Source organism: Mesoplodon mirus (assembly GCF_964341445.2).
Source record: "Mesoplodon mirus genome assembly, chromosome: 1".
In the NCBI taxonomy this organism is placed as follows: domain Eukaryota; kingdom Metazoa; phylum Chordata; class Mammalia; order Artiodactyla; family Ziphiidae; genus Mesoplodon; species Mesoplodon mirus.
The window spans coordinates 1,805,594-1,866,541 of NC_138976.1; the positions used below are offsets into that span (position 1 = coordinate 1,805,594).

The 60,948-nt window shown below is 52.1% G+C and overlaps 1 protein-coding gene across 7 annotated transcripts; it reads left to right on the forward strand.

The window, feature by feature from the left end:
* The first annotated feature begins 2,304 nt into the window (after window positions 1–2,304).
* Window positions 2,305–60,305, forward strand: CAMSAP1 (calmodulin regulated spectrin associated protein 1). Of its 7 annotated transcripts, none has more exons than XM_082611734.1 (20): window positions 2,305–2,390; window positions 3,351–3,510; window positions 20,891–21,153; window positions 21,974–22,135; window positions 33,152–33,232; window positions 34,170–34,202; window positions 36,449–36,590; window positions 44,730–44,869; window positions 44,956–45,052; window positions 46,776–46,932; window positions 47,390–47,481; window positions 48,028–48,112; window positions 48,278–48,364; window positions 48,697–51,061; window positions 51,966–52,102; window positions 52,221–52,429; window positions 52,713–52,815; window positions 54,258–54,376; window positions 54,823–54,941; window positions 58,376–60,305. In XM_082611734.1, exons 1-20 carry the CDS (start codon window positions 2,355–2,357, stop codon window positions 58,676–58,678), a joined length of 4,890 nt encoding a protein of 1,629 aa, XP_082467860.1. In that variant the 5' UTR covers window positions 2,305–2,354; the 3' UTR covers window positions 58,679–60,305. The 7 variants fall into 7 exon arrangements, with proteins under 7 accessions (XP_082467860.1, XP_082467861.1, XP_082467864.1 ...); XM_082611735.1 differs by having other exon boundaries at window positions 2,306–2,390; window positions 54,261–54,376; XM_082611737.1 differs by lacking the exon at window positions 2,305–2,390 and adding an exon at window positions 3,038–3,188.
* Window positions 60,306–60,948: the final 643 nt, after the last annotated feature.

The following is a 60,948-nucleotide window of genomic DNA, read 5'->3' on the forward strand; positions in this document are numbered from 1 at the left end:
CAGGATACAAAATTAACATTCAGGTGTTTCCCTGGTGGCGCAGTGGTTGGGAGTCTGCCTGCCGATGCAGGGAACACGGGTTCGTGCCCCGGTCTGGGAAGATCCCACATGCCGCGGAGCGGCTGGGCCCGTGAGCCATGGCCGCTGGGCTTGCGCGTCTGGAGCCTGTGCTCCACAACGGGAGAGGCCACAACAGTGAGAGGCCCGCGTACCACACACACACAAAAAAATTAACATTCAAAAAGTAGTTGCATTTCTGTACACTAACAACAAACTATCCAAAAAAGAAATGAGGAAATCGATCCCATTTACAATAGCATCAAAAAACAATAAAATACTTAGGAATAAATTTAAGGCAGTTAAAAATCTGTACACTGAAAACTATAAGACATTGATGACAGAAACTGAAGACACAAATAAATGTAAAGACATCTTGTGTTCATGGATCAGAATTCATACTGTTAAAATGTCCATGCAACTCAAAGCCATCTGTGGATTCAATGTGATCCCTATCAAAATTCCAGTGACATTTTTCTCAGAGGGAGAAAAAAAACAATCCTAAAATTCATATGGAACCATAAAAAATTCCCATACACAAAGGTAACTGGGTGAGGTGATGGATGCGTTAACTAAACTTATTGTGGTAATCATTTCACAGTATACACCTATACATAGAGCAAATTATCATATTGCACACCTTAAACTTCCACAATATTATATGTCATTTATTTTATCTCAGTAAAGCTCCAAAAAATGATTTGCCAAACTTGAAAAAAAAAATTATACGCTATGACCCAGAGGATTTATCCCATGAATTCAAGGCTGGTTCAATATCTGAAAATCATTAATGTAATATACTACATTAATAGAATGAGTAAAAATACCACATGATTATCTCAATAGTCACACACAGGAGAAGCATTTGCTGAAATCCAACACCCTTTCATGATCAAAACACTCAACAAAACAGGAATAGATGGGAACTTCCTCAACCTGAAAAATACAAAACCCCCAGAGTTAACATCATACATACTCCGTGGTGAAAGACTGGATGCTTTTCTAAGAGCAGAAACAAGACAAAGATATCTACTCTGCTACTTCTGTTTATCGTTGTGCTGGAGGTTCTGGCCAGGGAATTAGATGAGAAGAATAAAAGTCATTCAGCTGAAAAGGAAGAGGTACAACTACCTCGATTCACAGATGTCACGATCTCATATACAGATAATCCTAGTTGATCCTCCAAAAAATTGTTACAACTAATAAGGTTGCAGGAGACAAAGTCAAGATCAATAAAAACCCCTGGAGTTGCCCTCCACCCCGTCTCTTTCTATGAACTCCGAACCCCACCGGTCAGGGGGTCGTCTTCCTTTCTCGTCCTTCCTACCGCCTATTCTTCACCCAGGAAACAGAATGACCCCTCTAAAGGGTCAGTCACATCCTTCCTCCCCGTGTTCAAAGCTCCTCTGTGGCTTCCCATCTCACTCATAGAGAACAGGTCAAGGTTCTTACTGTGCAGGATCTGCCACCGCCTCTCCGCCCCCGCACCCCTTTCCTACCAGTGTCTCTGGAGCCTGGGTTCCAGATTCAGTGCCTCCCTGCACTCCTCAGAGTCCCTGTGCCTGCTGTACCCCCTGCCCAGACCGCAGCTGCCCCGGGTACGCACTCCTGCTTGCCCCTCACTTCCTGCAGGTCTTTGCTCAAATGCCCCCTTACGGTTTTCCTTGCCTGCCTGCCCCCAGACCCGTTACCCTTTCACCACCTCATGTCCTACACACGCGGTCCCATTCTCCGCTAGACCTCAGCTCCCTGGCGGGACAATGGGGCGGGCCGGGATTTGTGTTTTGTTCTCTGCTGTGAGCCAGAGTGAGGCTCATGCCTGCACAGGAATAAGTGTTTGTGAATGACAAGCTGAGTCCTCTGAGCTTTCGTCGCTTGATAACCTGGCTTAGGATGCTGGGTGAAGTGGAGGTTGGTAGCACCTTAAAAACCGCTGGAGGCTGGGAGCAGTTGTGACCTTCACTCCCAGGGCCCCTTACTCATGGGAAACCATTTCTTCCTGCTGTCCTCCAGGCCTTGGGTCCCTGGACCCTGGCGTTTGGCACAGGAGTGAGTCGCCCTGTCTTAGTTTGGCTGTGAGGTCTTCAGAAGCATCACTTACACAGGAGGTTTCACGGTGTTATTATAATTATTAGCCCGATACAGGCCCTGTGGTGGTGACTTTGTCAGGACTAAGCCAGCCCCTTTTGGAGGATGTGCCTGAGGCCCGTCCCCATGGCTACTCTCAGCGGTGAGGACGCTGCAGTTTGTCTCGGGTGTCCAGACGCCCACCTTCCCTGGACCAGGCCCTGGAGACCATGGCTAGAGCCCACTCGGGGCGCGCCCGGGAACAGGTGATCCTGGCAGACTCCACGCGCTGCAGGAGGAGGGGGTTTCCTTGGCCTCCAGTGCTGCGGGGGGAGGGGTATTCCGGAGGCGGCTCTCCGGGTGGGGTCCCCGGGCTCCCAGCCCCCTATGGTAGGAGGCGACCCAGGCTCTTTGGGTTACTTGTGGGGGGGGGTCTCTAGGCACCGAGGGCCGCTATGGGGGGAGGCGCCCCCGGCCTCCCCGCGCTGCGCTCCGGGAGGGGGAACCCCCGGGGCTGTTGTGGGGTGCAGGGTCGCGGTCGGCCTGCACAGGCGCTCGGCCCGTCGGGCGGCGGCTGGGGGCCAGTGGTCCGGACAACCCAATGCCGGGGAGGCGGTGGCCCGACCCAGACAAAGAGATGCTGCGGGAGCCGCCGGGGCCTGTCCGCCCGCGCCGCCCGCGCCGCCCGCGCCGCGCGCGGCCCCGCGCCCGCGCCCGCGGAAAGGGAACGGGCCTCGGGCGGCACCCACTGCGCCTGCGGAAGGGGGCGGGGCGAGGGCGGGCCGGCGCCCACTGCGCCTGCGGAAGGGGGCGGGGCGGGCGCGGGCTGGAGCCTCGCCCACTGCGCCTGCGCCGGCCTCGGCGGCGCGCGCGCTCCCGCCGCTTGGCCGCCTCCTTAGCCACCGCCACCGCCGCCTCCGGCTCCGCGCACGCGCCCCCAGCCCCGGCCCGAGGCCTCGGCCCGCGCCCCCTGGCTCGCCGCCCCCCGGCCCCGCGGGCCCCGGCTCGGCCGCGCAGCATGCAGCAGCAACACCCGCGGCGGCGGCGACGGCGGCGGCTCTGAGGTGAGGCGGTGGGGGCGCGGGCCGGGCGGCGGCGCGGGGCGGGGGGCGCGGGCGGTCGGTGCCCCGCGGCCCCACGCGGGTCCCGGGCGCGGCGAGGGGCGCGGCGCCTTTGTCCCGCCGGGTCCGGCGCGGCTGGCGCTGCAGCGGCCCTTTTGTGTGCAGATGGTGGACGCGGGCGGCTGCCCGACCGGGGAGGGCTGGAGGAGGATGGAGGCCGCGCCCGACGGCGCCGTGGACATCGTGCCGCTGGACCGCTACGACCCGGCGCGGGCCAAGATCGCCGCCAACCTGCAGTGGATCTGCGCCAAGGCCTATGGTCGAGGTGGGCCGGGGGCGCGGGGGAGGGGCCGTGCCTTTGTGCAGTGTCCCCCGCGTGCGGGGCGCGGAGGCGCGGGCTGGCCCGGTGTGCTCTGCGCTCGCGTCGGGGGGCGCGCGGGTCCTGCAGGTGCGGCCAGGGATCAGCGCTCCCCTGCGCTCGCGGGCGGAACCTCTCCTGTTCGGGCGGGTCGGGCGGGAGTCCAGGGCAGAAACCCTGGACCCCGGCCGGCCTTTCTCGATTCTTACCAGATGTCAGGTTTGGAATTCCCTAACGAGCATTCCTTTTAAATGGGTAGGGTTTCATTCGAATCATTACCTTCGGTTAATTCCTGTTTCGAAGAACTAGATAACCTTGTTATTGGTCAGGCCCTAATATGTTTAGTGGATTAAGACGCTCCGATTTCCAGCTCTTGGAATCTTACAGACCAAGTGATTCTCCTGATTGCTTGGCTCCGAAAGCTGTCTTTGATTAATTTCAGGTGCTTCGTTTCAGGTACAAAATTGAGTGCCGTGTAATCTTTAAATTTGAAGCATTTGTTTAAAAATTGCCTCTATTCTGGTGAAAACGTTCCTGTTTGTAGAGTGAGACGGAACTGGAGAGAGAATCGTTTCGGAAGAGAGTCTGGTTGACTGGTTGTGAAAACTTGCTGAGCGGGCGTTTCCCGGTGACAGGATCTCACCGGTTGGAGTGGCCTGTGCTATGGATGGACTCGTCATGAGGATAAACACGCCCTGCAAGTCCTAGGGATTAAATGCAGCGCCTCATTTTAAGTTGGTTTTATAGCGTGCAAGGAGCGTTTCCCCCTTTACTTTGTAGTTTTCTGTGTTACAGCTCTTTTTTATACTTCCACCAAGCTTTATCCAGTTCCGCGTAGTGTGGTGGGGAAACAGTGATTTTGGGAAAATACAGAATTGATGAGAAGCACGTATGAAGTTTTAGAGTTAGGGACAGTGAACGAGTCATCCCAGAGCGGCCACTCAGGTATGACGGTTGAGCTTCGCAGGGCAGTGTGTGGCTGTCCCAGCTCCGTGGCCTCCCCTTACACCCACCTCAGGTCTCGTGTTGGCCGTGGGTTTGCTTTCCTTTATATTTCAGCACATTTGTTTACATCGCTAAACTCTTGCGGTTTAGTTTTACGGGTTTCTGCACCTGTCATAGCGACCGCTTTTTTCTTATCAGGTTCTTGGATTCTTCCTCGCTTCCTCCCATCTTCCCCGCCTTGCTTTTCCATTGCTGTGTAGTATTTCACAGGAAGCCCGTTCACCGCTCCTGGGCTCTGGCTGGGTCCCAGTTCTCTGCGCTTGAGCACAGTGCGTTCTTGGGCATGGCTCTTCGGGCACATGTGCAAAGTTTCACTCCTGTGTGTATTTTTAAGATTTTTGCATATGGAGGTGGCTAAGGTTCTGGTACTGAATGCTATACAGACACAGATGCTTTTAAAAAGCCCTCTCGTTGTTTGCTTTCCAATTTCTTAAGCTTAGTGAATGCATTTTTATCTTGTTGCATTTAGCTTTGGCATTCAGCATGGGATTTGTCAGCTCTCTGGCAATAAATATGCATCTCTTTCAGTGTCACTGTTGGATTAGTCGGGTTTTATTTCCAGTACCAAGTCACTCTTTAATACTTGTTGACTCTTCAGATAACTAATTCAAAAGCTGATATTAAAATTGGCTTTAAAGTTTTGAAATGACTGAAGGTGTGTATTTATAGAACAGAACGTGGGCAGGAGCTGCAGGAGACTAGAGGCTGTCTGAGGCTCTCAGACTGGGCTGCACGTTGCCCATCCCTTGGCTGGGCTGTGCTCATCAAACTGATCTCAGGAGGTCTGCTTTCCAGTTATGTTTGCAAAATGAGAATGCTTTTCCATTCTGTACCTTGCTTCAGGAAGGGAAGCTGGTGTATTTTTTTTTTTCTAACTGAGAACTGCTCTTTAAATTTTACAAATTTGGATGATCCCAGTTCACATGACTGAGAACACTCGCCTGGGCTCAGCTGAAGTGATTTCTTCTATTTAGTTGGCGTGGGGGTCACAGCCTGGGTGGGAGCTTCCCTGCTACCCAGCATGGGGTGCTGTCTTTCAGGAGACAGGGTGGGGAGGGGGTTTTGTTCGGATAGTGTGGATCTTTCCCCTCCAGAACTCTTCCTAATCCAGGGGCCTATTCTTTGTTCCGTCTTCTGGACGTCTCCATGTGCGTCTCCAGCTTAGCTTTCAGTTAATTAGACATGGCAGTTTCAGTCTGCGTGCTTTAGTTGTAAATCAGCTTTTGGTGGGGATGATGGTGGAAGTGGCTTAAATCTTTACTTGTTACACAATTGTTCATTAAGTAGCTAAATGAAACCCAACACTGTTTGTATAGGAACTGAAAGCATGCGGACACTCCAGGGCTAGGTGCTCTGAGGCTGCCTTGTTTTGCGTTTGCCTTTTGGGACTCTCTCTGTGTCCCCAAGGCCACCGTCTGCCATTTGGAGTAAGTGGGGAGGCTCAGGAGAGCTCACCCTTGGCCAGGCCTGGAGGTGGCATATGGTTATGCAGAAACGTTTCCTCCAGTTTTCTGCATCTGGTGCCACAGCCAAGAACTGTGGGCCAGCTTGTGCTTTTATTTTTAGATTCTTCTCCTCTTTTTTGGGTTAACTCTTGTTTCATGGACAGTGTTTTAATTATTTCTAAAGAAATAATATATTGGATATATGGAAAGTTGTTCACTTAAAAGTGTCAGTAAGAAGTAGTAGGACCTGCTCAGCTGGAATATTTTTGTGACGTCCTTTTGGGTGAAAGTTGTAGTTAATTGGTAAAGTTTAAAGGTGTGACTTGGACGTTTATTTTACAGAATAGAGTGCTGGACTGGAGCTACTGCATTCCTGGCTTTTGATTTTAGTCCATGACCTTAGGAAACCTAAAGGTATTTGGGCCTTGGTTTCAGGGACAGTGGGGGAGTAATAGCTTTTGTTATCTCCCAAAGACAATGTTGAAAAAGTGACCCAGGGAAAGTACTAGAAGGCACTCGGCTACTTGCAAGTGTGTTGCTGTGTAGCTCAGTGGTGGTCATTTCGTCCTCTGAGGAGCCCTGGAAACCAAGTTGCAACTCACCACAAGCCGAGCTGCCCTGAACCACGCCAGACTGGCCCGTAGGGGCCACCAGGGTCACCCTTCCCTTTTTATCAACAGTCAGCTGGGATTGAGAGGGGCCACAGGGCTGTCCAGAGCCCACTGCTAGTGAGGGGTTGACACTCTTGTCCTTCCACAATCTTGTTAATTAAACCGCTGATTTGGAAACCACGTTGTGGGAAGGGAAATCTGTGCAGCCATTGGCAGGGTATTTGTAACCAAGCCGCTGCCGGCTGTCTCATTACTTAGACCACAAGGACAGCTCGAGCTCTCTGTTTGCTTAATTGATATTAGGAGCAAAATGCCTTCGTTGTCAACTTCAGGGGGTCACCACCTTCCTTTGTTGTCTGATGTTTGGCTAAAAGGGAGCACGTGCTCAGCACTCCTCTCCTGGCCCAGAACTGGAAGTGAAATCCGCCGCTGCTCTCGCCCCTGGACCAGCGGGGGCACAGTGGCTGCTTGAGGCCCTCATACGTAAGCATGTGGGCAAGTTTTTTTTTTTTTGCAGTACGCGGGCCTCTCACTGTTGTGGCCTCTCCCGTTGCGGAGCACAGGCTCCGGACGCACAGGCTCAGCGGCCATGGCTCGCGGGCCCAGCCGCTCTGCGGCATGTGGGATCTTCCCGGACCGGGGCACGATCCCACGTCCCCTGCATCGGCAGACGGACTCTCAACCACTGCGCCACCAGGGAAGCCCCCGGGCAAGTTTTTTGGATGTGATGATTTGCTCAGATTATTGGTTATTGAGTTAGATTTTATATTTTAATAGTCTTTTGTTTATAGCACGGGATTTGAGTGCTGCTTAGTTAGGAGCTTACAGAGCAGCCTGGGTGCACCTGCTCAGTGGTCCCAGGTACTGTGGCAGTCAGGTCGCTGGCTGACATTGTGGCCTGACCTTCCCCTCGGCTTGGGTATGCCGAGAACCTCCTGGTGTCTGTGAGGTCAGGGGTTATGGTTGTCCCATTTAATGCCATGTCTGCAGGACAGTCAGTGCTCACATACTTGTCAGGTTGGTGATAGAGTTGGAAACGCCTTTGAAACAGGTGGAATAGAAAGATTTCTGTCCTGGTGGCTGTACGTGGATGAATTTTCATTTCTAAAGCTATAACAGTTTGTACAAGTTCCCTTTCCTGTCCTGATGCCACAAATTAAATATTAGCCAAGGAATGTCAATCTGTCTTTAAGTTCAGACTGTCCCAATCCTTTGAATCTGAGCGACCCTCAAAAGGGTCGGCCACGGTTGTGCTTTAGGATGTTAAATTTGTGTAAGTATTCTTACAAAAAGCCCTTACTGTTTTCTTTATATTACATTTATCCTCCTAATAGCTTATAGGCTTCTCCTGCTATTGATTTTTTGGTGGCTGTATCACCATTACATGTACCAGTCTCCTTTTTTACTTCCTACTTCAACTGTTGAAAAACTCAGATTGCTATCATTTTTCATCTAATCGCAAGGTGACCAGGATGGAGCCAATATTACATTCATTCCGCCAGTAACAGCTGTCGTGTGCATAGTTGTGTTTTGCACTTACAGGAAGTGCAAGGGGGGAAGTTGTATGATGTTATCTCTTTAGTTGCTTAAAAGTCACATGAATTATTGACATATACAAAGGAAAATGAAATAATGCAAGGACTGAAAAATGGCAGCATGGCATTAGTCCACGAGCTGTCTTGAGGTAGAATATGGAACTGTCAGGTGGGCACACAGGGACCAGGGCTTCAGGGGGCAGTGGTCGCTGTGGGAGGGCTGCCTGGGGAGGCTCCGTGGGGAGACAGGCTTTGAAGGGTGGCTGATATTTAGAACCCCACCCCCAAGAGTAGAGCGGAGCGTACCTGGCAGGTTCCGTGCAGAGGAAGAAGAGTTCTTGGGCCCTGAGTCGATTAAGCTTGTTGTGACAGAGGATTTGTGGACCGAAATAGTAGGTGATTAGTTTGGAAAATAGTGAGGGCCAGACTGTTCACGGTGTTGCAGGCTGGCTAGCGATCTCTTTCACGATGTATGCCTCGGAAGGTTTTTGCGTAGGGTGGCGATGGGATGAGAGGCAGCCTGGCAAGATTCTTCTAGCAGCTTAGAGTGGGAGGAGGCTGTAGTCAGTGGAGTAGCCAGGAGCTCGACTCGTTCAGGCCGCTGTAACAAGGTATCATGGACTGGGTGGCTTAAGAACAACAGACATTCATGTCTCATGATTTTGGAGGGTGGAAGTTCAAGATCAAGGTGTGCCGGTAGATTCGGTGTCTGGTGAGAGCCTGCTTCCTGATTTGTAGACGGCCGTCTTCTCGCTGTGCCCTCGTGGCAGAAAGGGCGAGGGAGCTTCATTATATGCGCTCAGATCCCATTCGTGAGGGCTCCACCCTCATGACCTAATTGCCTTCCCAAAGCCCCATCTCCTCATACCTTCTTCACCTTGGGGGTTAGGTTTCATTACGTGAATTTTGGGGGACACACACATTAAGGCCATTGCAGAGCCGATGTCGCTTTGGCTTGAAGAACCAAGGTCTTGGCCAGTTTGTCGGCCGTGGGAATTAGAAAGGTAGGTTGAGCCAGCAGATACTAGTGGAAAGCAGAGTCGTCGAGCCTGGGCTGGTGATGAGGTGGGATGGCAGGTGGGCGAGCACGGGGAAGGGTCAGCTGGGGGGCTGCCTGGAGCCTGTGGTGCCCTTGATGGGAATATTTATAGTCTTTATTCCCTGGAGCTCCCCTACTTTCCTGGTTTTGTTGCCACATAGAGAGAGGTGATCTTTGAGTTTTATTTCTGTCTCTGATTTCTTTCGTGTTCCCTCGCCTAGCCCTCTCTTATCGTTCATGCTGACTAGTTCGCTTAAATATCCCTCAGTCACTGTCCTCCAGTTATTTCAAACTCAGGCAAAAGTAAACTTGAATCAGTTCAGCTGAACATTATGTTGTGACCTGTGGGGTCCTCAGCGTGCTTCTCAGGGCTCACGGAGTGCCGGCCGTGGCCTTGCAAACATAGACCTGTGATGCAAGGCCAAGGAGACTACTGCCTGAGAGACGAGCAAGTGCTCTGGCAGAACGGGTAAGGGAGGGTGAGAAACTCCCCTGAGGGAATCTGGAATGTTCCATTCAAGAAAGTAAAGCTGAGTGTGCGGCTCAGGTGGGTAAGCACCAAGTGAAGGTAAGGGAACAGAGAACCAGGACAAGGAAGGCAGGGAGAGTGCTGCATCCTCCAGGCTAAGGGAAAGCTTAGCGCTCTAGTTGGGATGGAATGTGAATTTAGCTGCTGCAGAGTTGAGATGAATGTAAGATGAATGTAGATTGGACAGAATGCCTAGGGCCAGGTCTTGGAATGCCTGATAATTTGGGGGTTTTTGTTGTATGTGAATTGGGGAGCCATTGAAGATTTCTCAGGGGGGAAGAGATGTATTAAACCTTGGCTTTTTAGAGAAGTCTCTGTAGGATGGGTTAAAGCCCATTGTTGGGTATACAGTGAAGAATTTTATTTTGCACCTTTGAGAAAACGAACTTCATTGAGATGAACTTTACATACAATAAAATGCACACGTTTTTAAGAGTATCGTTTGATGAGTTTAAACAAATGTATACACCCCTGTGCACAGGGCCACAATCAAGGTAAGACCTTTTCATCACCTCCAAGGGTTTCCTTGAGCCCCTGCAGTCAGTCCCCGCCCGTAGCCTCACTGATCTGCTCCGGTCACTGTAGATTAGGTTGGTCCTTCTAGAGTATCATATGCCTCTAGTCATGCATCAGGTATTCTTTGTCTGGCTTCCTTTACTTATTAGTATTTTAGAGACCCATCCATGTGTATAGACCTTTTTGCTTAGGCCTGGTAATAGTCTTCATTGTTTGGCTACCCACATTTTACTTACTTTTTTTTTTTAAATTTATTTATTCATTCATTTATTTTGGCTGCGTTGGGTCTTAGTTGTGGCACGCGGGACCTTCGTTATGGCATGCGGGATCTTTTTTAGTTGCGGCATGCAGACTTCTTAGTTGCGCTTTTAAAAATATTTATTTATTTATTTAATACTTATTCAGTTGTTGATGGATACTCGGATTGCTTCCAGTTTTGTCTACTATGCATAAAGCTGCTGTGAACATTCATGAATATTCAGGTCTGTGTGGGCATGTGTTTTCATTTGTCTTGGGTAAATACCTGGCCATGGAGTTACTGGGTCATATAAGTGTGTTTAACCGCTCGGTTGTTTTCCAAAGTAGCTGTGTCATTTTTTATTTCCACCAGCAAAGTGTGGCATGAGAGTTGCAGTTGCTCTGTATCCTTGCCAACACATGGCATTGTCAGTCTTTTAAATAGTAGCCATTCAAGTGGGTGGGCTGTGATAACTCATTGTGGTTTGGGTATGCATTTCCCTGCTGACTAATGATGATGAGCTTTTTTTTTATTTTAATAAATTTATTTATTTGTGTTTTGGCTGCATTTGGTCTTCGTTGCTGCACATGGGCTTTCTCTAGTTGTGGCGAGCGGGGGCTACTCTTCGTTGCAGTGCATGGGCTTCTCCTTGTGGTGGCTTCTCTTGTTTCAGAGCACGGGCTCTACGCGCGTGGGCTTCAGTAGTTGTGGCTAGTGGGCTCTAGAGCTCAGGCTCAGTAGTTGTGGCGCACGGGCTTAGTTGCTCCCTGGCACGTGGGATCTTCCCGGACCAGGGATCGAACTCGTGTCCCCTGTATTGGCAGGCGGATTCTTAACCACTGCGCCACCAGGGAAGTCCCGGGGCTTGGATTATTGATTTGAGATCTATCCTCTTTTCTAGTGTAAGCATTTAGTGCTATAAATTTTCCACGCGGTACTGCCTTAGCCGCATCCCACATATGTTGATATGTTGTATTTTCGTTCAGTTCTGTGTATTTCTCTTTATTTCCTTTGATACTTCCTATTTGATTCATGAATTATTTAAAAGTGTGATTTCCAGTTGTTGAGATTTTCCCGTTTGTGTTTTAGGTATTATTTCTAGTCTGGTTCCATTATGGTAGGATAGCATACTCTGTGTGATTTCTGTTCTTTTAAACCTGTTGAGGTTTGTTTTATGGCCCAGGATAAGGTCTGTTTTGGTGAATGTTCTGTGGGCACTTGAAGGAAGGTGTTTTCTGTTGCCGGGTGGACTGTTCTACACAGGTCAGTTAGATTCTGTTTAGTGGTTGTGTCGTTCAGATCTTTCTCCTTGTTGATTTTATGTCTGGCAATCCTGTCAGTTCTGATAGGTGATGTTTAAGTCCCTCACTATGCTTGTAGTGTCTGTTTCTCTTTACAGCTCTGTCCTTTTTTTTTTTTTTTTTAATGAGTTCTGAGGCTCTGTACTTTGGTGCATACACATCTAGGGTTGTAAAGTCTTCTTGGTGGATTGACCCCTTTACTGTTACGTAATGTCTCACTTTGTCTCTAGTAATTTTCTTTCTACTTTATCAGATATTAATATAGCTATTCCTGTTTTTTTTTAAACAATATTTGCCTGGTATAGCCTTCTCTATCCCTTTACTTTCAGTCTACCTACATTGTTGAATATGAAGTAAGCTGCTTATAAACCACATATAGTTGTGTTGTGTTTTTTAATCTGCTCTGCCAATCTCTGTCTTTTACTTGGTGTATTTAGAGTATTTACATTTCATGTAATTGTTACTGCTTAGGTCTGACATTACTTATTTATTCTGTTTGTTTTCTGTTGTTCCTGGTTTTGTTTTGTTTTTTGGGGCCTTCTTGTGGATTACTTGACTGTTTTTTAGGATTCCATCTTGATTTATTTATCTCATTTTGGGGTATATCTGTATAGCTGTCTTAGTGATTGTTCTGGGTATTACAGTATACATATGTGACTTCCAACAGTTGACAGGTATTGTTGGTATTGTTTTATCATTTTGAGTGAGGTGTGGAAACCTTTTTTCCATTTAGGTTCCTTTGCTCTCCCCACTTTTATTTATTTCTTTATTTCTTTCTTTATTTTTTTTTTGCGGTATATGGGCCTCTCACTGTTGTGGCCTCTCCCGTTGCGGAGCACAGGCTCCGGACGCACAGGCCCAGCTGCTCCGCGGCATGTGGGATCCTCCCAGACCGGGGCACGAACCCATTTCCCCTGCATCGGCAGGCGGACTCTCAACCACTGCGCCACTAGGGAAGCCCTCTCCCCACTTTTAAATACTACCATTGTCTTGAGTACCTGAAGGTGTTGTAGATTTGTTTGTCATCAGATATAATTTAGAAAACTCAGGAGAAGGATAGTCTATTGTATTTACACTTATTACCCATTTCTTTACATTATTTTTTCTTCCTGCTTCTCCAAGATTCCTTTTTTAAAAAAAATCATTTTCACAGTTCCCTTTTTAAAAAAATTTATTAAAATTTTTTTTTGCTGTGTTGGGTTTTCGCTGCTGTGTGCGGGCTTTCTCTAGTTGCAGCGAGCGGGGGCTACTCTTCATCGTGGTGCACAGGCTTCTCATTGCGGTGGCTTCTCTTGTGGGGCATGGGCTCTAGGCGCGCAGGATTTAGTAGTTGTGGCATGCGGGCTCAGTAGTTGTGGCTCACAGGCTCTAGAGCACAGACTCAGTAGTTGTGGTGTATGAGCTTAGTTGTTCCATGGCATGTGGAATCTTCCTGGACCAGGGCTTGAACCCGTGTCTCCTGCATTGGCAGGCGGATTCTTTTTTTTTTTTTTGCGGTACTCTGTCCTCTCACTGCTGTGGCCTCTCCCGCTGTGGAGCACAGGCTCCGGACGCTCAGGCTCAGCGGCCATGGCTCATGGGCCCAGCCGCTCCGCGGCATGTGGGATCTTCCCGGACTGGGGCAGGAACCTGTGTCCCCTGCATTGGCAGGTGGACTCTCAACCACTGCGCCACCAGGGAAGCCCCACAGGCGGATTCTTAACCGCTGTGCTACCAGGGAAGACCTTTGTTTTTTTTTTAAAATCATTTTCTTTCTATTTGGAGAATTTCCTTTAGCCTCTTCTAAGGTTTTCTAGAGACAGTTTTTTTTTTCCTAAGTTTTCTTTTGTCTGAGAATGTCTTTATTTCTCCTTCATTCCTTGAGGATAGTTTTGCCAGATATGGAATCTGGTTGACAGTTCTTTTCCTCAAGCATTTGTAATGTGTGCCACTTCCCCCTGGCCTCTGTGGCTCAGAGGAGAAACCCACTGTCAGTTGAGTTGGTGTTCCCTTTTCCTTCACGTGTTCTTTCTTTACAGCTGCTCCAAAATACTTTCTTTGTCTTTAGTTTTCATAAGTTCAATTATGCTGTGTCTTGGCATGGATTTTTTGGGTTTATCCTATTTGGGGTTCACTCAGTTTCTTGAAATCGGTGGGTTTATATGATTTGCCATGTTTGGGAAGTTTTCAGCCATTATTTCCTTAAATATTGTTTCAGCCCTACTCACTTTCTTTCCCGGGACTCCAGTGATACAAATATTGGATCTTTTGTTATTCTCCCACAGGTCCCTGAGGCTCTGTTCATTTTATCTTTTCAGTATATTTTCTCTGTTGTCTAGATTGGGTAAATTCTGTTCATCTGTCTGCAAGTTCACTGATTCTGTCCTCTGTCATCTCTACTTTACTGTTGAGACTAGTGAGTTTTAAGATATGTTACTCTATTTTTCAGTTCTATATTTGATTCCTTTTATAACTCCTTTGCTGAATTTTTTTTCCAATTTTCATTTATTTCAGGAGACTTTGTGATTGCTTGTGGAGTCATGTTTTTGATACTTGTTTTAAAGCCCTTTGTCGGATAACTCCAACATCTTGGTGTTGGTGTCAGTTGATTCTCTTTTCTCATTAAAGTCATGATTTTCTTGGTTCTGGTTATGATAGGCGATCTTTGATTATTTCCTGGTCATTTTGGCTGTTATGTTAGGTGACTCTGGGTGCTACTTAAGTTTTTTTTATCATAGTAAGCAGTCTCCCTGCTTAGGTTCAGCATGCAGGTCCTGGCCCACTCTGTGGACTGTGGTTCCAGCGGCAGTCTAATGTGCAGAGCCTTGTGGTGCCATTTTGTTGTGCTTGGTATGCCTGGTACCTCTGGGGTTCCCGCCGTCCCTGCTGGTACTGCTTTAGGAGGCAGGAGGAGTGCTTCTGGGTGGGGTGGGACTCTCTACCCTCGGGACGAGGAGCACCAGGCTGGATGCTTGTTATGGCGCCCCTGCCTCTGGGGGATGCAGAGTGTTTCCTGGGCTGCTCGTCACGGTGAGGTCGCACTGCTGGACTCCCCTGGTGCCCAGTGATGAGTGGGGGTGTCTCTGGCCTGATGGGGAAGGAGAGCGCTTCCAGGTTGGGTGCCTTGTGGAGGTGGGTGTGGGGCTTCCTATCGATCCCTCGCTGCTTCTGCCAGGCTGGCCTGGTGCAGTAGGGGGGACTCCCCTTCCACCTGGAGCAGGAATGAGCCCGCTTGGCTTGCCTTCTGTTTCTAGGCTGGGGGTCAGGAAGTACCAGGCCTGGGTCACCTTTTGTTGGGTGGGGGGTTGTAAGACACCCTGTTGCTGTGCTTTGCCAGTCCTGGGTTCCCAACCAGTTTGCCTTCCTCTTCCACCTTTCAGAGTTCTCTGTTGTGTGTCCTTTGAGTTATTTCCAGGGTTTTTAGTGGTACCTAGTAGAGAGGAGCAGGGAAAGGCTGATCTGTGCCGTCTTGTCCTGACTGGAAGCTCCTTCTGGCCGCTTTACAAGCTTTTCCTTTGTCTTTGGATTTTATCAGTATCACTGTGATGTTCTTTGGTGTGTGCATTTCTCCCTCCCTCCCTCCCTCCCTCCCTCCCTTCCTCCCTTCCTTCTCCTGCTGGGAAGCATGAATTTTACAAGTATTGGCAAACGCTTGTCCATTCTGTGTCGAAATACTGTTTCTGCCCCATATTTTCTCTCCTTTCTTTCTGGGTCTCCGGTCACACCCCTGTGACACGAAGCAGTGTTTGTCGTTGACCTTCTCTGCTGCGTTTTCTCTCCTCTGTGTGTAATGTGCTATTCAGCAATCCAGTATGTAAGTTCAGTTTAGTTACTGTATTTTTCTGTTCTGGAATTCCTACTTGGTTCTTTTTCAAATCTGCCAAGTTCTTTTGTCTCTTTTTTAAAAAATAATTTCCACTTTTCTGCCAAAATTCTTAGTCTTATCTTTTTTCCTTTCATTGTTTTAAGCATAGTCATTGAAAGTCTGGCTGATACCTCCAGTTAGGGGTCCCGAGGGCCCGTTATTTCATCTTTGGTTTTCAGCCATTTGATTATGAAGTGTGTGGGCCTGGTTTTCTTCAAGTTGGTTCCTAAGCCTGAAAATTGGTTTCTTACCAAATATGGGGAAACTCTAGGCATTATTTGTTCAAATGCTTTTTCTGTACCAATCTACCTTCTGCAGTAACATAATTACTAAATCTTTTGATGTTGTCCCACAGCTCCCTTAGGCTCTGCTTTTCATTCTGTTGATTTTCCCTCTGCTCTTCAGGTAGATTATTTCTGTTGATCTGTCTTCAAGTTCACTGACTCTTTTTTTGTTTTGTTTGCCTTTTTAAAAAAATTTAACTTCATTTTTATTTTTTTATACAATTTTTAAACTTATTTATTTATTTATTTATTTATTTTTGCGGTACGCGGGCCTCTCACTGTTGTGGCCTCTCCCGTTGCGGAGCACAGGCTCTGGACGCGCAGGCTCAGCGGCCATGGCTCACGGGCCTAGCCGCTCCGCGGCATGTGGAATCTTCCTGGACTGGGGCACGAACCCGTGTCCCCTGCATCGGCAGGCGGACTCTCAACCACTGCGCCACCAGGGAAGCCCAATATACAATTTTTTTTTTTTTTTTGCCGAACAGGGGCCTCTCACTGTTGTGGCCTCTCCCGCTGCGGAGCACAGGCTCCGGACGCACAGGCTCAGCGGCCATGGCTCACGGGCCCAGCTGCTCCGCGGCATGTGGGATCCTCCCGGACCGGGGCACGAACCCGCGTCCCCTGCATCAGCAGGCGGACTCTCAACCACTGCGCCACCAGGGAAGCCCCCCAATATACAATTTTTAAAGGTTACTTTCCATTTACAGTTATTACAAAATATCAGCTATATTCCCTGCGTTGTACAATACATCCTTGAGCCTTTGTCACACCCAATTGTTTGTACCTTCCTCTTCCCCACCACTGGTAACCACTAGTTCTCTATATCTGTGAGTCCGCTTCTGTTTTGTTCATCTTTTGAATCTGTCATTGAATTTCTTGTTGATACGGTATTTTGCAGTTCTGAAGGTTTGGTGTTTTTTTTTTAATAGTTTTTATTTCTCTGTTAATAACTTATATCTTTCTGTTTGTTTCAAGAGGGCCTCGTGGGGCCTTGTTTTAAAGTCTTCAGTAATTCTAACATCTGGGTCATCTCAGGGTTGGTGTCTGTTGACTGTCTTTTCCCTTGAGAATTGGTCACGGTTTCCTGTCTTTATGTGTTGAGTACTTATGGATTGTGTCCTGGACATTTTTTTTTTAATTAATTATTTTTGGCTGCATTGGGTCTTTGTTGCCGCACGCGGGTTTTCTCTAGTTGTGATGAGCGGGGGCTACTCTTTGTTGTGGGGCACATGCTTCTCACTGCGGTGGCTTCTTTTGTTTCAGAGCACAGGCTCTAGGTGCGTGGACTTCAGTAGTCGTGGCTTGCGGGCTCAGTAGTCGTGGCGTCGTGGCTTGTGGGCTCAGTAGTCGTGGCTTGCGGGCTCTAGAGCGCAGGCTCAGTAGTTGTGGTGCGAGGGCTTAGTTGCTCTGTGGCATGTGGGATCTTCCCGCACCAGGGCTCGAGCCCGTGTCCCCTGCATTGGCAGGCGGATTCTTAACCACTGCGCCACCAGAAAAGCCCCTGTCCTGGACACTTAGAATATTATACTGTGAGCCTGTTTTCTGGGCCCTGCTAAAATGTTTTGGATGATGTTCGTGTTTTTGCTGGTTTGTTAGCAGCTGGGTTGCAGTAAACCCCGTTAAGTTCAGACCAGAAGTCTGTTTTGCCATTTGTGGGCAGTGGTTCCAAGGTCAGTTCAGTTCTTTGGGTCTGTCACACATGGGCCACTTAGGGTCATCCAGGACAGTGTACACAGGTTCAGGATTCCTTATCCACCTGCTCTTTTCTGTGATCCTCCACCCCCTGTCTGGGGGTTCCCAGGGGTCTCTCTTCCTGGCTTTTTGACTAGAAGCCAAGCCTACGTGTTTCCCGCAACCGAGCCTGCCTCAGCAAAGGGGGAGAAAAGAGCCCGTGGCGCCCACCTATCCCACCACCGCTGGGGTATGGTTTTGTTATGGAGCTTGCCTGGTGTAAGGGAGGAGAGTCACTGGGCTGTGCCCGGTGGGGCCAGCTGCTGGCTGTTTTCTTTCCCTTCTGTCTGGCATCTCCAGTGAAGGGTGGGGTGCAGGCAGGGGTCCAGAATTAGAAGCCCTCTGTGAGTGCCTATTTCCACAACCAGAGTGTATAAGTAAGGGACTTCTCGATGGAGACTGTCAGCCGCCTCTGGAGCCTCTCTGGTGGATTCTTAGTGGTACAGGTGTTGATGCCTGTGAGCCCACAGGACATTCTGGTTTAGTTGGTCTGGGATGGGGCTGGACACTGCTGTGTTTTTGAAGCTCTCACGTGGTGAGGCTCACTGTCCTGCTGGGTCGTGGAGGCTTGCCGTCTTGGTTTTCCTCAGACTAGGTGGGAACCCGTCTCGGGCTTCAGGTTGGGGTTGGCGCCTGCCTGGGGGTCCTTGCCCACCCCCCATGTGCTGCCACGTCTCCATTGGCCCCCCCCCGCCGTGAGTGATGTGGCCTTGGTAGACAGGATGGGACAGTGTGACAGACAGCAGCAGGAAGGGTGTAGCCTGACTGATGATAAAATTGATAACTGATACTTGCGTGAGTTTTGCTGAGCTCCGGGCTCCGCCCGCAGCGTTGCTGACTCACACGTACGTTTTGGTTCAATCCTCTCCCAACCCCGGAGACAGGCCTCGTAGTGTCCATGCTTTGCACTTGAGGCCGGGATTCTGACCGGCCAGGTGAGAGGCGCACCCGGTCAAGGCCAGGCTGACGTGCTCAGGTCCTATTCTCAGCGCACGTGCTGGCCTCCAGCTCGGATCCCCTGTTCACCCGACCAGCCGGCGCCCTGTTCCTTCTTCTGCGTGGAGCTCCGACGCCGTTTTAACTGTAGTCTTGTCCGCATCCTCTGACCCTTCTCGTGGCCTTTCCAGCAGGCCCACTTCAGAGCCCTGAGCCTAGATCGCTGCGGCCACAGCTGCAGAGCCGCGCTTGCTTTGCCTCCTGATGTTTCGGGTGAATGACAGTGTCCCTCAGACAGCCGTGCCTCACACCTGTGTCCCCAAGTCAGTGTCCTCAGGCTGCTGTCCCACCAGCTCTGTCCGGCTCAGTGCTTGGCGGTGACGCCCACACGGGTCCTTGCGCCGTCGCGGCTGCTGACCGAGGGCCCCTGGGCAGTGGGATGGCTGTGCCCCCGCCCGTGTCGGGAGACAGGAGGGCGAGCGAGCCGGCGGCCGAGCGGGGAGGGGCGGGTCCCGGCGCTGCCCCCGGAGGTGACCCTGCCTGCCTCCGAGGCTCACTTCCCAGCCAGCTGCGTGAGCTGCAGGTGGGCGGCGTCGCGGGGCTGCGTCCGGGTCCTGCCCTGACTCCCGGCGTGGGTCACCCCTGCTCCCCGCCGGCGGAGAAGGTGGCCCCCTGTGCTGAGCGAGCGCCGTCCGCGCTCTTGGGTGGGGTCACTGCGCGTGCGCGATGGCGCTGCCCTGGAGGCGTGGCCTGAGCGTGGGCGCCGCGGGGGTGGGGGTGCGGGGGTGGGGGTGGGGCGGAGTGAGAGACCAGAGAGCCGGGCTCAGCCCCAGGCCGCGCAGCCGAACGAGTCGCACGGAGGTCTGGTTTCCCGGTGCATCTGAACCTGACGTTTACACTGGACTGTAGTCCATCAAGTGTGCAGCAGCGTTATGTCTAAAAGCCAACCTACACGGCTTCGTTAAAAACACTCTTGGGGGCTTCTCTGGTGGCGCCGTGGTTAAGAATCCGCCTGCCAATGCAGGGGACACGGGTTCGAGCCCTGGTCCGGGAAGATCCCACATGCCGGGGAGCAACTAAGCCCATGCGCCACAACTACTGAGCCTGTGCTCTAGAACCCGCAAGCCACAACTACTGAGCCCGCGAGCCACAACTACTGAAGCTTGCGCGCCTAGAGCTTGTGCTCCACAACAAGAGAAGCCACTGCAGTGAGAAGCCCGCGGACCGCAACAAAGAGTAGCCCCCACTCACCGCAACTAGAGAAAGCCCACGTGCAGCAACGAAGACGCAACTCAGCCAAAAAAAGAAAAAAAAAAAACCACTCTTGAGAAATTCCAGTTACAGTAGACTGCAGATCACCTTAACAAATAGAATAGTAATGACAAAGTTTGAAAACTGCACGAGTTACTAAAATGGCACACAGACACAAAGTGAGCAAATGCTGTTGGAAAAATGGAGCTCAGAGACTGGCTAGAGGCAGGCTTCCCCCAGACCTTCAACCTGGAGAAAACAGTGTCCGCAGAGCACAGCAAAGTGAGGTGCAGCTGGACTGGACTGCAGAGTCCCCCATTTGGGGGACAGTGGTTGACAGCTTGCAGAGCAAGCGTGAAGGACAGCGGGTGGGGAGACTGTCGCAGCCGCTGGGAAAGCTTTGCACACATGGCGGGTGTGTGTGTATGGGAAGCGGTGTAGATGCCGTGGACCATGCTGGGTTCATAGTTGGTTTCTGACTCTCGTGGCCTTGGGCACGTTGCTGACTTTCTTTGTGCCTCGGTTTCCTCATTTGTGATGTAGGGACAGGAATCTTGATTTGATGGGGTCGAGGGGATGCTTGGTAACATGGCTCATATCGTTTTGTGCCGCCCGGTCCAAAGATGCGCAGAGGCTCACGGCTGCGGTTCCGGCCTGGTTGTCGCAGCAGCGGCAGGCCTGGCTCTTTCTTCTAAAGACCTGGCGCCTGGCCTTGTAGTCACCTGATTTGACAGCAGACGGGCTGGCGCTGGGTGCTCGGTGTGGCCTGGCTGTGCGCGGTCCTGGCCTCCCTTCGGCCCACGAGCCCCCTGCAGCTCCCACACCTGCTCCTTGCTCTCCTGCCTCAGGAGAGATGCTCGTGGGGTCGGGCGGTGGTGTCGCTCAGCGCTGCGCGTGGCTCGCTCGCCTCTGCCGGTGGAGGAGAGCAGGGCTCGCCGAGCAGCCGGGGTCGCCCGCGTTGCTAGTCGCCTGTCGTCGCTCACGGCCCGTCTGTCCGTCGTCTGCGTGCCGTCAGCCCTGAGCCGTGTCTGGAGACAGTGGGGATGCCGTCATGCTCACGCGGAGGTCTCTTCCCCGTGCAGATGACATCCCGGAGGACCTCAGGGATCCCTTCTACATCGACCAGTACGAGCAGGAGCACATCAAGCCTCCGGTCATCAAGCTCCTGCTGTCCAGCGAGCTGTACTGCCGCGTCTGCAGCCTCATCCTCAAAGGGGACCAGGTGGCCGCTCTGCAGGGACACCAGTCTGTCATCCAGGCCCTGTCCCGGAAAGGGATTTACGTGATGGAGAGTGACGACACCCCCGTGACAGAGCCCGACCTCAGCCACGCACCCATAAAGATGGTGAGTGGCCTGGGCGGTGGGGCGGGGGCGGCTGGTGGGCTGCCACTGTCCCCCTGCAGCACAGCAGAATCACCCCAAAAGTTCAGGGTTTGAGACCACCTTCTCTCTGCGGGCCAGTGGCTGATTTGGGAAAGGGGGAGGGAACAGCTTCCTGTCGGCTTTTTCTCATGGGGAGCAAACGTTTTGCACGTGCTGTGCCGTAGAATTGTTGCGCCCACCCTGATAGGTTGTTTCACGTGTATCTTCTAAGGACTTTTGTGCCAAAATAAAGAAGGAAATACACCTTTCCTCCCCGAGTGTCTCCCTGCATCTTTCCCGGAAAGCCACCCCACCAGTGTGACTTTGCCAGGCTGCTCCAGGTCTAAGCCGCTCGTGGCACCTCCCACGTGGCTTTAAGCTTAGGCCATTCTCAGGCGTTCTACGTTCTGTGGTTTTTCACTCTTGGCCTTTGTGGATGTGTGTTGTGGATCGAGAGGATGTTACTGGTTCTGGGAAGAAAGGGCTCGAAGGCCTGGCGTGAGTTCAGTGTGCCGGGCCCCTGACCGGCCCCAGGGGCCTGTGGTGGTCATGGGGCCTCAGGCGCGTCTCTTGGCCCCTTGTACCTTTGCCCACAGCTGAGCAGTAGGGAAGCCCCGGGCTCTCACGGGGTCGTCAGAGATGAGGAAGTGGGGGTCATGTACAAGTAGAGATCTGAGTGCCTCCTTAGATGCAGAGGAAGACAGACAACGGAGGCGTTCAGCTGTGGGTCTAGGGAGGGTCTCCGCGATGGCCCGGGGCGGAAGGGCAAGGTTGGGTGACTGCCTGCTGCCTCTGCCCCCAGAGCGCCCACATGGCGATGGTGGACGCGCTCATGATGGCCTACACCGTGGAGATGATCAGCATCGAGAAGGTGGTGGCCAGCGTCCAGCGCTTCTCCACGTTCAGTGCCTCGAAAGAGCTTCCCTACGACCTTGAGGACGCCATGGTCTTCTGGGTCAACAAGGTGAGCGCTGGGGGCCCTGCCCGGAGTGGGGGCGAGCAGCATGAGTGGCCGGGGTGCCCCTTGGGTGTGGGTCCTCTTCCCCGTGAGAGCAGCACCCTCCTGTGTGTCCTGCTGTGACCCTGGCCCAGCAGCGGCCTCAGAAGTGTGTCCCCTGTGGTTCAGACAGACAGGTGCTGCAGAGGGGAGCAGCACGGGCCTGCAGAAAGCACAGGTGTATTGGTGGTGCAAGTTAATAAATTCGTTTTATTTTTATCTCAAGCGCTTATGTGCATTCATGGAGATCTCAATTTAGAAGGCATTTTGATTAAGAGAAAAATGGTACCTTCCTAAATGCTGTTTTTTTCCTTTTATGTTTCGAAGCTTACAATGTGCCTGTCTATACAGTCTTCATAAAGAACGTTCATTTTTCATGGTGTGTGATTATAGGATTACCTTACCAAAGCCTTTTGGTTATTAAGCCTCCTCATTTGCCAAAAGGTATTCAATTAGGGACACTTTATTAAGCAGAGGAAATGGAAGATTGAGCGGCTCCTTGCAGAGTTGTATCACACGCAGGGAACTTGGAGTTATTTCGTTACACAGTTTGCACATGTATTCCCTGTCACGTAAGGGCTTCATCAGAGGTGAGGTGAAAGTCCGTGGCCGTGGGATTAGTTGAAGAACGCAGCAGAGCCTGGCAGAGTCTGCGTGCTGCTCCCTTGGACGGCCGCCTCATCATGGTGATGCCGCCCTGCTCTTTACTTGGTTTCCTCCCTCGTGTGGGTCTGGGGCATCAAGTGGATGAGCAGACCGCCTTCACCCTCTGACCCCGCAGTGAGGTGGAGGGCTTTTCTAGGACTCAAGTGGAACCTCCGGTCCTGGTGGGGCTCGGGAGCTGGCCAGTGCCCACAAGGTCGCTTCCCAGTGGCGGCACCTCCTCGTCCTCGTCCCCTGGCTTCACATAGTAGTACATGCGGGAAGCGTCCCACAGGGATTTGGTTAAAAAACGATGTTCTGGAGTGGTGTTTCCACGGGAGCCCGGGCCTCCGGGGGATGGTTCTGTGATCCGAGCCCGAGCTCCCTTCCTATGGCCACAGGTTCAGATTTTCTTTTCCTTTTCCTTTAACAACTTGTATTGATTTTTCCCCCTTATCAAAGGAATGGCATGGTTATTATAGCTATTTAGAAAACACGGATGAGCAAGCAGAAGAAAGTGAAAATTCCCCATGCCCTTGCCACCTGTAAACGTAGTGTTTTGTAGTAAAGTGGACTAAGTTCTCATAGTTTTTATTTATCTGGGTGTAACATCCAGACTTAAAGGCACAGTTGGGGTCTTCTAGGCACTTGACCATAGGCTGAGGTTTGCATTTGGTGAGATGCGGTGAGTATGGCTCGGGCCATTCTGAGGCCGCCCGCCCGCCCGCCTGCCGTGGTCTCGATGCGTCGGGGCCGAGCTGTCCCCTCCCGCAATAAGCAGCCGTCTCCCTGAGCATCTCGGTGACTTCCGCCCACATGTTTCTGGTGGGTGGTGGTTGAGATTAAGCTGAGGTTCATTTTTAAAGGCTTTTGATTAGTTTTTGCCAAATTCTGACCATAAGGACTATACCGTTTTTCTCATACTGTTTAGTCTGTGTAAGTGTTTTTTCCCCCTGTGTCTTCTCATATATTGGATATTATTAAAAAAAATACCTGCCGAGTTGAGAGGTGAAAAATAGCACCTTTTACTGTTATTTCTTCACTCGCTGATAAAGTTGAAGTTTAAGGAAGAGAGTGTATGTCTGGCTGTTTTTCTCCCTTTTGGGTAATTTGTTCTGCCCAGGATTCTTCGGGTGGGGGTGGGGGGAACGTGCCTTCCCCTTCCTGCTCAGGACCCTCCTGTTTCCAGGGTGTTTGCCGTGTGTTCGTCGGCGCTTCCTGGGTGCTCGTGGCCTGTTTGCCTGGGACTTGGTGGCCGGCGCAGCAGCACCGCTGTCTTCTCCCCCGGTGTGGTGTCCCCGCCGTGTGGACACCGCCTCCTGACTTGCTGTTGTGACAGGTGTCCCCACTGCTCGGTGGTCACGTGGCCGCCGTGGCCAGGTGCGCAGTCGCACCTGACGCTGTGCTGTGTGTGGGTTTGTCACAGCTCACGCCCCTCATGCCGCGCTCCATCCTCCCAGGAGTTAATGCTGGCTTCAGCTTTGCATGATCCTTTTTCCCTCTCCCAGTGTTTATGTTTTTATTCCATGTGCTCCATGTTTTGCTATTTCCTTAGCATCCATGTGAGTTTCAGTTTCTCAGTTAGGAGGTTTTTCCCTCAGGTGCGTGCTCTGACCTCCACACCCACTGCTGTCCTGCAGGTTCTCTCCAGTGTCCCATCAAGGGGGGGGTTCCCGCAGTCGCTGCCTTCCTGGGGCTCCTCTCAGGGGCGGATCCTCTGGTGCAGGGTGAGATGTGCTCCCGCCTTCTGTGCCTCCCGAGGGGTCTCTGCTCACGTGCCTTCCCTGAGCTGTGATGGGACCTTAGCTCCCCGCGGCCTCTCCACTGTGGGCGCTGTCGCCTGACAGGCTTCCAGCCAGGCCTGGAGACCTTCCCTCCTTCCTCACGCGGATGTGTTTTCTCTCCACAGAAAATTGCTGCATGTTTAATGAGGTTTGGGCTCTGGGAAGGTTTGACATCGGTGAGTTTTCTCTTCATCCATCTTAGATGTCTAACAAGATCTGAAGTCTCTTGGAAACTCTGTTCCTAGGTGCCGTGTTCCCAGGATTGCGGCTGTGTGCGCACACCTGAGGCAGGTGTGAGCTCCCGTCACACCCGCACTGGCCTGCCTTTCTCCTGTGGGGTCTTTCCAGGGGTTTGGCTCCATGTGCGGGTGCCCTCATCCCCGTCAGCATCTCTGGATTCACAGGGCAGGCCTGGCAAGTGGCCTCTGAGTTTCTCTTGCTGTGTGGCATCGACTTTGGGGACTGTCCTGCTGCAGACTGGATGGTTGCTGACAGGCCTCCTGCACGCCTGCCACCTGAGACGTTTAGAGACCCCTGCGCTTGGCGCTGGGCCAGCCCAGCTGCTGACCCGGCCCGTGCGTCGTGTGGGGAGCCGTCCTTGCAGTGCACCCCAGCCCTGCTCAGAAAGGCCGCAGCTTCCCCTTCCCACACCGCGCCCTCTGAGCCAGCCCCTCCCTCCTCGGGTGATCAGTCACCCTGGGGGCCAGAATTGCTCCCTGGGGTTGGGGGCGCCACTGAGCCATCCGCCGGCTTCCCTGTCCTGGGTGCGTGTGACTGGGTGACCTCCTCTGTGTCCGGGGAGTTTTCCCACGAACCATCTTGCTGTGGCTCTTTTTATTTTTCATTGACGCCCAGCCAGTAGCTTGAGTCTTTTACTAAAAAACTCCCCAGCTTTGCCCAGACATGTTTTATATGCAATAAATGGACCCAGTTCCTTGAGTGTTGACAAGTGGCTACATATGTTTAGCATTCGCAGTCAAGGTAACATTTCCGTCATCCAAAAAAAGCTCCTCTGTGCTCGTCCGCAGTTAATCTCCCGCCTGGCCCAAATAACTGCTGGTCTGCTTTCTTCACTGGAGATTAGTTTTACCTCTTCTAGGTCCTGGTAAAGATGGGATCGCGTGGTATGTCCTCCTTCTGTGTCTTTCACTGACTGCAGCGTTTTTGACGTTGATCATGTCATTGTGTCCGTCAGTAGTTTGGTGCTTTTGAAACTCGGTAGGATTCCACTGCACGAACGCACTGCAGTTTATCTATTCACCTGTTGATGGGCACGCGGGTTGTTTCTGGTTTTGTCTGTTACGCATAGAGCTTCTGGGAACATTTGTGCACAAGTCTTTATGTGCAGGTATATTTTCATTTCTTTGAGTAAATACTTAGGAGTGAGTTGCTGGGTCACATGACGATCAGTTTACCTTTAGAAGGAACTGTCAAAGTGCTTTCTCAAGTGACTGTGCCATCTTAGAGTCCCACTAGCAAGACAGAGAATTCCAGTGTTCCACGTTCTGCTGACACTTGGTATTGTCAGTCTTTCGGTTTCAGCCGTTTGGGTGGACGTGTAGAGGTACGTCATGGTTTTAATTTGCATTTCTTTAATGACTGAAGATGTTTCTGTGTATCTTGTTAGGTGTCTGTTCACATATTTTGCCCCATTTTTAATGAGGTGGTTTGTCTTAATGAGTTTCAAGGATATTTTATGTGTATAAGGATCGAGGGATCCAGTGCTTTCCAAGGTGTATGTTCTTGTAATGTGTGGTCATTGTTTTGGTGTCAGGGTAATGCGGGTGTCAGGGACAGAGCTGGGAAGTGCCCCTCCTTCATGTTGTGAAACACGTTGGGTGTCAGGGACAGAGCTGGGAAGTGCCCCTCCTTCATGTTGTGAAACACGTTGGGTGTCAGGGACAGAGCTGGGAAGTGCCCCCTCCTTCATGTTGTGAAACACGTTGGGTGTCAGGGACAGAGCTGGGAAGTGCCCCTCCTTCATGTTGTGAAACACGTTGGGTGTCAGGGACAGAGCTGGGAAGTGCCCCTCCTTCATGTTGTGAAACACGTTGGGTGTCAGGGACAGAGCTGGGAAGTGCCCCTCCTTCATGTTGTGAAACACGTTGGGTGTCAGGGACAGAGCTGGGAAGTGCCCCTCCTTCATGTTGTGAAACACGTTGGGTGTCAGGGACAGAGCTGGGAAGTGCCCCTCCTTCATGTTGTGAAACACGTTGGGTGTCAGGGACAGAGCTGGGAAGTGCCCCTCCTTCATGTTGTGAAACACGTTGGGTGTCAGGGACAGAGCTGGGAAGTGCCCCTCCTTCATGTTGTGAAACACGTTGGGTGTCAGGGACAGAGCTGGGAAGTGCCCCTCCTTCATGTTGTGAAACACGTTGGGTGTCAGGGACAGAGCTGGGAAGTGCCCCTCCTTCATGTTGTGAAACACGTTGGGTGTCAGGGACAGAGCTGGGAAGTGCCCCCTCCTTCATGTTGTGAAACACGTTGGGTGTCAGGGACAGAGCTGGGAAGTGCCCCCTCCTTCATGTTGTGAAACACGTTGGGTGTCAGGGACAGAGCTGGGAAGTGCCCCTCCTTCATGTTGTGAAACACGTTGGGTGTCAGGGACAGAGCTGGGAAGTGCCCCTCCTTCATGTTGTGAAACACGTTGGGTGTCATGGACAGAGCTGGGAAGTGCCCCTCCTTCATGTTGTGAAACACGTTGGGTGTCAGGGACAGAGCTGGGAAGTGCCCCTCCTTCATGTTGTGAAACACGTTGGGTGTCAGGGACAGAGCTGGGAAGTGCCCCTCCTTCATGTTGTGAAACACGTTGGGTGTCAGGGACAGAGCTGGGAAGTGCCCCTCCTTCATGTTGTGAAACACGTTGGGTGTCAGGGACAGAGCTGGGAAGTGCCCCTCCTTCATGTTGCGAAACACGTTGGGTGTCAGGGACAGAGCTGGGAAGTGCCCCTCCTTCATGTTGCGAAACACGTTGGGTGTCAGGGACAGAGCTGGGAAGTGCCCCTCCTTCATGTTGTGAAACACGTTGGGTGTCAGGGACAGAGCTGGGAAGTGCCCCCTCCTTCATGTTGTGAAACACGTTGGGTGTCAGGGACAGAGCTGGGAAGTGCCCCCTCCTTCATGTTGTGAAACACGTTGGGTGTCAGGGACAGAGCTGGGAAGTGCCCCTCCTTCATGTTGTGAAACACGTTGGGTGTCAGGGACAGAGCTGGGAAGTGCCCCTCCTTCATGTTGTGAAACACGTTGGGTGTCAGGGACAGAGCTGGGAAGTGCCCCTCCTTCATGTTGTGAAACACGTTGGGTGTCAGGGACAGAGCTGGGAAGTGCCCCTCCTTCATGTTGTGAAACACGTTGGGTGTCAGGGACAGAGCTGGGAAGTGCCCCTCCTTCATGTTGTGAAACACGTTGGGTGTCAGGGACAGAGCTGGGAAGTGCCCCTCCTTCATGTTGTGAAACACGTTGGGTGTCAGGGACAGAGCTGGGAAGTGCCCCTCCTTCATGTTGTGAAACACGTTGGGTGTCAGGGACAGAGCTGGGAAGTGCCCCTCCTTCATGTTGTGAAACACGTTGGGTGTCAGGGACAGAGCTGGGAAGTGCCCCTCCTTCATGTTGTGAAACACGTTGGGTGTCAGGGACAGAGCTGGGAAGTGCCCCTCCTTCATGTTGTGAAACACGTTGGGTGTCAGGGACAGAGCTGGGAAGTGCCCCTCCTTCATGTTGTGAAACACGTTGGGTGTCAGGGACAGAGCTGGGAAGTGCCCCCTCCTTCATGTTGTGAAACACGTTGGGTGTCAGGGACAGAGCTGGGAAGTGCCCCCTCCTTCATGTTGTGAAACACGTTGGGTGTCAGGGACAGAGCTGGGAAGTGCCCCTCCTTCATGTTGTGAAACACGTTGGGTGTCAGGGACAGAGCTGGGAAGTGCCCCTCCTTCATGTTGTGAAACACGTTGGGTGTCAGGGACAGAGCTGGGAAGTGCCCCCTCCTTCATGTTGTGAAACACGTTGGGTGTCAGGGACAGAGCTGGGAAGTGCCCCTCCTTCATGTTGTGAAACACGTTGGGTGTCAGGGACAGAGCTGGGAAGTGCCCCTCCTTCATGTTGTGAAACACGTTGGGTGTCAGGGACAGAGCTGGGAAGTGCCCCTCCTTCATGTTGTGAAACACGTTGTGTGTCAGGGACAGAGCTGGGAAGTGCCCCTCCTTCATGTTGTGAAACACGTTGTGTATCATTTGTACCACCAGTATTATTGTGTCCTTAAATCTTTGATGGAGTCACTGGTGAAGCCGTCTGGGCCTGGAGTTCTCTCGGAAGGTTTTAATTATGAATTCAGTGTCTTTAGCGTATATATAAGGTACTTAGGATTTCTGTTTAATTCTGTGACTTTTAACGAATTTGTCAATGTTATTTAAGTTTTTGACTTTATTGGCATATTCGTATTTCTCTATCACCCTTTTAGTGTATTATGATCTGTAGTGATGTCCCCTCTTGTTTCCTGCTCTGTAATTTCTGTCTCTTTTTCTTCCCTTTGTCGGTCTGGTTTATCAACTTTATCAGTCTTCTAAAAAACCTGCTTTTGGTTTTTGTTGATTTCAACACTTTTCTATTTAATTCCTCCTCTTGCTTTTATTATTTTTCTTTCTGTTTATTTTCAATTTATTTTTCTCTCCTTTCTGTTTGTTATAGTGGAAGGTTAGTTCTTTCACCCCTTTCTACATTTTAATATAAACATTTAAAGGTGATAATTCCTCTTTAAGTAGTGCTTTACCTGCACTGTACACATTTTTGTATGTTGTGGTTTTCTTCGTTCTCTTTATTCTGTTTTAGTTGCAAATTCTCGTTTTATCACTGGATTACCTAGAAGTTTGTAGTTTAGTTTTCATATGTTTGGAGGTGGGGTGGTTCTAGGTATCTTAGTGTTTTGGTTTCTAATTGTGCTGTGGTCAGAGAGCGTAGTCTGTGTGGTTTCATTTCAGTCCTTCTGGATTTATCGAGACTTGTTTTGTGGTCCACTGCATGGTCTTGCAGCGTGTTCCATGTGCACTTGAAAAGAACCCGTGTGTTCTGCTGTTGTCAGTGAAGTACTTTGTGAGTGTCAGTTCAGGTTGGTTTGGGTGTGTTTGCATCGCTGGAGTCTTAGGCCCCATCAGTCACTTACCCAGAGGGGAGAGTTGAAATCTCCAGCAGTAATTTTGTCTATTTTACCTTTTGGTTATGTCAGTTTTTGCTTTGTGTATTTTTAGTCTCTTGTTACATTTATACATGTTCAGGACTTTTCTGTCCTTTTGTGGTCGTGAAATGGCTCTTTATCACAGGTGACAATCCTTGTCTCCGGCCTTGGCATGGCCAGTGTGTGCACGACTTATCCCTTCCCTTCCTCTTATTTTTCACTCCTCGTTGTCTTTCTGTTTAAAGCGAGTTTCTTATGGGGACCCTGTAGTCAATCTGGGCCTTACCATCGGAGTGTTCAATTTAATTGCATTTCATGTGATTATGGAGACATCTGGGTTTTACGTCTTGTCTGCCTTCTATATCTTTTCTTTGTCTGCCTTCTTTTCTGGCTTATTTTGGATTGGGCATTTTTACTACTCCATTTTATCTCCAATATTTTTTTGGGGGGCTGTAGGGCTTACAGATTTCATCTTCAGGTTTTCATAGTCTGCCTTCAAATAAAGTGATACCATTTCACAAGTAAGATCAGAAATGTCTTTTCCCCTTTTGGCCTTTGCGCTCCTGTTGTCTTTCATTTCATTACAGCGCCAGATAAGTTACTTTCGCCTTCAACAGCCAGTTATCTTTTAAAGTAACTAAAAATGGTTAGCAGTATTTATCCACATATTTTCCATTTTTATTGCTCTTCATTCCCTTGTGTTTGAGATAAAGAGTTCTCAAACCTTTTGGTCTCAGAACCCCTTTACACTCTTAAATACCGTGGCCCTCAAAGAATTTTTAGAAAATCTCTCAGTATTTACTGTATTAGAAATTAAAAACAGGAAAATTAAAAAATATTTATTAATTCACTTAAAAGTAACAGCTCATTCCATGTTAATGTAAGCGATGTGTTTTTAATGAAAAATAACTGTATTCTCAAAAATGAAACAAGTGGTGATATTTTACAGTTTTGTAAGTTTCTTTAATGTCTGGCTTACCAGAAGACAGCTGGATTCTTACCTGCCTTTGCATTTCATCTGCTACAATATGTTGTTTTTATTGGCGTAAAGGAAGAAAGTCTGGTTTCATGTGGATACGTAGTTGAAGAGGGGACAGTGCTTTCATAATCTTTGCAGATAATTATGCACATCTCTTTTTGATTCTATACCAAAACTTGACAAGTGGTCATTTCTTGAAGGTTAACTGAAATATGGAGTTTGAAACTGTTACCAATTAACTTTTTCTTTTTTTTTTTTTGCGGTACGCGGGCCTCTCACCGTTGTGGCCTCTCCCGTTGCGGAGCACAGGCTCCGGACGCGCAGGCTCAGCGGCCGTGGCTCACGGGCCCAGCCGCTCCGCGGCATGTGGGATCTTCCCGGACCGGGGCACGAACCCATGTCGCCTGCATCGGCAGGCGGACTCTCAACCACTGCGCCACCAGGGAAACCCACCAATTAACTTTTTTAAAAAGTTGAGATATAATTCACATGCTGTAAAATTCACTATTTTAAAGTGTGTGGTTCAGTGGTTTTTAAGATATTCACCAGGTTGTACAGCTGTCACCACCAACTGCAAACATTTTTATCATACCCAGAAAGAGACGCTGGTGCCATCCGCAGTCCTTCCCTGTCAGCCCCTGGCGGCCACTCCTCTGCTTTCTGTCTCTCTGGATTTGGCCGTTCTGAACATTTCATTTAAATGAAATCTACAGTACGTGGCCGGTTGTCTCTGACTTTATTCAAGTAGCATATTTTCACGTCTCATGCGTGTTGTAGCACTTATCAGTACCACATTCCTTTTATGGTTGAGTAATGCTCAGTCGTATAGATATGCTGAGTTTTGTTTAGCCATTCCTCAGCTGGTGGGCATGTGTGTTTTCCACTTTTTGGCTATCGTGACTCCTGCTGTGAACATTCAAGTACGAGTATTTGAGTGGCTGTGTTTTCACTTCTCTTGGGATTATATCTAGGGGTGGAATTGCTGGGTAGTATAGGAACTCTGTGTTTAAACTCTGTGAAGAGCTGGCAGACTGTCTCCATGGCTTGCTGCACCGTTTATATTCCCCCGGCAACACCAGAGGTTTCCAGTTTTCCACGTCCTTGCTAACACTCACTTTCTGGTTTTTTGATTCTAGCCATTCTGGAGGGTGTGAGATGGTATCTCATTGTGGTTTAGATTCACATTTCCCTGATAGTAGTGATGGGAAACCTTTTTTTCATGTGTTTATTGGCTATTTGTAGATCTTTTTTGGAGAAACGTCTATTCACATCCTTTGCCCATTTTAAAATTGGATTATTTCTCTTTTTATTGTTGCAACGATTCTTTTATATAATCTAGATACTAGCCCAGTGAACTTTTCTTTTCTTTTTCTTTTTCTTTTTTTTTTAGCTGCGTTGGGTCTTTGTTGCTGCATGCGGGCTTTCTCTAGTTGTGGTGAGCGGGGGCTACTCTTCCTTGCAGCGCGCGGGCTTCCCATTGCGGTGGCTTCTCTTGTGGCGGAGCACGGAGTCTGGGCACGCGGGCTTCAGTAAGTTGTGGCTTGCAGGCTCAGTGGTTGTGGCTTGCGGGCTCTAGAGCGCGGGCTCAGTAGTTGTGATGCACGGGCTTAGTTGCTCTGCGGCATGTGGGATCTTCCCGGACCAGGGATCGAACCTGTGTCCCATGCATTGGCAGGTGGATTCTTAACCACTGTGCCACCAGGGAAGCCCTAATTCATTTATTTTAAAACTTATCAACATTGATTTTTCTTTTGTCTTTCTCTTTAAAAAAACACTTTTTCTACGTTCTTGATTTGATGTGCATGAGTTCACTTATCTTTATTCTTGTTTAATGCGAAGACATTCAGTTCTGTGGCATTTCACCTGATTATAGCTTTGACCATGTCCCTGTTAGCATTGATGAGTGTTTTTCTCCACAGTATTATTTTATAATTGCAATTTTGATTTTATCTTTGAGTTAATAATTCTAGAAGAGGATACTTTTATTTCCGAGCAGTTGTATTAATTGCTTACGAGTGTCTCATGACAGTTCTTAGCGCTATTTTGGTGGTCAGGGAATGTGCGAGCACCTGTTAGGCTTCGGGGGTTTTCAGCCAGACCATGTCATCAGCAGCATTCGCTGATAGTGGCGGCGAACTTGGGCACTGGGGACACTCGGCGCTGAGGCTGTCGATCCTGTCGTGAGGCGGAAAGCGTCGTGCGGGTGCTGCAGGGCATGAGGGCCTTCCTTGCTCTCCGTGTCGAATCCCAGGTCACAGGGAATCCGTGTATTTCTGTAATGGGTCTAAACATTACCTGCATCTAAGAGCCTGAGTTCAAACAAGTAAGGTGGGTTCTGGAAAGATGTACACACCACGGTTGGAAATCAATTTCAGTTGCCTTTTTAATGCATTTAATTTCTTCTACTTTAGGTAAATCTTAAAATGAGAGAGATAACAGAGAAAGAAGTTAAGTTAAAACAGCAGTTATTGGAAAGTCCAGCTCATCAAAAGGTAAAGGGTAAATTTCACTTCTCTGGAACGCACCAAGTTAACGTTGCTCCCGTTTTGAAGAACTGTGTCTGTGTGTGCTCCGTGCTGGTTCTTTGTTCTTACTCACCAAGCAGGGAGCGAGTGCCCTGGGCCCTGGCCCTGGTGGCAAGGACGCGGTGGCCCACTGCCCTTTCTCCCAGGCAGGGGCAGCCTAGTGTTGAACTTGGGAGGGTGGGGGAGAGGTGGGAGGTGTTGGAAGCTCCAGAGGAAGGGACGTAGGGTCACCCAGGGTGAAGTCAGCATGGGGGGTGGGGGTGGGATTGCCTGCAGCCAGAGGTCCCCTTGGAGCCCTCACGGGCTGTGAGCCCAGTGTGGGGTTCAGGCGGGTAAATGTCACGTGTCCAGTGAAATGACCCCCTAACGTCCTGTGTGACCTGATTATTATTATTTTTTGGCCAAGCACGTGTGTGACTGAATCCCTGTTCTTCAAACGCGTGTACGACGTGGCCCGGCCTGGGCTGCGGGCCCCTGGGCTGCGGGGTGAGCGACTGTCCCCTTGCTCCCCTCTCTTACCCTGGACCCCGGGGCTGCTGTCCGTGGGCACCTCACCCCGGCCACGCTTCCGTGAGCCCCCCGCTTCCTCAGGTGGGCGTGGACAGCTCGCTGAGCCCCTCCCCGAATGGCGGTTGGCTCCTGTCCTTTTCGGTGCCCGGCCCGCGCGGAGTTTCCAGAGTAGTCTTTGCTCCCGCAGAGGCCAGTGTCATAGAGGTGCCTGTGAGCTGCCCCTGCGGTCACCTGCTAGTGCAGAGGGTCCCGTGTGCTGGACAGATCTTACCTCTCAGAGGACGTCCCGCCTCTCGTGTGAACGTGGTGTGAAAGTGTGTGTCTCGTCTGTCCACGCGTGGACCTGCCCCGCTGACCTCCTCTCCTGCCTTCCTTCCCTTTGCTTCCCGAGCAGTCTCCCTCCAAGTGGTACTGGAAGTTAGTGCCTGTAAGTGAGCTCCGCGTGTGCGCCCAGCTGCCGTCCAGACGGCCACCCCGCCGCGACCACTCGCTTCCATTACAGATTGCTCATGACTGTTTGTCTGAATGTACTCCTTGGTGGTGTTGTTGCATTTCCTGCGGGGCAGTGATGGCCCGGTTCTGGGCAGAGTAGACCGTAACAAGGCCCTCCGGAGCCCTAAGGTGCATTTTGTAGCCAACACCCAGCGTGTGGTTTTGCCCAGTTTCTTAGGTAGACTTGCAGACAGTTTCTTCCTTGGACACACAGTTAACTTCTTTATATGAAGAACTTCGAGGTCAGTGACAGGCTGTATTCTCCTTTCTAATAGGTACCAGCAGGAATGACCAATCAGCCAATTTGCCCAGTTCCCCTTTGGATTTGTCCTTTCTGACGTCATGGTCCATGGTGGTTTGGTCTGCAGCTATAGCTGTGCTCCACCTGGGGACCTGTTCCGAAAGCAGAACCAGTTTGTTACACTGTTTCCCACGGAAAAATACCTGGTGCTCCAAGTGGTGCATTTTAAAATGAAGTTTTGGAGAACAGATCTTTTTGAAGACTCCTTTATTTGCCTGATCCTTTAGTTTAATTATTTGGAGCACGTGATCCTTAGAATTCCATCATAAACGAGATACCGTGGATATAAAACTGTCAGTGGGGTCTGTGTGAGCGGTGATATAGTCTGCTTTGTAGCTGATGGGTAATTTTGCTTCTCTTTGAAATATATTAATAACAAAGAGGGGGTAAGCGTTTTTATGCATATTTACGTATCTCTTAACTTCTCGAAAACTGAAGGCCAGAGAGAGAACTATTAAAAGCAGTTACGAGGTGCAGTGAGGACCAGTCAGAAGTGCAGGCGTCCTCTAGGAAGTGGGGTTCAGATGAGACTCGTATAAAAACTGGAAAATGTGGCCGAGAGCAGAGCGCCTGTAGCTTTCCTCCCAGCAGTTGGTCACCATGGCTGCCCGAGCGCATGTCTGGCTCATCGGTAGTGGGGTGAGCGTGAGCAGGCCGCTGGGGGTTTGGAGCAGGGCCCCCTCGAGGGGTGGCACCAGCTCCCCCGACCCAGGGGTTCAGCGCTTTCCTGATACAAACGCACACCATCCATCCTCAGCCGCGAAACCACCTGCTTTCCTGCATGCCGTGCTCGGCCCGCGTGCTGTCTGTGTGTGTGGAGACCTGGCCCGGCGTGTCCCTCGGGCTCTGCATGCGGGAGCCCCAAGGCTGGCCCCTGGGCGCGGCGGCCCGAGAAACAAGTTAAAGTCCGTGTTGAGACCAATGTTAGTGGCGTGCGTTGCACATGCACGGGTGAGGCGTGTTCTGCGCAGATGCCAGTGCTGACTGCCCTGCGCTGTGCACACACTGCATTCTTGCTGGGACACCTTCCTTTGGGTTGACTCCCCTGCACGGCTCGCGGAGATCCATAGCGGGCCGCACGGGTGGCGGGTTTTCTCCCTCGAGCTGGCACTGTGTTCTCCTCCCCTGGAGAAAGCGCGGCTGCAGGAAATGCCAGGCTCACCTGTGCCACAGGACGTGGTCCCCTGGCGGTCTGTGTGTCTGTGCTCGTGAGCGAGGCCCAGTTGCGCGGGCAGCGCCCAGGGGTGCGGGGAGGCTCAGAGCACCGTGCACGTGGTTTCCTGTAAAGGCAGAAGCACAGAAACCTTGAAAAATGCTTATTTTTTATGGCACTCGGGTTCCTGCCGCTTCCGTGCACTTATGGAGGGGCTGGTTGACAGATTAGACGACATTCTGTCTGACCTGGTTTTGGGAATTCCTCACACTCTGTTAATGCTGCTGCTTTGTGTTTTTCATAACGGCCAAGGTTAATGCTGCTAATCCTGAGAAAAGTAACAGTAGCGTGGGTCTTCCCAGCGTAGCGTGCTCACCGTTTAACTTGTTTCTCATCCGCTGGTGGTGCGCGGCCTCTGGCAGTGTAGACGTGTGTCCTGCTTCCTTCCCCTGGGTGTGCCCAGCCCTTTAGGGTGAGACGGCCCGGTGTCATTAGCGGCTAACTGCTATCACCCAGTGTGGCCACGAAGCCCAGTTCCCTGGATCTTGACATACGTTCCAGGCAGAGTTTGCAGTCCAGACATTGGGGCTTTCCCCTGGGATTGCCGTTGTTCTAAACGTCGTCCCGCAGGACTTCTGTTAAGTCTAGATTTGACGGCCTGCCTGTGACGTAGGCGGCGGTGACGGCACCTCGTGCGTAGTGACCCTTTCCCTTTTCTCCACCGCAGGTGCGCTACCGCCGAGAGCACCTATCAACGAGGCAGCCACCCTACTTCCCGTTGTTGGAGGACCTGATGCGGGACGGCAGCCACGGGGCTGCCCTCTTGGCCGTGGTCCACTACTACTGCCCGGAGCAGATGAAGCTGGACGGTGAGTGGAGCACATGCCTCTGGAATGCACCTGAGGCTCGGGAGGCTGTTAGGATGCTCTGATCCAGACAATCAAAACACCAGGGAGTCACCCCGAGTCCTTAGCGCCAGCTGGGGAGGCGCAGAGGCGGACAGATCTGACGGTGATGTGTTTGTCTTTAGCCTCCACCAGTTTTCTCTGGTGGAGAAATGGGACTTTGAAATATTTGGGTAACGTGTTAAATATTGGTGACTGTACTTTAGTCTCAGAATGGTTGAGAGCTCGTCAGCCCTACTCTAGTTGATTTAAAACATCTAGAATGTGGTTTAGGAAAATGAGTGCAGATCCATCTGTTGCCAAGCCGTGAGTGACTCACGTGGGCTTGGTGTTGGTGGTTTCACCGTGTCGCGTGTCTCTGAGGTGCTCACGCCTGGCCGCGGGGAGAGGTGCGGGTGATGCCGTGAGCAGCGTGGCGCTGGACACCCGTCCAGGGCCGTGCGGACAGGAACTCTGATGTAGGTTTCCTGAGTCCTCTTCTTTCTGGGGGAGGGAGGTGTGAGGCCCACAGATGCCCTGACCGCTGGCCGCACGTAGAGTGTCTGTCAGACTCACTGCTGGCGCTGAGCTGACGTCGGTCCTGCTTCTGATCCAAGTGCAGAAGTGCTGGGTTTCATAGTTTCTAAAGCACACAGCTGACCTTGAAAGAAAGGGGGGCTCAGGTTCCAGGAGGGGGTCTCCATCTGTGATTGAAAACCCCCAAATTGGCACGTGGTGGCCCCGGGCCCGTTAGGCCTCTGTCCCCGTGCGGCCTGGGCCGTGTGCCACTGAGACCTGTAACCGGGACACTGGAAAGGACTGGGGAGGCTCCCCCGTGGCCAGGGAAGACCCAGGAGGCTCATCTTGGGGCGGAGGCGGAGGTCGTTCCTGAGGAAGTGAGCTGCCAGGCTGCATCCCAGGCGAGTTCCTTCGGGTCCAGGACTCGTTGGGCTGGAGTCAGAGCAGAGCGTTGCCGTGTGGGAGGGCGGCCACCGCCAGGGCCCGCCGGACCCGCGGAGAAGGGTCCCTGCCCCCACCGGGCCGGCAGGCGCCGCGGATGACCTGGGTGAGGAAGAGCCCTGAGTGCGAGCGCAGGGTATTGAAAATGCCAGCGTGTGGGGCGCTCGAGCGCGCGGGGCTCCCTCCCCTCGGCCCTCCGCCCGCTGCGTGTGTGGGTGGGCACTCCTGGCTTGGGCTTTGTCCAGCCTGTCTCTAACCTGTCCTCCGGGGTCTCAGGACAAAAACAACTACGAAGGACAGAGAGCCCGCGCTACCGAGGAAGGGAGAAGCCACGGCAGGATGTGAGTGTCGAAGGTCATTGCGCCCTAATAGCAGAATGTCAGAACGGGGCTTTGAAAATGACAGAACCACAGGGCGGAGTGACCAGAGCCAGATTCATGACTTAACTTGCGGGACCAGGCTGAGGAAGCAGGTGTGAGCAGAGTGAGGTCGGAGGGGGCCTGAACACATGGACGCAGGCTGGGCCCAGTGCACCGGCTCGTGGGCGTCGTGCTCTGTCAAAATGAGGAAGCCCGGAGGCCTTTACAAAAGCGGGCTTGATTCAGGCCACGGAAGAAACCTCGACAGATTGCAGAGAATTGATAGTTCCTCCCAACACAGTACAGCGAGAAGTCAGTAACAAAAACGTGCAGCGTCTTTCTCCAAACCTTTAAAATTGTTAATGCTTAGAAACCAAAGAAGATACTTCAGAATAGTTCATGGATCAAAGTAGAAATCATAGTGGAATTTTCTAGTGGGAGCTCTGTAAGGGCAGGCGTTTTTACCTGTTTGTTCACTGATACATCCCAACCGTCTAAAATAGCGTCTGGGACAATTTTGGTCAGGTATTTGTTGAATTAAATGAATGAATGACGTACATGCCAGAACTCACAGGACGCAGCTCAGAATGACAGGTGAAGGGAAACGTCGCCTCAGTGCATAGTCTGGACGGTAAGGAATTTAAGAATTAATGAACCAGGTTGATCTCAGTGCATTCGAAAAGAACATAGAAATAAACCAAAAAAAGCCGAAGGAAGAAAAATAGAGAGTCGTCTTTCTCCTCTGATCAGAAATCACCCCAACACATGGAGGAGACAGGCTGAATTGCAGGTTCCGTCCTGAAGAGGACGGCCTGGGCTCCGGACAAGCCCCTGGTGAAGGAGCGGAGTAGAAGGGTCCCGGGAGGGCTCCAGCGCAGATGTGCAGGGCGTCTGTGTCGGGGTTGTTCCGGCACCAGGGGCAGAGCATGGGAGGAAGGGCATAGGCTTTCTTTCCTTCTGAACATGGGTTGAAAATCCTGTGTAAAGTCCTAGAAAACAAGAATTGAACGGCTGAGTGTGTTCTGTGCAGTCATCTCGGGAGGCACAGACCAAGGTCTGTTAGAAGCCACTGCCCGTTTGTGGTGGATGCCCTTGGCCTGCTGCTGACGTGCTCTGACCCCACAGAGGTTCTCGACCCTGGACTGTTGCAGTCAGGGGGACGGGAGGGGGTGCGGTAGCCCCAGCCCTGGCAGGGTGGCTCTGTCCACCTGCCCTGCACGCGGTGCCAGCTCCTGGTGAGGGTTGGGACCCACAGAAGACCTGTCTGCAGTGCTGGGGAATAAACTCAACAAAAAGATGTGAGACCGTGGGAAAAATCATGAACTCTGCTGTAGGGTGGGACTTAAAGTATATTCTTAGATGCCAAGAAGCAGTATAAAAATTGTGATTTCCCCTGATTGTTCATGCAGTTGTTGCGAGTCCTTTTTACAGAAATTGACAAGGGAATGTAAACATTCATGTGGAAGACTGGAGGCCAAAGGGACAAACAAAATGGTTGTTTTGGAGACTTATTTTTATTTATTTTTGGCTGCGTTGGGTCTTTGTTGCTGCGCGTGGGTTTTCTCTAGTTGCGGCGAGCGGGGGCTTCTCATTGTGGTGGCTTCTCTTGTTGCAGAGCACGGGCTCTAGGTGCGCGGGCTTCAGTAGTTGTGGCTCGCGGGCTTAGTGGCTCCGCAGCCTGTGGGATCTTCCCAGACCAGCGCTCAAACCCGTGTCCCTTGCATTGACAGGTGGATTCTTAACCACTGCGCCACCAGGGAAGTCCTGGAGACTTTATTTCGATGTGAGTTTACTTTTACAGAGAAGGTACAGGAATTGGTGCATACTTGTCCCCAGACTTTCCAGCCGTTATATCTTGTCACATTTGTGCTCTTTCTCCCTGAGCTAGTTGGGAATAACTGGAGAACAAATGCATTCTTTTATTTTTTTTTTTAAACTTCAACAACCTTTTATTACCAAACTCATGCAGGGTTAACCCTTTAACCCACCTAACAGCAAAACAGCATCTCCAACAGGATCTAAGATGGAGGTGCACACCTAATAAAGATTGTCTGTTAAAAAAATATATCTACACACACTTGAATAAGTATTTTTTAAAAAAGCAAAATTCACCAGTCTTGTAAAAAAAAAAAAAAAAATCCCCAAGTGATTTCAATCCAAAAAACCCAAAACCCAGCATTGGCAGTCTGTGCTGGCTCAGAAACCTCAACTCAGGATGCACCTAGGAGAAAAGCATTTCCTCTTAAAAAAAAAAAAAAAAAGCCACCTATCTCCTTCTTCCTGTTCAACTTGCGCAGCTTATTCCTAGAAATACCCAAGCAGGACCCAGGCACGTTCTCCAGCCTCTGCCTGTCGCTGGAGGTTCCCACCAAGGACTGTTCCTTAGCGATTTTCACCGCGACTGCAGTCAGGAAATTGACCCCTAATTTCTGAGAACTTGCAAAATGTCCTCAGGCTTCCTGGGGGCTCCGTGAAAGATCGCGGGTCAGTGTACCTGACCGAGATGGGAATGCAGGCTGGGCGAAGGGGGCCTTTCCAAATGAAGACACCCGACACCTTCAAACCTGAAGTTTAACCTACCAGGTGAAAACTAGTAGCAGCTGGCCCTGCCCAAAAAGTGCTGGTCTCCCTGCTTTACCCATAAAAGTAGTAACGAAGAGGAGGAGAGTCCAGAGTGTTTGACCTCATCTCCCTGCCAGGAGCCTGGAGCCGTGGGCGGCATACTCCAGGCCGAGGGTGCAGGGGAGCTTTGCCATTTCTGGCTGCTCCTGGCAGCCTGGCTCATGGCTGCTCCATGGACACTGTGTTCCCTTGTGCAGGGTGCTTAAGAATTACCAGGGAGGGGACTTCCCTGGTGGCTGGCATAGTGGTTAAGACTCCACGCAGCCAGTGCAGGGGGCCCGGGTTCGATCCCTGGTCAGGGAACTAGATCCCACACGCATAGCGCAACTAAGAGTTCGCATGCCACAACTAAAGAGCTGGAGAGCCGCAACTAAGGAGCCCGTCAGCCGCAACTAAGGAACACACGTGCCGCAACTAAGGAGCTCGCCTACTGCAACTAAGACCCAGCACAACCGAATAAATAAATAAATAGATAAAATAAAAATTAAAAAAAAAGAATTACCAGGGAAATTATGTTTTCAATTTGACTTTGTCACTGACGGATACTTGGATAGCAGCTTCTAGAAAACTGCTCAGAGGACCCCCCCCCCGCCCCCCGGGGTCACGGTCACAGATCCTTCCAGCTGACGGGCACTTCGCTGGCCTTGGGCAGCAGCGCGTTGACTGTAGAGAAATGTCTGCACCCAAGGAGCTCTCTGTGCACCAACAGCGGGGAGGGATGCGCGGTCTGTGGCACCACCTTTCTCTTGAACGTAGGAGCCCCAGAGCCAGGGACAAGGCCTCTCGCAGTTGGATTGTGCCAGGACGCAACTGTGCTGGTGAGGTGCTCCCAGCCTGTGTGAGAACTGGCCTGATGTGCTGGGTGGCGAGGGCAACAGGGAGCTGGAGAGCACCTCACTGGCCCGTCTAGGTACACCTCCGTGACCAGGATGAACAAAACCGTCGTGTCTGCAGACAGCTCTTTATAACTGTTTTCCAGACTGTGCGGGTCTGGGCCAGGTCTCCGAACACTGAAGCAGAACCCGTGAGCTTGATGGGGTCCACGCCGTGGATCTTGTCCCAGGGTGGCGGCCTTCACATGTCTCACGTCACACGTTTGGGTCCGTGTGAAGACTTGGTGTGGGGCTTGGTGTGGTCTTCTTTCTTTCTTTTGTTTTTTATATTTATTTATTATCATTTATTTATTTATTTTTATTTGGTTGTGCCAGCTCTTAGTTACGGCAGGCGGGCTCCTTAGTTGTGGTCTGTGAATTCTTAGTTGTGGCATGCATGTGTGATCTAGTTCCCTGACCAGGGATTGAACCTGGGCCCCTGCACTGGGAGCGTGGAGTCCTAACCACTGCGCCACCAGGGAAGTCCCTGGTGTGGTTTTTTTCTGTCCAATCCAGGCTCTGGCCCAGCACCACCACCCTGTGGAGGGTCACGTCTCTGCTCCCCTGTACCTGGAGCTGAGTCCCAGCCTTTCTCAGCCCTTCTCGCCCTTGACGTTTTCCAGGCACGCAGGTCGCTTAGTTGGTCGACTGTCCCTTGTTTGGCTTTGCCCGGCGTTCCCTCCTGGTGGCCTTCAGGGCCTGGTTTCCAACAGGAATGATGCCGCAGGGATGGTCCCTGGGTTCAGGTGGCGTGCGTTGGCTTCCTCCCCTCTGAGGTCACTGCTCTTTGCTTTATGACCGACTAGTGACTGTGGAGTGGCTTTGGTCTCTCATCGCGCTCTCACCCCGGCATTGCCGTCCGTCGGGAGTTTCTAGCTCTGCCGCTTGTTCTCTGGTGGGTCTGCACTGCTGTGCAGAGGGCTGCTCTCCTCTCCTCTCCCGTTATTTATCCGCGCGGTGATTTGTATCAAGATGGCCCCATGGATGCTTACTTTACTCAACGGATTATGATCCGTGACATTCACTGTTCTCTTGCTTTGTCCCAGATTTCAGACAACTTGTGATTTTGAAGAAGAGGAACATGGGGTACTTGCTCTGCAAAGACCAAGTTTTGTTTAACTTTACATCCGCTAAATGCAGGGGAGCCATGCAGAGGGGTCCGAATGGTGACTCTCTGTGGGCCACCCCAGTGCCTGGGGTGGCCCACAGCTTGTAGGGCAGGGGGACTGGCCAGTGCAGAATGTGGGGCAAAGCGCCATCTGTGGGGGGGGGGGAATGCAGTGAGACTCCACCCCACATGAGCCAGACACTTCCTTGGATGAAAGACATAAACCGGAAAAGCAGAATTAAAAAACTTGGAAAAGAAAATACAGGAAAATATTTTTATGACATTGGTGTTGGGATGGATTATTTAAATTACAAAATAGCCAAGTAATAGAAAAGATTCCTATATTTAACCATATTAAAATTCACTGTGGTGACAGAGGAACATCACAGACAAAATTAAGTGATAAAAACTGTACCCATGAAAAAGTATTTGCAACAAATATAACTTGACAAAGGATTGTCACACAATTGTTTTGTAACCATAATACAAAAAGAATTCCTACAAATCAGTAGAAAAAGATGAACAACCCAGAGGCAAAACAAGAACAGCTTTTTCACAGAAGAGGAGGTCAGGGCGAGCCCACAGCAGTGGTGGGTGCACCATTGCAGGAAGGCAGAGCAGGCCCAGCGGGGTGGCACAGGTGAGAGGCCCGATGGTATGGGTGGGGCTGGGACGTGGCCAGGCGACGGTCAGGTGTGGGCAGCGCAGCTTGCAGCCCCTTCTGGGAAGGTGCCGGTGCAGAGAGTATGCAAGTTTGGTTCTTCTGGCATTTTACGTAATAGTGAAAATTGTGGAATCCTAAATAGCTGTTAAAATGAGTGACTGAAATCTGCCCACAGCAGCGGAGAACTATTTGGAAACGTAATTCCGAGTTTGGGGAAAATAACAGGGTGCAACATGATAGGCAGTTTGTTGTCATGAATGTAAATTGAAGACAGCCAGGTCGGCAGTGCACTGTTTATATGATTTATGGGCAGAGACCACACGTGGTAAAGACACCCACACGAGACGGGTCACGGGGCTTGAGGAGAGTGTTTGCCTTGGGGGGAGGTGGGCTTCAGCACTGTGATGCTTTGTTACTGGAAGAAAATAAGATCTGGATCAGAGAAGGTATGACGTTAATATTCGTTCCATCTGGGTAGAGAGTACATGGGAGTCTGTTCTTTACATTTGTAATATTTCATAATCTGAATTTTAAAAAAGAAACATTTCTTAGCAATATAAATGTGCACAGTTACTCAGCTTATAGAAGTTTTCTCTTGAGAATTCATAGCGCTAGGGCATCGCCGCGTAGGACAGAATTCATACCTAGATCCCGGATGCTGTGAATCCCATGTGTGCATGAGATTTCTAAATCACTGAAAATGATTTCTTCTTTGGAGTAAAGTTACTTTAAAATAAGTTATGTTTCTCAGTCCTGTTTATTTATTTACAGGCAAAGTTAAGTCGTCACTATAGCTACCTCCAGTTTAGTCTTGAGTGGTATCTAGGTGTTCTAGCGGTTCCTGTCTGAGGGTGGGCCCACCTCCCCGCACGGAGCCTGCTCAGTGCCCAGTGTGGGTGTCTGCGCTGGAATTTCCTGGGTGAGGGGCTGGCATCCTGCAGAGCAGCGTAAAATGGACAGTTGTCCTGCTGCAGGTGCAGATGGGCAGCAGAGGAGGACTTGTGCTCCGCACAGCCCCTGAATTTTGTGATTAGCCGTGTTCCTGTGCTTCTCTGTGGATAAGCCTGACATTTCCTGTTTTATGCTCCCCTCCCCCAACCACAGAGATCACCTCACTCGAAGGATGGGGGAAAGGAACTTGGTTAAATGTTAAGTGGCCTTATGCCGCCAGGTCCTTTATAAACTGAAAGGTGATTGTTACTATTCCTATTGGAAGCCCAGTCTTAAAAGTTCAGGTAATTATTGTATACTTTTTAGATGTTAACAATTAAATTCAGCTCCTGGAGATTCCTCCTGTCTTTTTCTTGAGTGTTTTCTTTCTATCTTTAACATTATTTATATAATACTTGTTGTGATGTTTACATCTGTTAATGTTATTACCTTTTTAAATCTCACCTCTACCTTTATTTAAATTGTTTTTCACTTGAAAATTGTACGTATATGTACACGCACACACACAAATACATGTGCACAATGCCACACACACTTACGAAGCAGAATATCTTTCTAATAAATTGTAGTTTTCTTTTTATCTATTAGATATATGCTTGAAAGAGGTAACGTCGATGGCGGACAGTCTGTATAATATCCGGCTTCTGAGAGAATTCTCAAATGAATACCTTAACAAGTGCTTTTATCTAACTCTGGAAGACATGCTGTACACTCCCTTAGTGTTGAAGGTAAGAATGAATTATGAGAAACACATGTTTAAAGCCCTGTGTGAATAAGCTCCTCACCGTGTCCTGATTTCTTGTTTTCCTTTTAGCCAAACGTCATGGTTTTTATTGCCGAGCTCTTCTGGTGGTTTGAGAACGTCAAACCAGACTTTGTTCAGCCCAGGGATGTTCAGGAACTGAAAGATGGTGAGTGACACACTTTCCGTAAGTGACAGCTGTTTCCTCTAAGGGAGTCGTGGCACAGCACTCAGAAGGTGTGCTCAACTGGTTCCTGGTTTTTGTACGACAGTGGTGTTTAAGTGGTCTCTTTCGGGAGGACAGAGCGCTGTCACAGTCTGGGCCCCTGTCTGGTGCGCCATGGTGGTCACGCACAGAGCCCCTCCAGACTGTGAGCTCGGGGTCCGTCCTGGCCCTGCAGCGTCAGAATCCAGGGGCGAGCAGGAGACGTTGGAGAGAAGCTTCCAGGTGATTCTGACAAACCTCGGGCAGGAAGTGCTCTAGTCCGGGATGCCAATCCTCACGCTCCACAGCTCTGAATTTTTTGCCCCTAAAACAAGGCAGAAAAAAATCTGTTTTACCACAGAGTAAAATGATCTGCCAGCCTTGAGAATCTACAAAACTTTAAGGAGATGATATGGGAGAATGTTTTCATGTCCTTGTGATTTCTTACAAAGAATATAAAAATTTTAGCCACAGAGGAAAAGATTGATAATTGGCCACATTAAAACGTAGACCTTGGGCTTCCCTGGTGGCGCAGTGGTTGAGAGTCCGCCTGCCGATGCAGGGGACACGGGTTCGTGCCCCGGTCCGGGAGGATCCCACATGCCGCGGAGCGGCTGGGCCCGTGAGCCATGGCCACTGAGCCTGCGCGTCCGGAGCCTGTGCTCCGCAACGGGAGAGGCCACAACAGTGAGAGGCCCGTGTACCGCAAAAAAAAAAAAAAAAAAGTAGACCTTTTTTTCATTAAAAGATGATGAAAAGAGTAAAAAAAAAAAGGAAATCAAGTAGCTACCGGGGGTGGAAGATCCTTGTCGTATGCCTACAGCAGATCCACAGTGTCCAGAACATATCAAAAGAAGCAAAAGACAAACCAATAAAAAAAAGAGCAAAAGGCTTGAACAGGTGCTTCGTGCAAGCAGGACTCTGGGCACCTCATAACGTTAGGAAAGGGTGCTCAGCCTCATCAGGGATTAAAACAGAAGTGACACACAGATACACCCCTGCCGTGTCGGCAGAGCAGATGGCCAGGGCTCGGGGCAGTGGCCAGGGCGTGCTCCCCTGCCCCTGAGGACCTCGGCGGCTCCCCTCACGTAAGACCCCTGGGCAGTGAGCGGTCTGGCTCTGGAGTCTGGTTCCTGCTGCCGGGACTGTCCCTGGCACTGTCTTGGGCCAGCGTTCTGGGGAGCAGCCTCAGAGACGGGGTTCCTGTTCAGACTGGAGCTTCGGGCTGGGCCTGATCTCCTCACCTGACCCCACGGGGGCCTGAGCTGAAGTGACCACTGAGGTGCTTGGTCGCATGCTGGGCTCAGAAGACCAGGTCTTTCTGCAGCTGAGGCAGCTGCCTCCTTGAGGGTTTGGCCGGCAAGGCGTCCTGGCAGCTCCACCCCCAGGGCCCCGGTGACGAGGCCGCTGGTTAGTTGTCCAGACGCAGCCTCCGGTCCCGGCGCTCGCTCTTCTGTTCGGTGTGGGTCTTTGGATCTTGGTACTCATTTTGGGATAATATTTCTCGTATTCATTACAGAATACACTTGTTGACCTTGAAACTATTTTATTTTTTTAGAGAAGTTTTGGTTTCAGGTAAAAAAGTTGGGTTTTTAGTGCTTATAAAAATGGATTTTTTTTAAGAGTCTTCTTGCTAATGTTGTAACTTGTTTGTGTGATAACTATTTCTATAAAATTGTTTCTGCAGCTAAATCAGTATCGCACCCCAGAAGCACTCGGCCTCCTGTTCCCATCTCCAACGCCACCAAGCGCAGCTTCCTGGGCAGCCCCGCGGCGGCGAGCCCAGCCGATCCGCAGCCCCCCACCCAGCTGCACCACCCACACCTCGAAGAGCCTGAGCTCCTGTGAGTCTTCCTGCTCTCCGGGCACAGCCGCCATCCTGCCTCCCTTTTCCTGCTGCTTTACAGTTCCTGTGGGCATTACCTTTTCTCAGGGGTGATGGCAGGCCTGTGTGGAGTTGGTAGTGAGAAGGCCTCCTCTGGCCCCTGCTCCCCCGGAGGCGAGCAGGGGAGCCTTAATGCGAACTTGACTTTACTGTGAAAACTTGAAACCTGTTGTATTACAGGTCATAACCGGAGGTCAGTATGTCCCCTAGCTGCAGTTTGGATGTTTACCCCAAGTTTGAAGTTCTTGGCACATTTTTGGTTCATTTTTATAATAATTAATTTTCCCAAGGAATCTGTGAACTTCTTACAGGTTGGTGTGAATTCACGACGGTCTCCGTAGCTTCTTACACATTTGTTTTTGAACTTGAAGATTGGTGAGGTAGTGATTTTTCTCTCCCATCCTTTCTCTGTTTAGGGGGAAAGGGGCCTCTGCCTTTAGCCCGTCGCATCCGTTGTTGCCACTGAGACAGAAACAGCAAAAGACAGTGCAGGGAGAGGACCCCCCTGGTAAGAAGCGCCGTCTCCCCTCTGCCTGCTGTTTCTCATCCCTCTCACTGGAGTTCATTAATATCATGGCTCTCAAAGTAAACAGACTCATCATGATGTAGTAATGTTAGTTGAGAAGACGGTGGCAGAATTTGTTTTGATTTTTATTGATGTATCTTAGAATTTATAGTCTTTACAGTGAAAACATTACTGAGACGTAGTGAATCGCATGGAGCGCACAGGAGATTACTGTTGTCTTTGCGGCAAAAAGAGCTTCTACGTTGACATCCACTGGTTATCTCAGTGGGCGTTGACAGCATTTAATTGATATCGACGTGTAATTAACACTGATTATTTTCATGACTGGGATCACGGTTGAATTACACACCGCCTATTATCGAAACTATTAAAAATTTTTGTCTTGTGGTTATTTGCTTTCCTTAGCAGTCTTGGTGTATTGAGTTATGGTGCATTTCCTTGAGAAATGGTTATTATAGTGAAAGAATTTCAAATGATATAAAATCAGTTACTTAATGCTGAACATAAACTGTTTCCTCCAAACTGCAGACCAGCGACACCGATCTAATTCCTTAACCCGAGTCGACGGTCAGCCCCGAGGAGCGTCAGTAACCTGGACAGAAAAAAAACACAGGTGACCTGTCCGCGTTGCAAATACATTTCTACTTGAAGTGCTCGTTAGTCTAGCAGAGCAGTGCCCCAGATGTGGTGCAAGGACCCCTGGGGCCCACGGAGTCCCTTGGAGGTCAGAATTATATCCGTGATAACACTGGGCTGTCACTACTTTTCCCGTTCTAAGGGCCTCACGAAGTGTGGGATCACAGCAGGTTGAATCAGATCAGACACAAGCATCCAACCAGATGTCAGATCTGCAGAAATGTGAATGGTACCACTCTTTACACTCTGCACTTGTCTGTTTTAGAAAATATGGCCACTGCTCATGCATCTCAGCTTGAATTTCCAAAGTGATAAATATTGATGAATAAATAAAACTCTTTGGGATCCTCAGCATCTTTAAGGGGAGCTGGGCCAGAGTGTCCGAGAATTGCTGGACTGAAAGGCTCTCCGGTTTTCTTTGGCCCGGGAGAGGGTTTGTGTAAGTCTCCCGCGTGTAAGATCTGGATTCTCTCTTCTTAGCTCACGTTCTTGTCACCCACGAGCTTGTGTAGCCTCTCGTGGGGACGTGGCGTGTGCAGTGGCTTCTTCCCCATGTTGCAGGCCTGCGTCTCAGCCAGCGCCCTTTGCTCTCCATCACGCTGCGAGCTGCGACGTGGACCCGGGCTCCGGTGACAGCGTCAGCCTGGCCCGCTCCATCAGCAAGGACAGCTTGGCATCCAGTGTCATTCATCTGACCCCGCAGAACCAGCCCCAGCCCGCAGCCCTCAGGACCGATGGAAGAAGCCTCCTGAACAATGTCGATATCGAGGACGAGGACGAGGAGCTCCTGGCCGTCGTTAGGACGGATGCGGCTCACCAGGGTGCTGACCCCGGCCGGGTGGCAAGTGCCAGGTCTCCCCAGAGGCTGGCGCACGCCTTAGAAAGTCAGCCCGACAGTTTCTTCCTGGAGCCATTGATGCCGGCTGTGCTCAGGCCAGCCAAGGAGAAGCAGGCGGTCACCAAGGAGGACGAGTGTGGAGAGGGGCGGCCGAGGGGCTTCACGTCCCGGAGGTCCGGCGAGGGCCACCAGCTTCCTGGGCGGAAGAAGACGCCCGGCGGTCACGTCAGTCGAGACTTGAATAGGACTTTCACCCCGATCTCCTGTTCAGAGCTTCCCACGGGCTTCGACCCCACGCCCACTGAGGCGGGGCCGCAGGCAGTGGGGGACGCCCGCGGTGGGCCTCCGGCCGGCGGCATCTTCAACCTGCCATCTCAGGGACAGACAGCTGACGGCTTCTTCCTTCACATGGGCAGAGCTGACGAGGACGTGGAGGGCAGGCTGTCCGCGAGCTGTGTGCAGAGCCCCAGCACCCTTGGCCCGGAGGCCTGGGCCCTCCTGAGGCAGGACTCCGACTCGGACGTTGCAGACCTGGAAGGAGCCGAGCAGGACTTCGCCGGCGAGGACTGCCCCGTGGCGGGGGCCGGGTATGCTGGGGAGGAGGAATCGGCGAAGCTGCAGGAGGACCTGAAAGTGAAGGAGCACGAGGACAAGGACGACGCCAGCGGCCGCTCCAGCCCGTGTCTGAGCCAGCTCAGCAGCGTCTCCGTGGCCAGCGGGAGCGTGAAGATGACCAGCTTTGCCGAGAGGAAGCTTCACCGGCTCAACAGCTGTGAGAGCAAGTCGAGCACCAGCAGCTCCCGGAAGACCACGCCCGACGCCTCGGAGAGCTGCCCCGCCCCGCCGGCCGCGTGGACGCCGAGGGGCGAGCAGGGCCCCGGCTGGCAGGGCGCGGACCGGGCCAGCCTGCTGGCCTCCGAGCTGGTGCAGCTGCACATGCAGCTGGAGGAGAAGCGCCGGGCCATCGAGGCGCAGAAGAAGAAGGTGGAGGCGCTGTCGGCACGGCAGCGCCTGAAGCTGGGCAAGGCGGCTTTTCTGCACGTGGTCAGGAGGGGCCGGGCCGACACCACCCCTCGGCCGCTGAGAGCGGGGGCCTCGGCGGGGGGGCATTCTCAGCACAATGGGGACGACTTCGATGGCGGCGTGTCCCGGGTGGGAGACTTCCTCGGCAAGGAGGAGGGGCGGGGAGACCTCCTGGGGCCTCCCGACCTGGACGGAGAGGACCTGGCTCTGGTCCAGCAGCATCCACGGAAGGACCCCGCCGCCCTCCCCGAGCTGGAGCGGAGCAAGGCGCTGTCGGCGGTGCTCCTGGAGGCTGTCGAGGGCGTGGACGTGGGCGTGGACGTGGGCGAGTGCGACCTGTCCATTGAGAAGCTGAATGAGACCATCAGCACGCTGCAGCAGGCCATCCTCAGGATCTCCCAGCAGCAGGAGCAGCTGCTGCTCACGTCCCCCACGCTGCCCACGCCAGGCCCCAGGAACAACTCCCAGGACCCGAAGGTCAAAGGGGCCATCCACTTTGTCGAGCCGCTCTCTCCAACGGCACTGGCCGGCCACCGCAAGCCCCCTCGTCTCGGTGCGGGTCGGAATTCCCGTTCGGGAAGACCGGCTGAGCTGAAGGTGCCGAAGGAGCGGGCGCAGGCTTCCTCCCGGGGCAAGGCCCTCACGCCTGGGGTCGAGGCCGCCCCTCGCCTACGGTCCTTCTCCCCCCGGACGCCCTCTGACCCGGGCTGGGAGGGGGTTGCCGACCCCGGGAGTGACCCCCACGAGGAGTGCTGCTTCACCGGTTACAGGCTCCACGATGAGAGCAACCAGCGGACATTTGTCTTGCCCTCCTCCAGGGATGCCGGCGTCACCTCGGAACAGATGGGCTTCAGGGAGGTTCTGGAAGACGGCGTGAGGGGGGCGGGGCCAGGAGAGGGGGGCACGGCCCTGGACGGGCCCCCGAGGGGCAAGGCTAGCCTCATCGAGGTGGACCTCTCCGACCTGAAGGCCCCCGACGATGATGGGGCGACGGAAGGCCGCCACAGCTCCGCGGACCTCGCCAGCGAGGGCGACCAGAAGCCGGGGGTCGGCTTCTTCTTCAAGGTAAAGCGCTGGTGGCATCTGTGTCACCTGGTGGGCGGGCACGCCACTCTGGCCTAGTGAGGGCGTCACAGAGAACCTAACCTCTTCTGTGGAGGCTGGGGAGAGACGCATGCGGCTTCGTGGCCACGTGGTCTCTGCAAGGACCCAACTTGCCCTAAGCAGCCGGGAGCACCTGCTTGCGGGAGCCTGGCTGTGCGCCAGCAGAGCTTGACCTTGGGCCCTGGGCCCTGAAATGGGAGTTCTGACTCGTTCTCGTGTGTCACGAAATGTTTTTCTTTTGATGGTTTTCCAACCGTTGAAGAGTGAAAACACATTCTTAGCTCGCAGGCTCTGCAGAACAGGTCACGGGCTGCACTTGGCCTTTGGGCCAAGGTTTGCTTCACCCTGTTAAGGGTCCCGGCGGGTGTAGAAACTTGAGGAAACGTTTTTGTTTCTATGAGTGCCTTGCTTGTAGCGTTTCCTTCAGGAGAGAGCAGTGAGTTGTGAGATTCCTTTCTGTCTCGATAGCGTCTCCTTCTGTCCTGGCGCTTAGGAGGTGGCTGACACACCCCGGAGCTGTGAGGGCCGTCTTCTCACGAGACACGCACGGCCTTTGCCTGACGTTTGTGCTCTTAAGTTGGAAACAGACAAATGACCCCTCTGGGTTTTGGCTCCTGTTGTGGAGATACGAGTGCAGTTTTTAAGGCGAACGGAGTTTGGTGCCAGCAGAGTAAATGCTTCTCTAGGGCGCGGTTTGGCCCCCGTTTGTATTCGGGCGTCTGTACAGAGACGCTCGCTCACCCTTCAGCTACGAGGAGCAGGGAACGTCTCACGTTCTTGGGGTGCGTTGAGGGCCGGGGGCGGCAGTGCTGGGGACCAGTGGGGGTCGTGCCCGGCCGCGCTGTAGGTGGCGTCTGCCCTGCAGGACGAACAGAAGGCGGATGACGAGCTCGCCAGGAAGCGGGCAGCCTTCCTCCTGAAGCAGCAGCGCAAAGCCGAGGAGGCCCGCGTGCGGAGGCAGCAGCTGGAGGTGGAGGTCGAGCTCAGGAGAGACGAGGCGCGGTAGGTGGCCCGGGGGCCTGGCAGGCACTGCGCGCGCTCGGCGTGGCCGCCGTGTCTGTCGTCCCCTCCCGCGCGCGGCGCTGGCGTGACCGGGCGTCCTGGCCGCTCCTTCCCGCAGGCGTAAAGCGGAGGAAGATCGGATCCGCAAGGAGGAGGAGAAGGCGCGGCGCGAGCTCATCAAGCAGGAGTACCTGCGGCGGAAGCAGCAGCAGGTCCTGGAGGAGCAGGGCCTGGGGAAGCCCAAGTCCAGGCCCAGGAAGCCGCGGCCCAAGTCCGTGCATCGGGAGGAGCCCGGCGGCGACTCGGGGCCCAAGAGCACCCCCCCACGTGAGCGGGCGGCGCGGGGCCCTCCCCCTTCGCGGCCCCTGCCCACTGCAGTTCTCCCGAGGCCGTGAGGCTGGGCTGGAGGGGGCTCTCCCATTGCACAGAAGGGAAGGTTGGGACTGAGCGCTGGGTGCTCAGGTGGTGGGAGCCGTGCACGTGGGGAGGGTCCCAGCCTGGGGCCTGCGTCCCGCTGACGTCGGGCCCCCGACTCTCTCTCCTGCTGCACAGGTGGCTGGCGGGCCAAACACGCGTGTCATGAAAGCTTGTCTTGTCTTGTCTCTGGCAGCGGATGACCTGAGCCGGGCCCAGTCGGGCTCCAGCCTGTCCTTGGCCTCCGCAGCGACCACAGAGCCCGAGAGCGTGCATTCGGGGGGCACGCCTTCCCAGCGGTAAGGGGCCGGGGGCCGTGCAGCGGGGCACCGTGTGGGCAGTGGTTCTGTCGCTGTGAGTTTGGTGCGGTTTCAGACGTCCAGGGCCGTGGCAGTCATGTCGCAGGAGCTAACCGCCCTGCACCGAGGTTCACCAGTTAGTGAAACGTTTCGACACGTTTGTCCCCTGTCCCCTTGTCCTCCCAGCCCTGCACGCGGTTTCGTTTTTAATCGTTGACGAGTAAGTTGGTGACCTCCTCTTTATCCTTCAACGCTTGGGAGCGTACGTTCTCTGAACAAGGACATTGTCTTGTGTCACCACAGTCATCAAACCAGTGCTGCCGTTAGGTCCCCAGTCCACGCCCGCCGTGGCCGGTTGTCGGAGTGTCCTTGAGAGCCCAGGCCCGTGCGGGACCACGGTCGCCCTGAGTCACTGTGTCCCTTCTGTCCAGAACAGGCCCTCACCCTCCTTTGTCCTCCTGGGCCTTGACGCTTCTGCTGAGTACGGGCCAGTTATTTTGTTGCCCATCCCCCAGTGGGTTTCCCAGGATTAGGTCCAGGCTGTGTGTTTTTGGCAGGAACACCCCAGAGAGGAGGATGCGTCTTTCTCAGTGCAGCCAGTTGTGTGTGTCACTTTGACTTGGGTTAAGGTGCTCTTTTCCCACGGGTGCTGGAGAAGTTCCCTCTGTGATTAAGGGGGAATTCGGGCGGAGGCCTGGGGACCCTGCCGATGGCCCTGAACGTCTGCCCGCGGGCCTCAGTGGCCACCTCCACGGCTGGGGTTGGCCTCCTGGTAGGCAGGGTCCCCTCCTGTCCTTTATCATGAGTGTTGTCCTGCCTCTCCACACGTCCGGTGGCTTCTTGTCGCCAGGGCTTTGTGGAGGACACCTCCCAGGGATTCTGAATTCTGGTTGGAATTTTGTCCAGGCGGTCGGTTACCAGGGTTGGATTCAGACTGTGCCCGCACCTGTCTCTCTTGCATGAGCGTCTGTGTCCCGCTCAGCGGAGACGACCCTGCAGGGACGCGGCTCAGGCCTGCCAGGGATTGGAGAGTCGTTTGAGACCTGCCGGGGTTTTGGACTCGGCCCTCTCTGCCCGTCCTTCCTTCCCGGGGTCCCGTCCCTTGTCTGGCAGCGGTGCAGTTGGCCCAAACCGGGTCCTCTGGTTCCCACGCCAACAAGGCTGAGCGTGAGGGCGAACCTTCCCTGATGAGGTCACTCTGGTGCCCGAGGCGGGTGGGGTCTTTGTGTCTTGCCCCGAGTCTGTCATTGTGTTCTCCAGGGAGCAGCCCGGCTGCGCACCCCACCGTTGCTGCCAGCCTCCTGCCGCGGCCGATGGCCCTTCATGTGCCGATGGTGCAGCCTGGCCCGTTTCAGGGCGGGATCCCGCCAGCCGGTGCCAGTTGCGGGCGAGAGGAGGCGTTCCCGCCGCCCTCCCAGCCCCGCCCCCATCCTCTTCCCCAGCAGAGTCGAGTCCCTGGAAGCCTTGCCCATCCTGAGCCGCAACCCCAGCAGGAGCACCGACAGAGACTGGGAGACGGCGTCCGCCGCGTCCTCCCTTGCCTCGGTGGCCGAGTACACAGGTGACAGCCTCCCTCTCTGTGGGGCACGGGCACACGGCTGCGTCGTGGTGGGGGGGGCGGGGCACGGGCGCAGTGGGTGACGTGCCCTTGTGTCTGCACAGCCCATGGCTCACTGGCGTCCTGGGCATTTTGGAACCTTAGGCTTTTAAAAATTACTGTTGCTTGGTTTCTTTTTTTCTTTTTATCAAAGAAACCCAAATTAGAAAGGGAATAAATTATTACTTACTGTAGTCTTTTCCTTAGTTTATTTAAAATCTGTAACTTAGAATTCTGTCATAGATTTGAAGTGGCTATTACTTCCCATTTTCAAAAAATTACAAACATCCTTAATTCAGCCTACCTGCTGCTTGGTTCTACAAAATTGTTGCCTTTCTTTTGTGTGTGTGTGTGTGTGTGTGTGTATGCTGTACATAATAATTTTGCAAATCTTGGCCTGCTTTTCATAGGTCCCAAGCTGTTTAAGGAGCCTAGCAGCAAATCAAACAAACCAATTATTCACAATGCTATATCCCATTGCTGTCTGGCCGGAAAGGTGAATGAACCTCACAAGAATTCAATATTAGAGGCAAGTATCGAATTTCACCCCCAGTTTTTTATGTAGAATAAGGGTGTTTATAAAGGAGGGATCTTTCTAGAGGAGAGAATCCTGATTGTTGACACGTGAGGCTGCTGTCCTGCACGTGTGTGACTCGTGTGTGACGACACGCAGGACACTCGTGTCCCAGGCCCTCGCGGTTGGGATGGCTCCGTGGAAGAGCGGGATTCAGACCAGCGAGACGGACGGGGCTGCGCTGGGGTCGGGGCTGGGGGTCCAGGGCAGGCCCTCCAGGGTGGGCCACGGGCAGTGGGTGAGATTTCTCGAGTTAGTTTGGTGTCGAGGGCAGGGTGTCTGGGGGCGGGTCGGAGGTGGTGTCGGGTGGAGACAGGAGGGACCCCAGCGCTGAGCTGGGGCCACTGGAGAAGTGGGAGTTCGGGGCAAAATGCTGGTCGTTTCTGTCCTGTTGGGTTGACTTGTTTGCTCCCCGGGGGCAGCAGCCCTCGGTCACTAACGTTGAGTGGTGGTGGCCTCAGCGGGTGGAAGATGTGGAAGGAGGGTCCAGGTCAGGACTGCGTGCCGTGACCTGAGTGACGCTCTGGCTCGGGGCACCGTGCGGGGCGCGGGGCTCCTCTCCACTCACGTGTCACCGAGCTGCTCCAGCCTCTGGGCTGGTCCAGGAGCAGACGCAAAGGCCTGGCTGTGGAGCCGACGGTCCCAGGCACGAGGCGGCCCCGTGACAGAGCAGTCGCACGAGGAACACTGGAGGCCGGCGGGTCTGCTCATCTGTGCAGCCATGGCCTGACCAGAGGGCGGCTCGGCCCCCAAAAACCTGTTTACAAAAGTAGGTGGTGCTGATTCTGGCCGCGGTCTGGAAAGAGTGAAAGGGGAGCCGGACGCGGGCCTGAGGGTGGCTGCAGTGGCCAGTAGGCTGGTCGGTCAGTGGGTCTTACTCGAAGGTGTCATTTGAGCAGAGGCCTGGAGCGGGGAGGGTGCCCCGCAGATCTGGGGAGGCTCACGGGCTCCAGGTGGGACTGATCCCCCGGTTGGGGCTGGAGCCGGGGAGCTGGGGGTCAGAGGTCACGGGGCAGCTCCAGTCGGGCCTCTGTGGGCCGAAGGGGACCTGGCTTTGCCTTGGGTGAGGGGGTGAATGCAGCTGTGGGCAGAGGACGGCCGTGAGCCACGGCCTCCTGAGCGGCCATGTCGGCTGCCGGCAGGGACAGGCGCGAGAGGCGAGAGGGTGGAGGCGGGGCCGTGATGAGCCTGCGGAGGGCGGGGCCCGGGGGCCTGGATGTGTCTTTGCGCCTCTAGTTCTGTTCACGTCTAAACAGTTTTTATGTCGTTGAAATCAGCATTATACTTGCAGCTTTAAATTTTGCTTTTTCTTCTTAATTTTATAAATATATTTGTTTATTTTAAAAAACAACAAGCCTGTTAGATTCTGAAAAGAATAGTATCTATTTGTGAAAAATTACAGTTTTCTAAAACAAAACCAGAGTGAGAAGAGCGGCATTGTTTTACATCATACGAGTCTTCTTAGCTCCTGGCTACGTAGAAGACAGCTGGGTGTGACCCGCTCCCGAGTCTCTCTGTTACAGACCACGGTCCCGTGGCCGCTGGACGATGACATTGTACCCTGAGGGGCGGGTGACGAGGCAGATGACGTCTCAGGATACTGTGGGACGGGTCTCGGTAGTAAGCAGAGACCCGGAGAGGGTGTCAGGAGCCCTGGCCCACACTCAGAGAGCTGCAGGGGTAGAAAACGAAACTAGACATTTTCAGGCACGAGGAGAATCCGTTTTAAAATGTTTTTGTGTTGGTGATTTCTTAACGTTGAGAACACGGCACGGCAGACGCTGTAACGAGTGCTGACGGTCGCGCCTGCTTCCGGTTCTCTTGTGGCAGCGCTACCGAGAGGTCACTCACGCAGCGTGAGATCCCCCCTTCAGCGCTAGTTCAGGGCTGTTCAGTCTGTTCCCAGGGGGTGCGGCCATCACCAGTTGGTCCCAGAACCTGCCCCCCGCAGAAGGGTCCTGTACCGAGGCCGCTCCCCGCGCTCGTCCCCCAGCCCCCGGCCCCCCAGGTCTGCGGTCCCCTCTGTGTGTTTGCCTCCTCTGGACACTTCCCACGAAGGGACCCACACCCGAGGCGGCCTCTGGGGTGGCTTCTTTCACTCGGCGTCATGTCGCCGAGGCTCCTCCGAGCTGTAGCGAGTGTGGTGCTTCATTCCTTTTTGTGACTGAACAGCTTCCCGGTGTATGGCTGGACCGTTTTGTTTATCCTTTCGTCTGTTGATGGGCATTTGGGTTGTTTCTACTTTTGACCGTTATGAATAGTGCGGCTGTAAACGTTTGTGCACAGGTTTTATGTGGATGCGTGTTTTAACTTCTCTCGAGTGTCTGAGAGAAGAATTGCTGGGTCGCATGGTAACTCTGTGTGACATTCTGAACCACTGGCCGACTGACTGGCCGACACAGAGGCTGTGTCACCTCCCCTCCACCAGCGGAAAATGAGTGCTTGCTTCTTCGCACCAGCGCCTGCGCGTTATTGTCTGTCTGACTCTAGCTTAGTGGGCATGAGGTGCTACCCCCTTGTGGCTTTTTAAAAATATTTGTCTGGTTGTGCTGGGTCTTAGTTGCGGCATGTGGACTCTTAGGTGCGGCATGTGTGTGGGATCTAGTTCCCTCCCTGACCAGGGATCGAACCCAGGCCCCTTGCGTTGGGAGTGCAGAGTCTTAGCCACTGTGCCACCAGGGAAGTGTACCCCCCATTGTGGTTTTTTTTTTTTTTTTTAAATGGAACTTTGTCTTTTTTTTTTTTATGTATTTTATTTACTTATTTTTGGCTGCATTGGGTCTTCATTGCTGCACGCGGGCTTTCTCTAGTTGTGGCAAGTGGGGGCTACTCTTCGTTGTGGTGCGCAGGCTTCTCATTGTGGTGGTTTCTCTTGTTGCGGAGCACGGGCTCTGGGTGCATGGGCTTCAGTAGTTGTGGCATGCGGGCTCAGTAGTTGTGGCTCGCGGGCTCTAGAGCACAGGCTCAGTAGTTGTGGCGCATGGGCTTAATTGCTCCAAGGCATGTGGGATCTTCCCGGACCAGGGCTGAAACCTGTGTCCCCTGCATCGGCAGGCGGACTCTCAACCACTGCGCCACCAGGGAAGTCCCCCATTGTGGTTTTGATGGGCATTTCCCTGATGGCTAATGATATCGAGCGTCTTTTCTTGTGATTTTTCACTTAATGTTAAAAGCATCTTTTTCCTTGGATACCTGGACTGAAGTAAAATCTCAGTGGTAGATGGTGCTCCACTGAACGGATAACCCAGAGCTTTGTGTCCTAGAAAGCTTGCCCCGGGGTGGGCGGTTCGCTGGCCGCGGGCCTCCTGGTCAGGATGGTGGCTGCTGCGGTATGACTGCGGGGGGGGTCTCATATTCCCTGTCTCTCCTCCTTCACTCCCTCCACACAGGAGCTGGAGAAGTGTGACGCGAATCACTACATCATACTGTTTCGTGATGCTGGCTGCCAGTTCAGGGCACTTTATTGCTACTATCCTGACACTGAAGAAATCTACAAACTAACTGGCACAGGGCCAAAGAGCATCACCAAGAAGATGATCGACAAACTGTATAAATACAGCTCAGACCGAAAACAGTTTAACCTGATCCCGGCCAAAACCATGTCCGTCAGTGTGGACGCGCTCACCATTCACAACCACTTGTGGCAGCCCAAGCGGCCCTCGGTGCCAAAGAAGACACAGACTCGTAAATGACCCTGGTGCGGCAGGAGTCCGAGGACGCGCCGGCCAGCTCGATATGTATTATGTTCATCCTTTTGGGTACGAAGTGTGCAAAATCACAGACCTTTTTCAAAGAGGCTTCTAGACAACACGAGAAAACCCTCCCTTAGGTCCCAGCACACAGGACAGCAGGTGGAGCCGGAGTGAGGACTCAGCTCCGTTTCCAGCGGCTCGCGGCCGCCGTGGTCACCGCTACGCGGAGGCTCCCAGACGGGGGGTGCGTGCCCAGAAGCTCCAGGCAGCGGATTCCTTTTACTTGAAGTTCTCCTTCAGTATAAATTAAAAAGTGATTTCCTTTGCTTTCTTGCCTCTCACCTCACCCCCTTTTGCACATGACCTGACACCCCTCTTGTTGGCCAGCTGTAATCTCGCGAGATTATAGGACTGAGACTCGATCTTGGGTCAGGGTTTTTGAATGTCTGTAGGAAAGGAGCTCGTGTTGGGGAAATCGTTTTCATTTGAGAAATTGTATATTTATTGATTGTGTCTACTGCCAACGTTTATATCCAATTCTAAGATTTCTGAAAAAAATTCTTGTTCCTTGCTGCTCAGAAAAAGTTTACTGAAAATACCAGTTCACTAAAAGCACTGAAATCTGCAAAGTCTGTCTTCTGCTAAAATAACGTTTACAAGTACGGAGGGGTTCTCGCCGACACGCAATCATGAGGATGGTGAATGGTACTCTTGCTGGTGCTTGCCTAGTTGAAAATAGGAAGCTGAGCCAATTACAGCCCTCGTTCATTACGTTTGGGATAGTGCGCTCATGATTTGTTCACTTTAATAAAGACAGATTTTGGTAAAGCAGAATCTTTTTCACTCTGAGCATGTTTCTCTTAAAAGGTGATGCACTTAACGCTGACAGTTCTTTTTGTGTTTTGATCATGTCATCACTCACCCGTCCTGATTCTTGCTTCTGGAAGAGCAGTAAGGGTGCGGATCTCGGTTTAGTTTGAGCATTTTGTTGTGTCGCCTGCTTAAAGACAATTAAAGGGGTTATTTGTAGCTGTCTCGGAACGCCAAGTCAGCGGAATGCTCTGGGTTCTCTCCACGGTGGTCCTGACAGTCACTAGTGCTCCTCCGGACCAGACGTTCCTGCCCGGACTCCACACGGCACCGGAAGTCTGCCGACACCTGTGCAACTGACCAGCTGACCCGACTGCCGGAAGATTCTGGAGTCACATATGTTAGTTTTGCACATGTTTTCTCGGGAGTGTTACTTGAATCTATCTCAAACTGCAGAAAAAAACTAAAGACCAGTGGAGAGAAACAGTTAAGACAAGTATACTGGTAATTTTCAATGAAAAGGTGAGTGGACTGTGTCCATGAGGATGCAGGGAACGTGGTACAGAAACGGCAGGGCCTTGCCCTCTCCCGGTTGGGTTTGTATATATCGGTAGCCAGCAGCTCTGTCTGTAAATAGGTAACGAAGCTGTGCGGTTTCTCCAGTGCTGAGTATTAAACAGTCCTGAGTGAACTTTCCTGTTACCATGCCGTTCACATGTGTGCTTTATTTCTCACTGTATGTTTGATATTATTATATTTATTTTAAGAAAGCACTAAAATGTAATAAAGTAATTAACTAATTTGCTTTTTATGATCATGTCTGCGTGAGGTTGTCGTGACTTGTTTTGTTGGTCAGTGTCCCCAGCTCCTTGCTGTAGAGAAATTCCATGTGGTCTCTAGTTAACTAACGTCCCTTTTATTAGAGAATCACATCCTTCTAGAGAAGGGACGCTTTCCAACTTCTTCCTTTATGCAGACAAGACGTGTGACAACTTCTCTGTCATTTTATAACACAGTCCTGTTGAAGTCAGCGGAATTTGATTGTTTTCAGTGAAGATTTAGAGGCACTGCCGGCCCAGTGCTGGAAATCTCGTTCCTCCCAAAGTTCTGGGTGAACTCTGGGTTTTCCGATACAGTCAGTCAGCCTGTGGAGCGTCGTGAAGGTTGTTCGCATGTGGTGCTTTGTGCCCTTCGTGAAGCCGGTGAGGACCAGTGCTAGGGGCGTGGGGACGGATGCTCCCCTCGGGCCCCCTGTGCGTCCCAGGAAGTTTCAGACGTGGGGTTCCCTTTCGTGGTGGAGATTTCAGTCCTCTCTGACTTTGGTGGTGGTAAAGTCGTTAATTGCCTTGTAGGTCTCTCTGTAACTGTTTCGCCTTCCAGGGCACCTGCATATTTGTGTCACGTTCTTATGGTGGAGGGTTGTACGTCTTTCCTTGCTTCTCAGCATTCTGACCAGCCAC

Coding starts and splice junctions, on each gene's coding strand:
- CAMSAP1 (XM_082611734.1), top strand. CDS start 2,355: ATGGCTAGAGCCCACTCGGGGCGCGCCCGGGAACAG. Junction 33,233..34,169: donor AAAGTCCAGCTCATCAAAAG/GTAAAGGGTAAA, acceptor CTTCCCGAGCAG/TCTCCCTCCAAGTGGTACTG. Junction 54,942..58,375: donor ACAAGAATTCAATATTAGAG/GCAAGTATCGAA, acceptor CCCTCCACACAG/GAGCTGGAGAAGTGTGACGC.